Here is a 72,089-nt window from a genome sequence, read left to right as displayed (position 1 = left end):
TACTTCTCCAGGGCCAGTGGTAGAAATTGGGGCAGAGGACACTAAGGGTCACACAGACTTGAGACCACCTATAAACTTTATTTTGATAGTAGTATAAATGTTAGCTCCTTCTCCAGTCACAAATAAATAGACATACTTCTGAAGGGTTTGAATTATGTAATTCTTGATATAATACATCCAAATGAAAACTTCAGACATAAAAGTATGATCGGGATACCATTCCCCCTTCCTACCCCCACCCCCCAAAAAATAAACATGCACACACATCTTTTTGTCTTCAGAAGGAAATGAGAAAGGAGGATCTGGATGCCTCAGAAACTCATGTTGGCCCACAGAAATTCTCTCACTAAGCTCTCTTTTGTCACAAACTTCACCTTTGCCATTTTTGCTGCTCCTTGCAAAGGCAATGTAGTCTTTCTCTGGATTGGCCCCTCTTGGAAGGTTCTGCATAACCAGGATCTGCTCAGACATCCCTTTGAGCCCAGAGACCAGAGCTTTCCTATCCCTGAGTCCATCTGCTCAGACACTGAAGACGCCATCGCCTAGCTATCAGCTCCCAGTCCCATATCTGGTCCAGCTACTAGAGTTAAAGTCAGAGTTTGAATGGAATTGGATTGAAAGGTCCAGGTGAGAAGAGAGAGCACTCCCTCCTTTGGTGTCTCTATTTTGCTCTTGGTAGTGAGCCAGGAGTGCTGTGGATGATAGAGTTGGCATTGAAGTTTCAACAGCAACAGCAGCAATTCTGCCCCTCTTTACTTATTTACTCCCTTGCTCTCTTGTATCCTCTGACAGAGTCATCTATTGGATTCTCTTTCCTCACTCCCCACAGGAAAGGGAGAGGCTGTGTTCTCTAAGGAATCAAATGGATAAACATTGGAGAATTCCCCAGTATCAGTGGATCAGTATAGGTCTCCACCAATTACATGGCAGTTCCATAAGTGTTGGCAGAGGGGAAACCATGGTGTGGTGGTTTATATTCTCTTTTGTTCATCTGGCCTTGTAAAAGGATTGGAACCAATGTGGGTATGATAAATAGAGAAAGATACAGAAAACACTTAGTAAGCATGTGTTATGTCAGGACCTGTGCCAAAATTCTCTGAACCACTGATCTGGGCATATCTGTTTCTTCCCTTCTGCCCCCGATATGTTTTACTTATTTCATTAAATATTTCCCAATTACATGTAAAAATATTTAGCATTCATTTTTGGGGGGAATTTCAAGTTTCACATTCTCTCCCTCACTCATGCATCTTCCCCTCTTTGGGAAGGTAAGCAATTTTATATTGATTATATATGATTGTTGTTACTATTTAGTTGTTTTTTCTGTTGCATCTGACTTTTTGATACCATTTTGGATTTTCTTGGCAAAAATACTGGAGTGGTTTGCCATTTCCTTCTCCAGCTCATTTTACAGATGAAGAAACTAAGGCAAACAGGGTTAAGTGACTTCTCCAGGGTCACACAGCTACTAAGTATCTGAGGTCAGGTTTAAATTCAGGAAGATAAGTCTTTTTGACCCTAGGCCCAGTACTCTATCTACCATGTCACCTAGCTACCTATGATTATACATGTGGTATTATACAAAACATTTCCATATTAGCCATGCTGAAAAAAGAGACAACCCCCCTCTAAGAAAAATAAAGCAAAAAAACCCCAAACAAACCATGCTTCAATCTGCATTCAGAGTTCATTAGATCTCATTTTCTAGGTGGATAACATTTTTAACTGATGGGTCTTTTGGAATTTTCTTGGATCATTGTCTTGATCAGAGTAGCTAAATCTTTCACAGTTGATTATCCTTATAATATTGCTCTTACATATATAGTTATCTCCTGGTTCTGTTTACTTCATTTTGCATTAGTTCATTTAAATCTTCTCAGGTTTTTCTGAAATCTTCCTACTCATCATTTCTTATAGCATAATAGTATTCCATCAAAATCATATACCACAACTTGTTCAGCCTTTCCGCAATTCATGGGCATCCCTTCAGTTTCTAATTCTTTGCCACCACAAAAAGAGCTGCTGTAAACATTTTAGTACAAACAGGTGCTTTTTCCTTTTCTTTGATCTCTTTGGGATACAGACCAGTAGTGGTATTTTGTTGTGTCAAAGGGTATGGCACAGTTTTATAGCCCTTAGGTCATAGTTCTAAAGTGTTCTCCAGAATGGTTAAACTAGTTTCACAATTCCACCAACAGTATATTAGTATACCATTTTTTCCACATCCCCTCCAGCATTTGTCATTTTTCCTTTTCTGTCATGCTAGACAATCTAACAGGTATGAGGTACTATTTGAGAGTTGTTTTAATTTGTATTTCTTTAATCAGTAGTGCTTCAGAGCTACTTTTTTTTGTTAAATGTGACTATTGATGGCTTTGATTCCTTCTTCTGAAAACTGCCTAGTCACATCTTTTGATCATTTATCAATTGAGGAATAGCTCTTATTTTTATAAATTTGACTCAGTTCCCTATAAATTTGAGAAATTCAGCCTTTCTCAGAGAAACTTGCTGTAAATTCTCCTCTCCCTATTTTCCTATTTTCTTTCTAATTTTGGTTGCACTAGTTTTGTTTGTGAAATTCTTCTTAATTTCATGTAATCAAAATTATCCACTTTACTTCTTGTGATTCTCTCTATCTCTTTTTTGGTCATAAACTCTTCTCTTGTCTATAGATCTGCCAGGTACATTTTCCTAGGCTTCTCTAATTCACTTATGATATCACCCTTTATATCTAAGCCCTATACTCCTTTTGACCCTATCTTGGTATACAGTGTGAAATGTTGCTCTATGTCTGGTTTCTGCCAAATTGCTTTCCAGTTTTGCCATCAATTTTTGTCAAGTGATGAGTTCCTCCAAAGCTTGGATCTTTGGGTTTATCAAACACTAGATTACTGTGGTCATTTGCTACCATGTCTTGTGTGCCTAATCTATCCCACTGATCCATCATTCAATTTCTTAGTGAGTACCAGATTGTTTTGATGATTGCCTCATCGTTATATAGTTTGAAATTTGGTACTGCTAGATCACTTTCCTTTACATATTTTTCACTGATTCCCTTGATATTCCTGATGTTTTGATCTTCCAGATGAATTTTAAAAGTTATTTTTCTAACGTATAAAATAATTCTTTGGTAGTTTGATTGGTATGGCACTGAATAAGTAAATTAACTTAGGTAGAATTGTCATTTTTATTATATTAGCTCAGCCTACTTATAAGCAATTAATATTTCTCCAATTGTTTAAATCTATCTTTATTTCTGTGAGTAGTATTTTGTGCTCCAAATGTTCACACGAACTCTTTGTGCTTGACCTGTAGTCAAACATCCCGAGCTCGTATTGGTCTGATCAGCTGCATTCAGACACATTAAAACTTGACTCTAGCACAGTGATGTCATTTGGTCTTCTTTGAGAATGAAGGACAGCAATCAACCAGCATTTTGTAATTGAATTCATTTAGTCCCTGTGTTTGTCTTGGCAGGTAGAGTCCCAAGTAGTTGACATGGTCTGCAATTATTTGATCCCTGTCAGTGAAAGACACCATGAGGAAGTGCATGTGAATTTTATACCAAGGATTTGAGTATCATCAGGCAAAGTGATTTGTGATCTGTGGTGATGCTGATTCGTTAATAATTCTGAGATATTCACTCCCTGTTTTTAATGTGATATGGAAGCTCTGGCTCATTATTGCTTTACTGGGATGTCACCATGAGACATGAGACAGTCACCACAAATATCAGGGTGACTCATTTCATGGGCCTTTATTATTTTTACATCAGAGACATGTGATTCCTAGTTTCAAGACTTTTCTGAGGACAGCTAACCCTGCTAAATATCCTGAGGACAGTTTCCTTCAGAGTTTCTAGTATTCATCTTTTGAGTACTCAGTGAAAACCACAGAACCAGTGCAAGAAGTATGTTCCTCAAATGACTCCTTGGAGATGTTACCACCGATATATTTTGACATGGTAACACCAGGCCCAAGTTACACCATCTATAGTGCTGTCTATGCTGTGGCCTGAGCCCTCCACAAAGAGCTCCTGATTACATTGCAAATGAAATCTATGGGGGATATGAAAGTCTTGTCCCTCAACTATGGCAGGTAATGTTGACTCCTAATAGGCATCAGGTCCATTAGCATGCCAGAGGTTCCAGGATGATTTGGCTCAGATGCTGCTGATTTTCTAATTTCTTATTGCTTCTCTTCTAAATCTTCTGCATTCATTCACAGAATTAATGCTGCCCAGTCTTTATGGTAGCTTGTGCACAACTTCATTAAAAGCTCAAGGCTATTTGTTTTTGAAGAGCTCTGTTCTCATTCCAACTGTAAGATGGGGATACTAATAGCTCCCAACTCCCAGAGTTGTTACAAGGATCAAACGAGATATTATGTGTAAAGAATTCAGCACAGTGCGTGGCATACCACAGGCATCAAATAAATGCTTCTTCTATTCCATTCTGCTTCCTCCACAGATCGTGTGAAGCACTTATTTCCTGAGGGCTGGTTATGGATCAATGAAAAAATGAATGAAGCGCTTACTATGTGCCAAACACTGTGTTGAGGGCTGAGCATATAAATACAAAAGCAAAAACCAGTCTCTGCCTTCAAGGAACCCATTGGGGGAGCCAACAGCCAGAGAGGAGTGCTGAGCAGGCAGGGACATTTTGGCCCAGAAAGTTAAAGGATGGTGAGTGAGGCCACAGGGGAGTAGATTGACACTCTTTCCAGGGACAATGATGTAGTTCATTTGATCCAGGACTACAGAGGAAAGGGGGTTGAGGGATATTTGTTGGCAAAACTGCAGGTAATGCTGTTGAGCAGATGACTGCGGAGTAGAGAGTTAAGTGAAGCTTGGCTGGTTTGTCATATCATCTGACTGAAAGAGAAGGCCCAGTAAAGAGGTCACTAACCAGGACAGAAGAGCCCTAGGGAAGATATACTGAAGAAGAAGAATTCAGCCTTTTAGGGCAGAGGTTCGTAACCTCAGTCACAGACCTCTTTGGCAGTTTAGACAAGCCTATGGACTCTTCAGAACAATGTTTTCAAATGAACAAAATCCAGAGGATTATGAAGACTAATTACATTGGAATACAGTTCTCAAAATATTAAAAAAAAAAACCAAATTCATGGTCCCCAGGCTAAGAACAACCACTTTAGGGCATAGATTTTAGTTTGGACAAGACTGTTGGAATGGGCATTGAAAAGGTGTTTGGAAAGTAGGGGAGTGTAGGATATTATAGTTTGAATCTCAATTTCATTATCTGAAATATTGACTAGAGCAGGGCTTCTTAAACTTTTTCTATTTGCAATCCCTTTTCATATTTGTGCAGCATTGTGGGCGTTGCACGGCCTGAGGGCATTCACAGTGCAAAGTGCACGTGCTTTGTGTTCAGAACCAAGGCTGAAGTGAAATCACATGAGGCAACATGGGTGAGCATTCCCAGAAACACCTTGGATTTGTTATGCATTTGAGTTTTAATTAATTTTCTGTTGTTGCACATTCAGAAACCTTTTACTGTTGCCAATTTTTTCTTGACCCCATATGGGGTTGCAACCCACAGGTGAAGAAGTGCTAGATCAGAGCACACAAAAATCAGGGCCCTTACTCTTGAGGAGCTCAAGGTATAATGGTGGAAACAACATGGAAACAACTGTCCTCATGTAGCATAGGGGTGTCATTGTGTAGCTCAAAGAGAGGTAAAAGAGACATCTCCATTTTCTTTTCACCTCACCCTTTTTCCACAGAGACTTTTATTCCTGCCAGAAGGAGAAGCAGGAGATTGGGGCCAGAGGCTACCACTCTGCTCTTCTCAGACAGAAGGAATATAGGGTTAAAATTATATTGACCTACACTCTTAAATATTGTTGGTCTAGGGAATATAGCTTTCAAGTTCAAACTAATCTTCCAATAGCTATCCATTAATAAGGAAAGGAGGACCCCAAATTTTATATCCAATATTTGACTCCCTTCCCACCAAATACCATAGCATATGGCAAAGAAACCTATTGATCCAAGTTGATAGTAAAATAGAAAGCACAAATACATAGGAAAATATATCCCAGACAACAAAGAGTGAAGGAGCTCTCCCATGGGGAATGAGATAACTCAGCTCAACCAAGATTGTCCCAGATCTCACTCGAGGGGAAATGTTCTTAAATCTCTAATGTAGCAAGCTGGGGATAGAGATGTAATGGAACTGGTCAGCTCCTCACCATGGCTTCATCTCACAGACTTTTTCTCCCTTCAGTGACCTGAAGTGCAGTTGGCATTGTCTATCTTCTCTCTCTTTTTTCATATTTTATTTTTAATTTATGGAAGAAAACAAGTATTTCCCTAAGTATAATAAAAAGATGATTGCACATGAAACTTCAAATCTACTATGCACAACTTGCTATTCTTTTCAAATATGCAACAAAATTATTATGTAAATTTCTTTTCTTCTTCCCTCCCCCTCCCTTCTGCCCTAGAGGTGGCTACCATTAGACATAGTTACATATATATATAATATATATATGTATATGTAAATTATTATATGTATTATTCTACACATACTTCTATTTATCTGTTCTTCTCTGGATGCAGATAGTGTCTTTCTTCATATTTCCTTTATAGTTAATTTGGGTATTTATAATAGAATGACTCAGTTGCTCAAAGTTGTTCTTAAAACAATATTGCTGTTACTGCATACAATGTTCTCTTGGTTCTGCTCATTTCACTTTTTGTTATTTCATGCAAGTATGTCCATGTTCTTCTAAAATCACTGAGCTCATCATTTCTTATAGTGCAATAGTAGTCCATCGCAATCATGTACCACAGCTTGTTTAGCCATTCCCCAGTTCACATCCCTGCAATGTCTAGCTCTTTGTCACCACAAAGAGAGCTGCTATCAACATTTTTGAACGCATAGGTTCTTTTATTTTTTCCCTAATTATCTGTGGAGATAGACCAAGTAGTGGTATTGCTGAATGAAAGGATATATAGATCGTTTAATAACTCTTTTTTTTGGAGGGGGCAATGGGATTAAGTGACTTGCCCAGGGTCACACAGCTAGTAAGTGTTATATACTTGAGGCAGGATTTGAACTCAGGTCCTCCTGAATCCAGGGCTGGTGCTCTATCCACTGTGCCACCTAGCTGTGCCAAGAACACTCTTTTTTCTTTCTTTCTTTCTTTCTTTCTTTCTTTCTTTCTTTCTTTCTTTCTTTCTTTCTTTCTTTCTTTCTTTCTTTCTTTCTGTCTAGGTAATGGGGTTAAGTGACTTGCCCAGGGTCACACAGCTAGTGAGTATTTTGTGTCTGAGTCCAGATTTGAACTCAGGTCCTCTGACTCCAGGACCAGTGCTCTATCTACTACACCACCTAGTTGCTAATTAATTAAAAAAAATCACAGCTAGTGTCAAGTGTCTGAGGCCAGATTTGAACTCAGGTCCTCCTGACTCTAGGGTCAGTGCTCTATCCACTACACCACCTAGCCACCAATAACTCTTATCAAAAAAAATAACTCTTCTCTCTTGAAGAGAAACTAAAATAGCTCTTTGGGACTGGTGAGCCTGATAAGACTGAAGGGCAAGCACAAAGTGACTGAAGAGTAGGTCTTTTCTTCCCCTTGCCAACTAAACCTTTGACCCACTCAGGGGCAGGACACTGATCTCCACTAATCAGGATAGAATTCCATACCAATGGACTTTGGGGCTTGGCTTACATATATACAAACAAGGTATAAAAGTAGGATGAAATGGGGATTGTCTTAAAAAGAAGGCATTAAGATTAAGGAGAATTGGAGAGATGGGGATAAGATGACAGAGTAAAAGCAGGGACTCGCTTGAGTTCTCCCCCAAACGGTTCCAAATACCTGTAAAAATGACTCTAAACAAATTCTAGAGCAGCAGAACCCACAAAAAGACAGAGTGAAACCAATTTCCAGCCCATGACAACTTAGATGGTTGATGGGAAAGGTCTGTTGCACTGGGCTAGGAGAGGAATGCAGTTCAGTGTGGGCTGTGCAGGCAACGATGGGGCCCCAGCGAAATTGGAGCAGACTTCATGGGAACTGAATCACAGGCAGCCGTGGCAGTTTCCAGACTTTTCAACCCACAAATGCCAAAGACAGCTTAGAAGGTCAGTAGGAAAGGTCTGTCTGACCATGGTAAGAGAGGAGCTTGGTCCAGCTCCAGTCCCAGCACAGCCCTGGAGTGGTGGCTGCTTCCAGAGCTCTCAGCCCACAGACAGTGGGGGATCAAATGGCTGACCAGAGGGGGATTGCAGGGATCTCTTTGCTGACACTGAGACAGAATTTTCTTTCTTTGCTTGTGCTTGAATCTGGGTGGCAGTCCTGGGGTAAGGAGGAGTGCTGGTGTGGTGGAGCTTGTGGCAGCAGTGGAGAGGAAATCCTCCTCACAGTTCCAAGGCAGAAAAGAGTGCTTGTGGTCACTCATAGACCACAGCACAGGCCAGGAGAGGAGTAAACCCCTTTCCTTTGATCATACCACCTTGGAAGAACTGAAAATTTACAAGTCCTTAGAAGTATCTCTGAAAACAGCTACACAAAACCCCTCAAGCTTCAGACAGTACACCCTCCACGCTGGAAACAGAGCCCTACCTTAACAAAGAGTTAAAAAGTCAAGTAATTGGTTGAGAACATGAACAAACAGTGGAAAAATACTCAGACTATAGAATCTTACTTTGGTGACAAAAAAGATCAAAGTATACAACCAGAAGATGACAACAAAGTCAAAGCTTCTACATCCAAAGCCTTCAAGAAAAATATACAAATTGGTCTCAGGCCATGGAAGAGCTCAAAAAGGATTTTGAAAACCAAGTTAGAGAAGTAGAGGAAAGACCCAGAAGAGAAATAAGAGTGACACAAGAAAATCATGAAAAATGAGTCAATAGCTTGTGAAAGGAGATCCCCCAAATACTGAAGAAAATAACATCTTATAAATAGACTAACCCAAATGGCAAAAGAGGTCCAAAAAGACAATGAGAAGAAAAATGCCTTGAAAAACAGAATTGGTCAAGTGGAAAAAGGAGGTCCAAAAGCTCGCTGATGAAAATAATTCCTTAAAAATTAGAATGGAGCAAATGGAAGCTAATGATTCTATGAGAAACCAAGAGATTATAAAACAAAACCAAAAGAATGAAAAAATAGAAGAGAATGTGAAAAATCTTATTGGAAAAACAACTGACCTGAAAAATAGATCCAGGAGAGATAATTTAAAAATTATTGGACTACTTGAAAACCATGATCAAAAAAAGATCCTAGACATCTTTTAAGAAATTATCAAGGAAAACTGCCCTGATATTCTAGAAACAGAGGGTAAAATAGAAATTGAAAGAATCCACTGATGACCTACTGAAAGCGATCCCAAAAGGAAAACTCCTAGATATGTCATAGCCAAGTTCCAGAATTCCCAGGTCAAGGAGAAAATATTGCAAGCAGCCAGGAAGAAACAATTCAAGTATTGTGGAAACACAATCAGGATAACACAAGATTTAGTAGCTTCTATATTAAGGGATCAGAGGGCTTGGAATATGATTTTCTGGAAAGCAAAGGAGCTAGGACTAAAACTAAGAATCACCTACTCAGCAAAACTGAGTGTAGTCTTTCAGGGGGAAAAATGGAAATTCAATGAAATAGAGAAATTTCAAGCATTCTGGAGGAAAAGACCAGAGCTGAATAGAAAATTTGACTTTCAAATACAAGACTCCAGAGAAACATGAAAAGGTAAACAGGAAAAAAATCATAAAGGACTTCGTAAAGTTGAACCGTTTACATTTCTACATGGAAAGATGAATATTTGTAACTCATGAGACCTTTCTCAGTATTAGGATAGTTGGAGGGAATCTATCCATCCATCCATCCATCCATCCATCCATCCATCCATCCATCCATCCATCTATCCATCTATTTATCTATCTATCTATCTATAGACAGAAGGTACAGGGTGAGTTGAATATGAAGAGATGATATCTAAAAAATAAAATTAAGAGGTGAGAGGATTGTACCTGGAGAAAGAGAAAGGGAGAGGTAGAATGGGGTAAATTATCTCACATAAAAGAAGCAAGAAAAAGCTTTTACAGTGGAGGGAAAGAGGGGGGGAGGTGAGAGGGAATGAATGAATCTTACTCTCATCAGATTTGGCTTAAGGAAGGGATAACATGCACACTCATTTGAGTATGGAAATCTATCTTACCCTACAGGAAAATAAGGTGTAAGGGGATAAGAAAGATGGGGATGATAGAAGAGAGGGCAGATTGGGTGAGGGCATAATCAGAAGCAATCACTTTTGAGGAGGGACAGGGTCAAAAAAGAGAGTAGAATAGATGGGGGGTGGGATAGGATGGAAGGAAATATAGTTAGTCTATCACAACATGGGTATTATGGAAGTGTTTTGCATGACTACACATGTATAACCTATATCAAATTACTTGCTCTCTCAATGAGGGTGGGTGGGGAGGGAGGGAGGAATGGAGAGAATTTGAAACCCAAAGTTTTAAAAAAAAATGTTAAAAATTGTTTTTACATGCAACTGGGAAATAAGATATACCAAGGCAATGGAGTATAGAAATCTATCCTGCTCTACAGGAAAATAGAAGGGGAAGGGGACTAAGAGAACAGTGGGGAGTGATAGAAGGGAGGGCAGATTAGGGGATGGGATATTCAGAATGCACACTCTCTTGGGGTGGGGGGAGGGGAGAGATGGGGAGAAAATTTGGAATTCAAAATCCTGTGGAAGTGAATGTTGAAAACTAAAATAAATAAATTAATAAAAAAAAAAGATTAAGGAGAATTGGGAATGACTTCTTGCAGTAGGTGAGACTTTAGCTAAGACTTAAAGGAAGCCAAGAAAGCCAAGAAGTAGAGATGAGGAAGGAGAGAGTTCCAGATCTGGGGACAAATGCTTGGTGTTGGGAGATGGAATGTCTTGTTCAAGGAACAGTAGGAAGGCCAGTATCCATGGCCTGAGGAAGAAGGATTTTGCTTTTTCTCTTTCAGTCAATCAGAACTGGATGGTCATCTTGTCATCTATGTTACATTGGAAATTTTTTTTTATATATGTGTTGGACTAGATGGCTACTAATGTCCCGTCAAATTCTCAAAAATTCAATGTTTCAGAAGGTTGCCTCCCTTCCTTCAGGCAGCAGGAAATAACTGATCTTTTTTTTTTTTTTCCATTCAGCTCCATTCCTTCCTGAGAAGTATTCAATTCAGCAACACTGTTGGTGACCAGATGGTTTTGGATGAGAAAAGAAACCCTGTGGTCAGATATAACATCATGAACTACTTGATCTTATCTATGATACTGAAGTTCTGGTGAAAGTGCTGCAGTTTATCCATCAGGCTCTACCTGCTCCAGATTTCTCCACTGATGAAGTGATGGTACAGTGGAACTCATTTGATGAAAAGGTCAGACACTCTTTAATCGCCGAGTCGCCTTATTAAATTAGGATAAAAATTCTTAGCTTTTTTGTGCTCCTTCCCATTCCACATCTGTGAATATAACCTGCTCTTTCCCACCCCTTCTAGCTTCTTAGCTTCTTTTCAGGGAAAAAATTGAGACAATTTTTGGAGGTCTCCCCTTCCCCTTTTTTCCTTATCTCACATTACTCAAATGCTTGCCACACTCTTTCCTCTTTCACACCTGTTTTATATGAAGAAGTTAACTTTCTTTTTGCCAAGGCAAACCAATCTATGTTCATGTGATCCCATTCCATCCTGTTTTCTCCAGCAGAATTCCTACCCTGACCTTTCTTTAATGTCTTCTTGTCTACTGACTGATTCTCTACTGCTAGTAGACATGTCCATGTTTGCCCTATCCTCAAAGTCCTCACTTGAGCCATCCATTACTGATACTATATTTTTCCTCCCTTTTGTGGCTAAACTCCTCAAGAAGGCCATCTATAATTGGTGCCTCTATTTTCTTTCCTCTCAACTTTTCTTAACTTTTTGCAATCTGACTTCTAATTTTTTTTTCAATGAAAATGGCTCTTTCCAATCACCAGCAATCTCTTGACTGCAAAATCTAATTTTTTTTTTCTTAATCCTCATGCTTCTTGACATTTCTGCAGCCCTTGACACTGTTAATAACCTTCTTCTGGAAGCTCTCCTCTCTAGGTTTTTCTGACACTGTTCTCTCTCAGCTCTCCTTCTACTTTTCTGGCCAGTCTTTCTCTGTCTCCTTTTCTGGATTTTCCTCCAAGCCCCACCTGATGAGCCTGGGTTTTCCCCAATATTTGTCCTGGGCCTGCTTCTCTTCTCCCTCTATACCCCTTCACTTCGTGATCTCATTATCTTCCACGGATTCAGTTATCACCTCTATGGATAAGGGTCTCAGATCTACTTATTCAGTCATAACCTCTCTGCTGATCTCTAGTCTCATATCTCCAACTGTCTATTGAAGATCTTTAACTGGAAGCTTGAGGAAAATGGCTTTGAGCAAATAAATATTTTTCACTATTACAAGTATCCAAATTAACTATAAAGAACATGTGAAGAAAGATGCTATCTGCATCCAGAAAAAGAACTGAAAAATCGAAGTATGTATAGAATAATTTTATTACACACCCACCCCTGTTTGTGTTTAATGGTAGCCATCTCTAGGGCAGGAAGAAAAAAAGGAAAAAAACTTACATGATGATGTTATTATATATTTAAAAGGAATAACAAGTTGTATACAATAGATTTGCAGTTTCATGTACAATCATCTTTTTATTATACTATGTTATGGAAATGCTTGTTTTATTGCATAAATTAAAAATAAAATAAATGTGAAAAAAAGAAAATTACTTAGGTTGGCACAGTGGGGAAGGGATTAGAGTGAGGAGAGACTTGAAGCAGGCAGACCCACCAGCAGGCTATTGCAATAGCTCAGGAATGAGGTGAGGAAAGCCAGCACCAGAAGGATAGCAGTGTCGGAGGAGAGAAGGGGGCATATTTGAGAGATGTTGCAATGGTGAAAATGATAGATCTTGCCAATAGATTGGGATATGGATATGCCCATGGATGTGAGGGATGAGAGATAATGAAGAGTTCAGTATGACTCCTAAATTATGAACCTGAGGGACTGGGAGGATAATGTTGCCCTCTACAGTAACAGATAAGGTACAAGTTGGGGAAGGTTGGGGTAAAGATAAAGATAATTTTGGACATATTGAGTTTAAGATGTTTATTGGACAGCTAGTCTAAGAGGTCTGAAAGGTAGTTGGAAATGTGAGTTTGCAGGTTAGCAGAGAGATTGGATCAGGAAAGGTCGACTTGAGAACCATCAGCATAGATATGGTAATTAAATCCATGAAAGCTCATACCAAGTGAAGTGGTATAGAGGGAGGAGAGGAAAAGGCTCAGGACAGAACCCTGTGGGACATCTATGATTAGAAGGCATGCTCTAGAAGAGGATCCAGCAAAGGACACAGAGAAAGAGCTTTCATAGAGAAAGGGGGAGAACCAGGAGAAAGTGGTGTTATGAAAACCTAGAGAGGAGACAGTACTCAGAAGGAGAGAGTGATCAACAGTGTTAAAGGCTGCAGAAAAGTCAAGGATAATGAGGATTGAGAAAAGAGCATTGGATTTGGCAACTAAGAGATCATTGGTGACTTTGGAGAGAGCAGGTTAGATGGAATAATAAGGTCAGAAGCCAGCTTGTAAGAAGTTGAGAAGAGAGTGAGAGGAGAGAAAGTGGAGACATTTATTGCAGATAGGCCTTTCAAGTAGTTGAGCTACAATGGGCAGAAGAGATATGAGATGGTAGTGGGGATGGAAGGATCAAGTGGGTATTTTTTCCAGTATAGGGGAGACATGGGTATTTTCTTAGGCAGTAGGATATGAGCCAGTAGACAGGAAAAGATTGAAAATAAGTGAAAGTGTAGAGATGACAAAGGGAGCAATCTGTGGGAAGATATGGGATGGAATGGGATCTCTTGAAGAAATAGAGAGGTTAGCCTTGGCAAGAAGTAAAGCCACTTCATCGTATGAGACAGGACTGGAAGAAGAGAGAATGGCAGAAGGCACTTGAGTGATAGGAGGCAAAGAAGAGGGGAAAAGAGGGAAGTCATGGAAAACAGCCTCAATTTTTTCCTGAAAAATATAAAGCAAGGTTCTCAGCTAAGGGAGAGTAGGGGGAGGGATAACCATAGGAAGTTTGAAGAGGGATGAGAAGGTTTTTAACAGCAGCTGTGGAGAGGAGGATAGTGAGTTGATAACTTGGTGAGGATTCCCAAGCAGTAGTGAGAACCCAGTTGAGGTTATTATGTAACATAAATTTGTAGTGGACCCATTCAGAACACTTGCATGATTTTCTCCACCTTCATTCACCAGCACATGTACAGTAGGTAACATGTATATAGCATGTAGCATTTGTCAGACACTGTACTAGGCACTTCACAATTATTATCTCACTTGAAATAAGGCACCAGAGGAAGACTTCTTGGAAATTCAAAGAGATGCCATAGTGCTTTCTTTAAACCTTACAAACTCTAATAATGGTGGCATTCATTTATTTGGTTAGTCAATAAACATTAATTAAGTACCTACTATGTGCCAGGCATGGTACTAAGAATTAGGGATACATGCATGGGGAGGGGGAAGCGAGTCCTTGTCCTCAAGGAGCTACAATATAATTGGGGAAAACAAGACATAAAAGGAAGCTGAAAAGGAGCTATGTGGGAGAAATGAACCTGAAGAGGGTGGGGGAGAGCAGGATGAAGAAGTCCAAAGTAGTCAGCAAGATGGCAAATGAAAAGATGGCTGACCTTAAATGGACATTCTCCACCCCTACCCTGCCCCCTGTTCAGAAGCTTCTAGGAGTAGAGAGTGCTAGTGAGATGTCATATCAATGCTGATTTGATCTTGCAAGATGAAGAAGTTTCTGTGCAGATGATGAAGAAGTCCAAAGTAATGCAGCCAAGTGGAAAATGTCATGAAAGGTTTACCAAAGTCCCAGTGACTAGGGGCTCCACAAGGTCTTAGGTGGTCAAAGCTCAAATAAACACGGGGCTTTTTCCAAATCCAGAGTTTTTAAGCACAAGTCAATGGTTTTATCACTAAAATATCTGACCTACAATGAAACACAGAGGCTGGAGAGTTACTGTAAAGACTAAGGTAGATCATTTATTTCAATCTTACAGTTAATGATGTCAGTGGCCCCAGCACTCACCACTGTCCCATTTCCCCTTTCCAATCAGAGCTAGGAAAGGATACTCTCTTCACCAACTACAGATTCTCACCACTTTTGCTGTCTTTTTATTGGTCAGGGATTTTCCCAAAAATCTTTACTAAGGATTCTGTACAAAGAAGATGAATCCATGGAGATGACTTATAAATATAGACACTTACTCCATCAAGAAACACAGCAGGATCTGAAGATTTTGGTATCTCTGTGGATCAGCAAAAAGGCGCAGATGGTTGGGAAACATAATGTAACCAATGTAGTCACATTCATCACCCAGAAATCTGTTTGAATAGCATAGACTTTATAGAGCACAAGACTACAACTGACACAGTATGCAAAAATAAAGGTGCCCACCAGCATCAGGATGACGTGGCTGGCCCTGATGTCTGGGGACATCTTTAAGGAAAGACGTGCTGTGACTGTACTGGACTCTCTGATGGTGTCTGTGAAGGAGAAACACCACGTAACTACTGGCCCAGACCACGCATCCCACAAGCAAAACATCTCAAAGAGAAGACAAGATGACAAATTCCGCAAGCACATTTTCCCAGTAACAATACAGGAGATCAGCTCCCCCTTTGTGGCTGTGGTTGCTGCCCCTTGAGCCTGTGATACATGCTGTCCCATTAATTTCTATGATCATGTTGAGGATCCAGCAGAAGAAGCAGGAAGATCTGATGAACTTTGGAATTCTGACTTTGATTTGGGCCAACCCAGAGCTGCTAGGACTGATAATGACTACCTGAAAGGCACTCAAAAGGCAGGTGTAATTCATGGAAAGACCCCGACTAACTCGTCAAAGGAAAAATACAGTTTTACACCCAGCATCTCTCAGGAAGTATTGTTTCCTTAAATACACTACTGCTATTGGCATTCCATGGGAGAGAAGCAATATGGCATTGGCCAAAGCAAGTTGAGCCAGAATGATGTCCGTGGGCCTCAGCCTGTGACTGGTGAACAAAGTGAAGATGTAAAAGGAGGAAAAGAAGTTCCCCAGGACCCTAATTCAGCCTGAGAAAGGAAGATAATCCCCAACATCATTTCACGTAGAAGCATAGTCTTGGAGTGTTAGGAAGAATTGTAGGCAGGGCCAGAGAGACCTTTCAAGAAAAGAGGACATAAGAATGTAGTAAAGAACATTTCTTGTTTAGCTCAGTTAAGTCCCATAATTCATCTGTGAGATTGGTGATGGACGCTTATGACACAGTGTGAGCTGGTGATCAAATGAGCCCTTACCATCTGCTAGAAGCCATGTTATACACACATGAGCATATGCTGAATCAGGCCCTCCCTTTGACCCCCATGCTCTTAAACACATGCACAGTCACAAGCATACATCCTTATTAATGGATCTTTCAGATACCCTGCGTACCATAAGACTAATTCTGAGGCCACAGACTTCCAGTTACAGAAAGGTGAATCTGCAGGTAGGCTGGAATAAACCCATGCTCCACTCTTGAGTTTCCAAGTGAATGTTCTCTCTTCCACCAGAGTTTCCCCTGGCCCTCACCTTTTAAAGGTCTATGGAGACAGGGCTTTCTAGAATGCACATCCCCAGGGCAAATCTGGAAACACACCCTTACCTGAATCAGAGGGAGGGCTGGACTTCACGTGATTCTTGAGGATTTCAAGCACAGGTAACTTTCTCAGTGTGGTCAGCACCTGCCTGGATACAGAGAATGGCCTTGATACAGCTTGGAAGATGGCCTTCAAGGCTTGGTGGGGGGGACTGAAAAAAATTAAGCCGGGTCATAAACGTGGGGAGAACCACCTGATTGATCAATTGACAGATTGATCAATCCGTGGGCAGGTATATATTGTGCACTTACTATGTGTCAAAGACTACCAGGCACTGGAAACTCAAACAAAAAGAATGAAACAACTTCTGCTCAAAAGGGACTTACATTCTCATTGAGAGATGAACCTCTCTGAACCTTGCTGAGACAGTAATCACAAAATGGCTATGCTGCCTACTACCGGACCTTGGCTAGAAACCTACCATGCCCATGGCCTTTCACAACTTTTACTCCACCATTTAATAAAAGACTTTAAATTTTTAGGTAATTGGGGTTAAGTGACTTGCCCAGGGTCACACAACTAGCAAGTGTCAAGTGTTTGGTCTGAGGCCGGATTTTCTACCCACTATGCCACCTAGCTGCCCCTATTCCACCATTTTGAGAAGCCAATGTCATACCAACATTTTGATGAGTCTGCTGAGAGAGCGCTTTCCCTTTTGCATAGGTGATCTGGGCAACCCATACATCTGCATGCATACATAGATGTGCCCATGAATGAAGAAAGTGAGTATATGAAAGTGGACATCACTAAAAGTTTTAGACATATAAAATCTCTCCTTCCTGACCAATCACTCTTTTTTTAGGCAATTGGGGTTAAATGACTTGCCCAGGGTCACACAGCTAGTAAGTGTCAAGTGTTTGGTCTGAGGCCGGATTTGAACTCAGGTCCTCCTGACTTCAGGGCCGGTGCTCTATCCATTGCGCCACCTGGCTGTCCCCACAATCATTTTTTCTTTATCCCACAGTAATCTTTCTTCCATTTTACCCATCTATTAAGCCTTTCCTCTTCAAAGGCAGCAATGATCAACTGCTCACCAAGCACAATGTCCTTTGTATTGTACTTCAATAAAAATGATTGCATTTGAATATATCTGGAAAATAAGTTGTTTGGGTTGGATGGCTTCTAAGGCTCCTTCCACCAGTAGATGTCTGATGAGATCTCATCAATTAAACATGTGGAGAAGTCATTGACGAGAGCCCAAAGCTCAAGATGACACAAAGGAGCTGCCACGGGCTCTTCACACAGCACCACAAGGGCCAAGCCCAGCTTGTTCTTCCTGCTCATCTCCCACTAACCCCTTTGCACATAGTGCGTGCTGCAGCCCAATGAGACGACCTGCTGGATTCTAGACAAGCTGTACGGGATGATCTCCATCATGACATCTCTCTGCCTCTGCACTGACGTCTCTTGTACCTGCAATGCTCACCTTTCTCACTTCCATCTTATTGAATACCTTGCACATAGTGAGGAAACAAAGTATTTGTGGTCAAAAAAAGGGAGTTTGAAGTTCTGATGGAGGTAAGAGATAGAGCACAGAACAAGCCAGAAACTGCTAGGAGTGAATGGAATTACATCAACCAAGCAACAGCACGCCTTGACATCCCCACCTCATGCCTTTGTAGAGGTGGGCAGTCCAAGGATGTCATATAGTACAGAAATTTCCAGACATTTTTTTCAACGTATTGAGAAGTTTTACTAAAAACAAACAAGCAAACCAACCAATCTACCTTAAGTACAGATGGCGGCTAGGACATCTAAGCAAGAGAAGTTAGATAATACAGTGGAAAGAGCACTAGATCTGAGTGAGGAAGACCTGAGTGAGTCATTTAGTTTCTGCTTGCCTCAGTTTCCTCTTCTGCTAAATGGAGATAATAATAGCATCTGTCTCTCAAGGTTGTTGTAAGGATCAAATGAGTTATTTCCAAAGTACTTTGCAGACTTGAAAGTGCTGTATAAATGATAGCTGTTATCATTACCATTACTAAGCTCCATTGTCTCCCTAATGTCTCCAGGGTTAAAACTACTTAAAAATGAATAGATAAAATTAATTTATTGACTGAGTGAATCCATAGAATTCCTGTTAGGGCCTTACTTTGTACCTCTTGTTACAGGTCATTCTGGGAGATGGTGGGTAATCCTTATTTCGAAGTCTTCAATCAAAGGATAAACACACATTGGGTGTGCTCTATAAGAGATTCTTCTTTATATATGTGTCACACTAGATGGCCACTAAGTTTACAACCAACATTGTGTAATTCTGTGTATCTACATGGATGCTTGGGGCATATCTGTCCATCTAGCACTCACCACTGTGACCAGAGCACTGCCTTTTTAAGGTAAGAAATTTGTCTGCAGATAGCTTTTTCATAGGGGAAGCTAGATGGTGGAGTGGATAGAGGGCTGCAACTGGAGTCAGGAAGACCCAAGTTCAAATCTGGCCTCAGACACTTATTAGCTTTGTGATCCTGGGCAAGTCACTTAACCCTGTTTGCCTCAGTTTCTTTATCTGTAAAATGAGCTGGAGAAGGAAATGACAAACCACAACAGTATCTTTGCCAAGAAAACCCAAATGGGGTCACAAAGAGTCAACACAACTGACATGACTGAAAAACAATAACAACCAAACAGCAACAACATAGCCTCACTTTCACTAAAGTGAAATAGCTTCATCTTAGCAATTCAATTGAAGTTTCACAGCCTCCTAACTGACTGCATGGCTACTTATTCTTCTTCTTTTTTTTTTTTTGGCTAGGCAATGGGGTTAAATGACTTGTCCAGGGTCACACAGCTAGCAAGTGTAACATGTCTGAAGCTGAATTTGAGCTAAGGTCCTCCTGATTCCAGGGTTGGTGCTCTGTCCACTGCATCATCTAGTTGCCCCATGGCTACTTCTTATTAAACGAGACACAACAAAGTCATTTGACAGGACTGGCCAAATTCCTTAGAGAACATGTACTTCTTTTCCTTTCATAGGTCTGAGGTTGGATGCTCCATCTAGCAGAATATCGCTTTGCTTACTGCTGTTCAGGAATACTTTTTGGTCAGGGCTTAGTTGGGAGTTTTCAGGATTTGTGCAGTGTGTTTGTGTATATATATATATAGGCATATACAAAATATATAATACATTATATATAAAAACGCTATATATAATATATCATACATGCATGTATTGCATATGTATATATGTACAACATATTATATGTCATAATATGTAATATATTATATATGTATCCATTATATATGCTATGCAATACAATATAACATAAATATGTATATTATAATATATATGTATCTGTATAATATATAAAATACAATATATAATATATGACATATATAAGTTATGCACATATAATTTATATATTATATATATACATTATCTATTACATAATGGGTACGCATATAATGTATAATTTACATTTACATATTATATGTGTCTTGCGTCATCTATTACACAATGGATATACATATATTATAATGGATACAAATAATACATGTATACATATATGTGGGGGTGATGGTATATGAAAGCCAGGTGTCCAATGTCACTGTGAGGACTGCTTTCTCAAAGTCTATACAGTCTTCTCCCAACCCTGGCTTTGAGCAGATTGCCCTTTGATCTGGAAGAGGACCATGACATCAGGGAGGTGACGCCATGACACGCAAGTGAATTGGACCTAAGCGAGGAAGAGCTGTGCAAAGTCACAAACCTTACTTTCTCCTTCAGAGCCATCTAAGTCCAGTGGCCAGATATAGATCAGGACAACTGGAGATGTCCCAGGTCCTTGGCCTTTTCAAGCTAAGGTCTTCAACAGATCTCAGTTTGACTGATCATAGCACCCATTCAGTGATTAAGGCTTTAAAAAATGAGACAAAGAATGGCCTCTTTAAAAAAATAGAACTGGAAGGGAAGACCTTCAGGGTTTCCGGCCAAAATAGAAATAATTGTTATTTACATTCATTCTGAGCCAATCAGGGTCCAAACAGTGACCAAATAGGGCTTGGTCTGAGACCAGAGCGATTTGGTGTTAAGGCTTGTCTTTAAGAGAAAAAACAAAACAAAATGGGAAGGAAGAAAGGAAGGAAGAAGGAAAGAAAGAAAGCCATGCTGCCCAACTGGGAATTTGGTCCCTAGTGGGCAACTCCTTCTCTACTCACAGAGGTTGCTGTTTGTCCTTTGTACTCAAAGAGGACCATAACATCAGGGAGGTGATGCCATGACGTACAAGAATGCTCAAAAGAGCTACACAAGAAAGTTCTTAACATCACCAATAATCATGATGGTGTAGTTACTGATTTAGAGCCAGGCATCCTGGAGAATAAAGTTAGGTAAGCCTTAGGAAGCATTGCTAACAATAAGGCTAGTGGAGGTGATGGGATTCCAGCTAAGATATCTAAAATCCTGGAAGATGATGCTGTTAAAGTGTTGCACTCAAGATGCCAGTAAATTTGGAAAACTCAACAGTGGCCACTGGATGGGAAAAAAATCAGTTTCCATCCCAATTCTAAAGAAGGGCAATGCCAAGGAATATTCAAATTACTGATCAATTGTGTTCATTTCACACACAAGGAAAGTTATTCTTAAGATTCTTCAAGGTAGCCTTTAGCAATATGTGAACCAAGAATTATCGGAAGAGCAGGCTGATTTTTGAAGAAGCAGAGGAATTAGAGGCCAAATTGACAACATTTGCTAGATTATGGAGAAAGCAAGGGAGTTCCAGAAAATTATTTACTTCTGCTTCATTGCCTTTGATGGTGTGGATCCCAACAAAATATAGCAAGTCCTCAAAGAGATGGGAGCACCAGATGATCTTACTTGTCTTTTGAGGAACCTGTATGTGGGCCAAGAAGCAACAGTTAGAACTGGCCGTGAAACACTGATTGGTTTAAGATTGGTAAAAGAATATGATGAGGTCAAATAATATCACCTCAGTTGACGAATTTATATGCATAGTACATCATATTGAATGCCAGGCTGGATGAATCAAAGGCTAGAATTAAGGTTGCTGGGAGAAATACTAACAATCTCAGAATTGCAGACAATACCACTCTGCTGGTAGAAAATGAAGAGGAGCGGAGAAGTTTGTTGATGAAAGTTCAAGAGGAGAGCGCAAAAGTGGGTTTGAAGCTTAACATCAAAAAGCTAAGATCTTAGCAATGAGTTCCACCACCCCCTGGCAAAAAGAGGGAGAAGAAATGAAAGAAGGGTCAGATTTTATATTCTTAGGCTCAAAGTTCACTGCAGATGGCAATTGTAGCCATGAAATTAAAAGACACTTACTCCTTGGGAGGAAAGTAATGGTAAATCTGGACAGCATACCAAAAAGCAGAGACGTCACCCTGCCGCCAAAGGTCTGCATAGTCAAAACTATGGTTTTTCCAGTAGCAGTGTAAGGCTCTGATAGTTGGACTAAAGGAAAGTTTAGCACTGCAGAACTGACACTTTTGAATTGTGGTGTTGTAGAAGACTTTTGAGAGTCCCTTCAACAGCGAGGAGATCAAGTCAGTCAATACTTAAATTAATTCAAGCTAGGCAGTGGAAGGTCACATACCAAAGCTGAAGCTGAAAATCTTTGGTCACATAATGAGAAGATGGGACTCATTGGAAAAGACCCTGAAGTTTGGGAAGAAAGAGGGCAAAAGGAAAAGGAGATGTAAGCAATTAATTACAATTACACAACGGTTAAACAGCCAGCATTTCATTCAATGTGAGGATCAATTGAAATAAATGAAGACATATTTCCAGGACCAGAGAAGACTCTGACAAGAAGACAGAAGAAACTCTGGCAAGAGTAAGAGAGGCTTCAATTACCTGTAAGTTTGTCATGGGGATGAGATAATGGACTTATTCTCACTAACTTTAGAGGACAATACAAGGAGCAATGACTGAAAATTTCAAGGAGGAAAATTAGTCTTGACACGAAAGGCAAAAATAATCCAGGTTTGGTAGTTGTGGCAATATCTAACGGGATTTATTTTTGATGGGAGGAACTGTTTAACTTTTTTTTATATATGCTCTGATCTTAGTAACTTACACAAATAAAATATTTAATGAATGTAGAAAGGCCACTGTCCAATAGATATATGGCAAAAAAAAAAGATATAAACGAGCAGTTTCCTTTTTTTATTTTTAAAATTTATTTTTAGTTTTTAACATTCACTTTTATAAGATTTTGAGTTTCAAATTTTCCTCCCTCTTTCCCCTCCACCTCCCCAAGATGTCATGTAATCTTATATAGGCTATACTTGTACAATCACATTAAAAATATTTCCACATTAATCGTGTGAAATAAGAATCACAACCAAAGGGGAAAACCATGAAAGAGAGAAAACAAAATAAACAAATGAAAGGGAAAATAATGTGCTCTGATCTGCATTCAGACTCCATAGTTCTTTCTCTGGATGTAGACAGCATTTTCCATCATGAGTACCTTGGAAATGTCTTAGATCATTGTATTACTGAGAAGAGCTAAGTCTATCAAAGTTGATCCTCTTACAATGTTGCTGTTACTGTGTACAATATTTTCCTGGTTCTGCTTACTTCACTCAGCATCAGTTCATGTAAATTTTTCTAGGTTTTTCTGAAATCGGCCTGCTCATAATTTCTTATAGAACAATAATATTCCATTATATTCATATACCACAACTTGTGCAGCCATTCCCCAATTGATGAACACCTCCTCTATTTCCAATTCTTGGGCAGCACAAAAAGAGCTGCTATAAATATCTTTGTACATGTGGGTCCTTTCTCCTCTTTTATGATCTCTTTGGGATATAGACCTAACAGTGATATTGCTGGATCAAAGGGTATGCACAGTTTTATAGCCCTTTGGGCATAGTTCCAATTTGCTCTCCAGAATGGTTGGATCAGTTCAAATTCCACCAACAATGCTTTAGTGTTCCAGTTTTCCCACATCTTCTCCAACATTTATCATTTTCTTGTTTTGTCATATTAGCCAATCTGATAGTGTGATGTGGTACCTTAGAGTTGTGTTAATTTGCATTTCTCTAATCAATAGTGATTTAGAGCATTTTTTCATATGATTACAGATAGCTTTAATTTCTTCACCTGAAAACTGCCTGTTCATATTTTTTGACCATTTGTCATTTGGGGAATAACTTGTATTCTTATAAATTTGACTCAGTTCTTCATATATTTTAGAAATGAGGCCTTTATCAGAGACACTGGCTGTAAAAATTCTTTCCTGGTTTTCTACTTCCCTCCTAATCTTGGTTGCATTGGCTTTGTTTGTGGAAAAACTTTTTAATTTAATGTAATCAAAATGATCCATTTTGCATTTCAAAATGTTCTCTATCTCTTGTTTTGTCGTTAATTCTATTGTTCTCCGTAGATCTGACAGGTAAACTATTCCTTTTTCTGGCTTACAGTATCACCCTTTATGTCTAAATCATTTACAAATTTTTGACCTTATCTTGGTATACAGTGTAAGATGTTGTTCTATGCCTAATTTCTGTCATACAGTTTTCCATTTTTCCCAGCAGTTTTTGTCAAATTGTGAGTTCTTATCTCAGAAGTTGGAGTCTTTGGGTTTATCAAACATAAATAAAAAACAACAACAACAACAAAAGATTACTATAGTAATTGACTATTGTGTCTTGTGTACCTAACTTATTCCACTGATCTACCACCATCTGGTCACTGGACCCAGATGGCTCTGGAGGAGAGAGGGAGGCTGGTGACTTTGCACAGCCCACCCTCACTCAAAACAAATCCAATTGCAAGTCATGTGATCATCTCCCTGATGTCATGGTCCTCTTCCAGAATAAAGGACAAACCACACACAAACCATTTCTTAGCCAGTACCAAGTAGTTTTGATGATTATTGCATTTTTTTTCATTAATTCCCTTGAGATTCTGGAACTTCTGTTCTTCCAGATGAATTTTGTTATTATTTTTTTCTAGCTCTATAAAATAATTTTTGGTAGTTTGATTGGTATGGCACTGAATAAGTAAATTAACTTAGGTAGAATTGTCATTTTTATTATATTAGCTCAGCCTACCCATGAGCAACTGATGTTTTCCCAATTATTTAGATCTTACTTTATTTGTGTGAAAAGTGTTTTGTGATTGTGTTCATATAGTTCCTGTTTTTGTCTTGGCAGGTAGACTCCCAAATATTTTATAATGTCTACAGGAACTTTAAATGGAATTTCTCCTTCTATATCTTGCTGATGGGGTTTGTTGGTAATGTATAGAAATGCCAATGACTTATGCGGGTTTATTTTAGATCCTGCCACTTTGCTAAAGTTATTAACCATTTCTAATAGTTTCTTTAGTTGATTCTCTAGGGTACTCTAAGTATACCATCATATTAGCTGCAAAGAGTGAGAGCTTTGTTTCTTCATTGCCCATTCTGCTTCCTTCAATTTCTTTTTCTCTTATGGATAAAGCTATCATTTCTAGTACAATATTGAACAACAATGGTGATAAAAGACATTTTTGTTTCATCCCTGATCTTACTGGAAATGCTTCTAGCTTATCCCCATTACATATAATGCTTGCTGAAGGTTTTAGATAGATACTGCTTATCATTTTAAGGAAAGCTCCATTCATTCCTATTCTCTTTAGTGTTTTTAATAGGAATAGGTGCTGTATTTTGTCGAAAGCTTTTTCTGCATCTGTTGAGATAATTATATGATTTCTGTTAATTTTGTTATTGATATGGTCAATTACGCTAATAGCTTTCCCAATATTGAATGAGCCTGAAACAAGCAGTTTTTTTTAATGAAAAATGCAAAACACCAAGAAATACGCGGAACAATGCTCTAAATCACTAATAAAAAAAAAAGAAATGCATATTGCCACAATGGGATTCAACTTCCTGCCCTCTGGACTGGCAATTGTGACAAAAGATAGTATTGGTTGTGGCAGTAGCAGCAGCACCAGTGATAGTCATAGTAGAAGTAACTAACACTTATATCTGAATTTAGGGTATGCAAAACTCTTTGAAAATATTATCTCTGTTTATCATCATAACAAGCCTAGGAAGTAGGTGCCTTTATTATTCTCATCTTACAGCTGAGGAAATTGAGGCAGAAGAGGGGTAAGTGGTATGCCCAGCTTTTAAGTGTCCGAATTCAGGTCTTATTAACTCAAGTTCTAGCTTTCTACCCAATGTATCATCTTGTTTAAAATGAAAATATGTGGAAGGATTTCAGGAAAGTATACACACTGACGCACTACTGACAGAGCTGCAAAATGGTTCAAATATTCTGTAAAGAAATTTGCTGCTCTATCAGAAAACCATACATACATATGTAGAAACTCTAGCAAAAACTAATTAATACCTATATATGTGTGTATAAATTTTGTTCAAAATGGAAGAAAAAAGAGGACAGCATGCACATAAAAATATTTATAGCTACTCTTTTGTAACAGAAATAAACTTGAAACAGAATTAGTTGAGGAGTGGCTTAACAAATTATGGTACATTAATTTGATGAAAAATATTTCATGAAATGATGTAATAGACAGAACCAAGGAAACTGGGAAAGACGCATGAAAGAATGGAGAATGAAGTGAGAACAAGAAAAACAAATGATATAGCAACTAAAATAATGAAATGAAAAAGCATTAGAAAATGTGACTCTAATCAGTGTTATGATAAATCATAACTTCAAAAGTGTGATGATGAAAGATGCTTCCCAGCCTTGGAAAGTGCAGAATGGGGATACATATTTTCAGACACAGTTAGTGGGCTGATTTATTTTGCTTGACTATGTTTATTTGTTAAGAAGCAGGGCTTCTACTGGGGAAATGAAGTTTGGCTGGAAATCCAGAAATATCCTGACAGGATTGGGAAGATTCTAATCTGATGAAATTTAGTAGAGATAAATGTAAAGACTTCCATTTTTGTACAAAAATTTAAAATTCAAAATTCAAAATGAAAGGCAAGAAGGCATGGTCAGGTCATACCTGTTATGAAGTGATTTTGTGGTATCGATTGACTGAAAGGTGACTCTGCTTTGGCAGTGTAACAAACAAAAGGCAATGAGAACTCGGGCAACATTCCCAGAGGCATCCTTCTGGGAAATGCTGAAGAAATGGCCTCATTGCACTCTGTCCTATCATTGCTTACTTCAGCATTGGCTTCAGTTCTGGCACTAGGCTTTTTGAAGGACGTTGAGAAGCTAGAGGGTGCCCAGAGAGGGACTTCTGTTCTGTTGAAGGATCCAGAAGAATCTGCCTAAAAATGAGAATCACTGAAAGAAATGGACCCTAGAGAAGAGGAGGCTTAGGGGGCATTCGATAGTTCCCTTCAAGCAATCTAAGGACCACTGCGACTCTCTTGGCACCAATTTCCTCCTCATGCTCAATGGCAGTCAGAAAAGCGCCTCCGTCCCAGGACTAGTATGAAGCTCCAATGAGGTGAGAGGGGGAGGGAATAAGTATTTATTAAATGCTTGCTATGTGCCAGACACCATGCTAAGCGTGTTAAAAAAAATCCATCATTTGATCCCCATTTTACAGTTGAGAAAACTGGGGCAAACAGAGGTTAAGTTACATGGCCAGGGTCATGCTGCTAATAAGAGACTGAGGCCAACTCAAGTCTTCCTGACTCCAGTCCTTGCGCTCTCTTCACGTGCCATGTGGCTGCAGAATGTCCTTCACACAGGGTGTTCAACTGGAATTGAGCTGACGCTGGGGGCTCCCAGTAAGGAATGTCCCTATGGGGACTCATGACAGCACTATCCCTGCAACTTCCACCTCGAAGAGTCCTTTAGGGAACAGTGTGTGAATACCATGCTCAAGGTCACACTGCCTGTGTGTATCAGATGCTGGTCTTGAACTCAGGTCTTTCTGGCTCCAGGGCCAGCTCTACCCACGAGCCTCCATGAGGTGCTGGAGTAGACAGATAAGTAGCAAAGTAGAGAGAAGGCTAAACCTAGTCACTCATCTCTGGCTTCAAATCTGCCCTCAGGCCTCAGTTTCCTTATCTGTAAAAAGAAGATGTAACAGCACCTACCTCCCAGGATTATTGTGAGCATCAAATGAGTCATTTTCAAGTGTTTTTTAAATCTTAAGCCGTACATAATTTTTTATTGTTACATGCTACTAAATTACTATTGTTATTGTCGTTGTTGTTACTAGATCACACTGTCTTGAGAGAAGTCACAAAAAAACCCCACAACACCATAGAGCTCAAGGCCAAGAAGAAGTACTAGAACCCTCAACAAGTCAACTCAACCCAAATGGGCATCCAGCCATCAGAGCATTTACCCCTTGGGCCCAGTCACTCAGCTAGGACATGCTAAGACCAGCAGAGTATGGCCCATTTTCCTCATTGTTGATCTCAAGCTTTCCATGAGATTCTTTGTCATATGTTTTCCTGAAATCTAAGTGAGTTATACTTACAGTGCTTCCCAGATTTAGAATTTTTTCTCCATCAAGTGAAGGAAAGGAGGCTAGACCAACAGGGCCTGTCCTGGTAATTTTAATAATCACGCTTATTTTCAGAATCATCACCTGAGTGGTTCACCCAACATCCTCCACAGAACCAGTAGCAGAGCTCTGCTCTCAGCCTAGGAAGCCTCCAGCACATTACTATAAAAGGGAAAATCCTCTTTCCTGTGAGGAGGCCCTTGCTGACAAATTTGCCCCATGTCCAGCACACAGGAAGCCTGTCCAGGGCACCATCCTATCCCTACCCTGCCCAGCAGGAAGCCTAAGGGCTGCCTCCCACTCTCTGTATGCAAGCCTGAGACTGGCAGCAGTACTCACCTGGCTGCCTGCTGTTATACTGAGGAGACTGGGATGCCATCCAGCAGAGCCCACAAGAGACATCTGGGCTGCAGTTAGAGGGAATGGATGTCTGAGCTCCTCTCCCTGTTGGAGATGTAATTATCATGTCACCTGCAGGATTAGTGACATTGTCTTCTCAGGGAGTCAGTGATGTCTCCAATGGGGATTGAAGCCCCCTGACCTGAAGCCAATCCCCATCAGCAATTAAGACTGAGTATTGAGAGTGCTCAGTCAGCAGCTGCAACAGCTGAGAGAAAAACTGTTATCTTCCTTGTGGGAGGGGAAGGAAGACATGACCAAGCTGTGACCATTGAGAGCTGCCGAACAAGGGTCTCTGGAACTGTCTCTCCCACTGTCAGCCCTGGACCCCAAGCCCTTGCTTGGGATACTATGGCTCCACATTGGGCTGTAGGAAAATGATAGTCTCTTTGGTCACACCTACACCCTGCTCATGTTTTCTCACCTCAGGGCCTTGAAGGCCACAAATGAAGATATGGTTTAGGTTCAAATGACAAAAATGACCCCCATCAGCAATCTTCTAAATGCCTATTGTGGGAAGGCCTTACTATGAATTGAGCTAAGGAGCCAGTGAGACCATGGCAATATCTCCCTCCCATGGAAAACTCCTACAAGGAAAGCTGTATGCACTGTGCAAATGTCTAGGTTTGGGTCTGCTCCACACAGTAGGGAAAATGCCACATATGGGAGTCTTGACCACTTTGTACTCAAGAGTCATTGTGGAGAGACCAGAAGAGAGTCATGAGAATTTCCTAGGTCTTAGATATCATGCTCTATGGCCTTGTTTAGGGAATTTGCAGGATCCCATTTTGCCCCATTTCCTAACTAGCTGCATTTCTCTTGGACGGCTTTGGACCTCTCCATCATGCATCCTTTCCCCAGGAAATTCATCCTTGGAAAATCTCATTATCCACAAAAGACTGAACCTGCCTCTGTCCTCACATTTCCCCAGTACCCTCTATCCCTCTTGTTGGACCCTCTCCCCAAAAGGCAGGGCCCTGAACTTCAGGGCCTCTATTTACAGAGGGAGCTCAGCACCGTCTTCTCCCCATTTCCCACCAGCTATGTTTCTTTTGTCCTGATTTGCACTTCTACATTCATGGGGTATCTTCCCCTCATTAGCTCACAAGCTCCTTGAGGTCAGAGATTGTCCTTGTGTTTATATCCTCAATGCTTAGCACAATGCCTGGCTTATAGTAGGCACTTAATAAATGTTTATTGACTGATTTCCCTCCCTTTAGTCCTGCATGTTCCATGTATGCATGTGTGTCTAGGTAGGTGCATGTAATGAAGCATGACTTTAGGGAAGGGCATTGTTTCCTAGCTCTATCTGCCAGCCCACTCTCCTTTCTCCAACTTTATATCAGGAAGACAGGAGACCTTTGGAATAATCAATCAATCATCTCAACCTTTCTCAAAAGGAGAATCCACCAGGAATCCACTATAATGCTTGACATTAAAGACATGGCATGATAAAGTAAGAAGGAGTACTGGTCTTGGAGCCAGAAGAATAGGGGACAATGGTGTGGAGGAGGGAGATGATTCTATAAGGAGGATCTTCCACACTCCATACTTATTCAAGGCAATTTAATCAACGTAAGGATATGATGAAGCTTCTGCTCCACCCCCCACTACCCCCACAATGGTGAAGGGCAGGTTCTAGAAATATCAGTTAGAAACCTCCATCCAAGTTGGGATTCCAAAGGGCATTTATGAAGAGGTCCTGGTTCTTAGAGACTATTGGAAGTTTACTGTTATCCTGTATCTTTGGTCCTGGACTATTACTCAAAGGACATCAGTCAGTAAATGGCCTGAGGGTCAATACCTGCTTTAGAGTCATAGCATGTCTATGTCCAAATGAAAAACCCTGGTGGAAAGGTGCTTGGCAATCTCCCTTTTGAATACACCCTTTTATATTCATTTTATATTTATATTTCATATTTTATAACCTGGTAAGAAGGAAAGATCCAGGAGACTCAGAAATCCATCCAGGCACATGGAAGATTTCCACCATGTTCTCTCACCTGTCAACAAGCCAAGTTCCTGAATTGACCCTGGAGCTGGTCCATGTTGCACCAAGGTCACTACAGAGACTTAGCAGGCAACTGCAACCTGCCATCCGTCATGTTGTCATGACACAGGTTATAATGGATCAAGTAGTATAGACCTCAGATACTTTGTGTCGGGTGCACATACATCTTTTCCTTACAAATTTTGCTCTCAAAATGGCTCCCTTTACACACACACACACACACACACACACACAGATTATTGTGGGATGTGTACACACACTATATTTGCAGGAAGAAAATGACACCCTGATGGGAAGCAGGGGTGGGGATATTTTCTTAACAGGCAAGACAAAAATTAGTCAATGAAAAAGGAAAACAGACTATATCATATAGTCTCATTTCTCCATTCATATTCTGTGGTGACGCCTTGGATTACAGATTTCTCCATGGAATCATTCCTGGGGAAGATTTTCCTTTCATCATGAGTCTACGTTGGGAGAAAATTAAATGCCTTCTTTCCAATTTTGAATATTTGGAAAGCAAGATCAGTTTGTGAGTTCACAAAAAGTTGGTTAAATAAATTAGGCTATTCAACTGGCTGTCCATCATGCCTCGAATGCCCACTCCTGACTCCATCTCTTTGGGTCTCATTTTGCTCAATAGAGAGCCCAAGTTCCACCATACACACAGCTACTTTCTTGATCTTCATACCCCACCCCACCCCACCCCACCCTCAGCTACTAGAGGGCTCCAGGAAAAATTACCTTATGACTACTTGGCATGAATTTTGTCTACAATTACTTGTCGCTGTTGCTCTATAGACTTATTGGTCTTTTCTGGCAGAATGCAAATTAATGGAAAGGAAAGAATGATTTTTTTTTTTTGCCTTCACATCTCAAAGCACCTGGCCCATAATAGGTGCTTAGTAAATCCTTGCTATTTGGTTGATATTGACCTTGTCAGACTTGCTGAGTTCCTTAATCAAATGTCCAGGTCACTTCAGCAGTTGAACCCTGATGTCTTCTTTGTTCTCCAACTCTTCCTATTGACAATTTACCATACAAGAGAGTCTGATTAGTATATCGGTACTCATTTTTTTCCTTGTATTTAAAGAATTAGTAATAGAATCCCTGAATACAATACATCTTTTCTACCAAGGCAAATAAAGAATACTTTGGGGTAGAAAGAACACATGGAATAGATAAGGAATTTTCCAGAGACATCTGTCTCCAAAGAAAAGATATGTCTTTTAAAACTAGAGCAGGATGAACCTAGGAGCAGAAATACAGAGGAAAGAGTCTAGCTCAAATTGCACATTACCATTCAACGCCAGTCAAAGGGCTTTAGTCAGAGAGACTTCAGAATTGTCCATGGTACTGAAACATTGGGAGAGTCCCTTGTCAGTGAACAGAGATCAAATAATTTTATGAAATACTTCTGATTGCAAATGCTGGGAAAAAAAATCATTCAAGTATTTATTTAGATATATATGGAGTGTCATGATAGAGGAGAGCAGAAGGCCTGGAGAAAGGAATTTGGATGTGAGAGAATATCGTCTAATCTGTATTATCCACCTTACTTTACCTCAAAATCAACAGCATATCCTCTTTTCTGGAGTTTCAAATAGAAGTCCAATGAATTGTGATTTTTTGGGGGGGGTTAGGCAATGGGATTAAGTGACTTGCCCAGGTCAAACAGCTAGTAAGTGTTATGTGTCTGAATCCAGGGCTGGTGCTCTATCCACTGTGCCACCTAACTGCCCCCAGTGAATTGTGATTTCCAGCTGACTCCATGATGGAGATTGGTCTGAAGAAAAAGGCATTCATTAATTTATAAACCATTTATTAAGTCCCTAATATATGTACTATATCCTGGACATTGTCAAAGGTCTGTGGGCTACAAAGAAAAAATAAAAACAAAATTAAATAAAATTAAACATTCCCTGCCCTCAAGGAGTTTACATTTTATTGGGGGGGAAGCAACATGGATAGAGAAAATGAAAAATAAAATATGCTTAAGACAACTATAAACTAATTTTGTGGAAAGGAGGAAACTAGCATCTGGAGGGGCCAGGATTCCTGTAGGATTTAGCTTGAGTGACCTGAACCCTGAATGGAAATTAGATATTCCTTCAAGATTCAGCTCATATCTGACCTTCTGAGGGACACCTTTCCCAGTCTTAAGTACTAGTACTTTTCCCTCCCTCACTCCCTTGTACCTCTGCCTCTGTCTCTCTCTGTTTCTATAGCTCTCTGTATGTATATATGTAGAGGGCCAGCTCTGATCAGTCCGGAAAAGTGTTAAAGAATTCGGGTTGGAATTTAACTCCTGCCTGTTCTTACCTTCAAGGGCTCACTTAATCAGGATGTTGGCTCACCACTCTCCTATTCATTAAGGGGCTCCTGGAACTGCCCGACTGTGACACAATAACAGTGCGGCATGAGGGATAACATGTGGCAAACTAGGGAGGACTAGTCACATACTTTGAGATGAGAACCTGAGACAGCCCTGAGAATGATTGTCGAGGCCTGTGAATTGACTGTTAATCTCTATCTTGTAACCATTTGTTTAAAATGATGTAATCCTTTTCTCTTGACATTTTTATTGTATGCTCCTTTGATGTATGTCCTGAAAGCATTTTTTTTTACCGAGTTCTGAACTTTGAAAGTTATCAGTAACAGTTACAGAATATGCATAGTTTTTTCACACAAGGGATGCTTTGAAGTTCCAAACTTTCCTATATATGCTGTGACCCTCAGATGAATAAACGGTTCAGTCTTGGCTGACCCGCCTGGCCCATGTTTCTTCATTTCACGCTCTCCTGTCAGGTGTGATTCTTAGTTGCTGGCAACATATATATACATTCATCTATACATGCATATGTGTGTATATATATATATATATATATATATATATATATATATATATATATGGAGAGAGTGTGTGGGTGTGTGTAAAGTAGTTTGTGTACTAACACACACACACACACAAAGTGAAAACTTTTGTCCTGTGGGATGCTATAGTAAAACATTGGACAATATCACTACAGGCCTCGCAGACTGTCTGCACAGTAGTGACCATAGCTGTCCTTGTTTCTGCCACTGAAGACGTTTTTCTTGACTCTCCCTTAATGGCACATGTTCGCCAGTCACTCTGGTTAACAGATTTATATGCCTCACCTCTGTTGAATCATCCACTCAGGAGCCCAATACAATACTTCTCTAAAACACTCAATTTAACTGACTGGTGGGTATGGTATTCAAGATCCTAACCCCTTGAAGCTTTAGCCCTAACCACCCAATTAGAAGGGTTTGGGGGAGTATGTCTTTGACCATGATTATCTAGGCGGGGCAGTGGATGGTCAACTGTTACTGAGTTTGTTCTAAGAAAGACAAAATTAGACTGCGTGTGCAGGTATATTTCTCTCAAAGCTTGTAGAACTTGCACGTAGAGAAATGCATGGGAGTTTAGTGTAGAAAATGAATCTAAAGATGAACAGACAAAGGTGACCTTATATCTTTACAGCAATTCCCTTTCACCCCTCCCTCCCCTCCTAGCCCAGGATGCCTGTGTCAGCCGAAATTACAGTTTCCAAATGTTTAACCATGATATAAGAAAGGAATTTCTTAAATGGTTAGCTGGTAAACAAAATAAGATAGGAGAATGTCAAAGTGTCCATTGAAATTATAGACCCAGGATGTCTGTGCTTCTTTTACAATTAATGTGACATAATACAGTCCTATTATTCAGGATAGTGTCTGGTTCAAGGTGCCTTGTCCTTGGTAGTCATAAAAAGAAGAATTCTCCTGCTACCTTGTAGCTGCTGACACAGGAAGGGGCATTTTTGCTTCACTCAGAGAGCAAAGCAAAGTGTGTCTGTTATGTCAGAGCATGCAAAGCATTATGGTAGGTAAGCTCAGAATGGGCCAGAAAGTCTGTCCTGATTGGCCCATCCAGTTTTTAGGCCTTTCTCAAGTGATGGGGGCTCAAAATGGTTTAGAGAGGAGTTCACAGAATACGGCACTGGGCTTATAATCAGGAAGACATTTTCCCGAGTTCAAATCTGGCCAGACACTCACTAGCTGTGTGACCCTGGGCAAATCACTTAATCCTCTTTGCATCAGTTTCCTCATCTGTAAAATGAGCTGGAGAAGGAAATAGCAAATCACTCTAGTATCTTGGCCAAGAAAACTCAAAAAGGAGGTCATAAAGAATCACACATGACTGAAAAAGACTAAATAACAACAAAATTCTGATGATTCTTGATTCTACCCATCTTGCCCCAACCTCCCTCCTGGGTTATTTTCTATATATGTATGTATGTATGTATTTATATATATTTATATATAAATACATACACACACACGCACATATATAAATCATTTCCAACTATCTCAAAATGGGCAGCTGCGGACAGCGTAATATCCTAAAGTCAGGAACACTCATCTTCGGGAGCTCAAATATGGCCTCAGACATTTATTGGCTGTGTGACCTTGGGCAAGTCACTTAACCCTGTTTGCTCAGTTTCCTCAGCTGTAAAATGAACTAGGGAAGGAAATGGCAAAGCACTCTAGTATCTCTGCCAAGAAAATCCCAAATGGGATCACAAGTCAGGTAACTTGAAGAACAACATCTATGTACGTATGTGTGGGTGAGGATGTGAGTCTGTGTGTATGATTGTGGTTGTATGTGTCTTTGAATGTAAGTATGTGTGTTTTTTACTATGGCTGTATATGTATATAAGTGTAAATGTGTAGGTCGACGTGTGTGATTGCAGGCTGTATATGTGTATGAGTGCAACTATACGTGGGTGAAATTGTGTGGAAGCAAGGGGAAGGATTTCTTTTCTCCAACAAGGAAGGGACACCAGAGAATTTTCTTTTCTTTACTTAAGTGGGGGTAAGGGGCTGCTATTATTCCTGGAAAGGGTGCATGAAGAAAACAGAGCAAATCCAGACCCTCATTTCAGGAAACAAAAGCCCTTTGGGCTCCTGATGTATTGATTCCTCTGAGCTTCTGCCCTGTCTCTAGGCTTCCATTTCTCTCCCAGGTTTGCTAACAGTACATGCGGGGTGGGGGGCAGGGAGCAATCTCTCAGGCCTCTAAGAAGAATTAGATTGATTGTTGAGCTCAGGTTCCTGATCCAGGACCTTATGCAGGAGAAAGTGCTCAGATAAGGCAGGCACACAGGGCAAACACTCACATGGTGGTCAGAAGAAATGATACAAGGACACTCTCAAGGTCTCTCTGAAGAACTTTGGAATTGAGTGTGTGACATGGGAGACACTGGCAAAGGACCACCCAGCATGGCGGTGCCCAGATCAGAAAAGAAAAAAACACAAGATGAGCAAATTTAGAGAATCCACTCCAATGTTCACATGGGCTGTTTGTGCCCAGCCTGTGATGGAGCACCCCAACCTCATACTGGCCTGATCAGCCACAGTCAGACACTAAAACTTGGCTCGAGCATAGTGATGTCATTTTGGTCCTCTTACCATCCTCAGCCTCAGTTCCTTGAAGTCCATTTTACAGATGACAGAATGGAGACAAATAGAGGTAATGTGAGTTGCCTAGGGTCACACAACTAGTAAGTATCTGGAGCTGGATTTGAACTCAGGTAATTATTGGACACAGCTGAACAACAACAAAATTCCTGACTCTGGGCCCAGCATTATATCCACTGTTCAACCTCAGGGAGCAGAAAGTCCCTACCCCTGGAGCAGCCCATTTCTCTTACTGTAGCCCTATCAATTCAATGAAAACCACACTTCTGAGGTTTTAAAAAAACATATTAGCCTTTTGGGATGCTGGAAGTAATGCAAATAAAGGGCCTTGGTTTTACCTGACCCTTTTGTACTTGTCTCAAGTGAAATGGACTAATCATCAGAAAGGATCATGAGGGTGAGGTAGTTCATTGTCCAATCTCTACCAAACTCCTCTGAAGTTATTTTGAGCAGTGTCCACAAAAGACATCTCAGGGGCATAGACCTACAAGCAGTTGTTAAATTGAAGTCGCAAGGAATTTTCTAATCCTAAATCAGATATTTGTCTGGGATTACTATCCACAAAGATGAATAAAAGAATAGATTTAATCTTTTCCTAGCCACATCCCTCTCCTGTTATTAAAGCTCTCCCTGGCATAGTGTGGTGACTCATACCCTCTGCAATGCAGTAAAAAGGCTCAGATTGACCTTGTCACGGAGAGTCATTGTGGCCACTAAGCCTTGGTAGATGTGAGCATATAGGCCGGCATATGACATGGAAGAGCTGAGGCTCTTGAGAAGCAGCTTAACTACCATGAACTCATCAGACAATCTCAACAGATATGAGACAACCGTCAACAGAGAATAAGAAATCAATGATAGCAGAGACAATTCTGCAACCTATGAAAAATGGAGATGTAAGATCCAGGAGAGATAATTGTGACCAATGACTCAATTATTCAATAAATATCAATTAAGTGCCCACTGCATGTGTCAAACTGCCTGGCACTGGGGAAACAAATAGAGATAAAAATGATAGAATTGTTGTTTGTGTTATTAGTCATTCAGTTGTGTTCAATTCTTTATGATCCAATAGACCAATTTTCTGCTTTCCTTCTGATTGTGGCTATATTTGTTTTATTTGTACAAAACCTTTTTAATTAAATGTAATCAAAATTATCCATTTTGTACCTAATATTGCTCTCTATCTTTTGTTTATTCATAAATTGTTCATCTATCCATAAGTCTAATAAATATTATGTTCCATGTTCTTCTAATTAATATCTCTGTTTTTATCTAGGTCATGTGTCCATTTTGACCTTATCTTGGTAAATGGTCAAATTGTGGTTCTGGAGAAGACCTTTGAGAGTCCCTTGGATAGCAAGGGGGTAAAATCAGTCCATACTTAAAGACAAAAAAATTAATTTAGGCTGTCTCCTAGAAGATGAAATCTTGAAGTTGAAGCTTAATAGTTTGATCACAGAATTAGAAAGGGGGACTGTTGGGAAGGATTTAAGGTAAAAGGAAAGAGGGACAGCAGAGGATGAGATGGGTAGATGGTCATGGAAATAATGGACATAAAGTTCTACAGGCTTTGAGAGATAGAGGAGGTTAGAAGCGGCTGGCGACCTATGGTCGATGGAGTCACAAAGAGTCAGACACTGTGAAACAGCAACAACCAGCTCTAAAAATCAGGGATAATCAATGTAGTAATCAGAGCCATTTAAATTTGTGATCACAAAGTTTGCTGCATGAAGGACAATAGCTTCAGTAGAGTTTTAATCTACTTATCATAGGCTAAGTGGTCCACAGAAAGATGCTTAAAATTATTGCTCAGCATATTAAAATTGTGTCATCCTGGAGACCAGAAGATGTTGGAGTCAGAGGAAGTTTTGGAATCATTCTCACATGTGATCAACAAAGATCTACAAAGTGTACACAACTGAATTCTGTCTGGGAAAGTCAAGAAAAAATACAATAAGTCGTTTTCCATTTTAGGGCAGTATTGAAAGTTACATTGACTCAGTGACCACTGTCCTCAGCCCTGCTTGTCTGTCAGTGTTACAAGAGGCTCTGTTGGGGAAGGTGACTCCAAGTCTGCAGCTTTTTATAAGATCTAATCTTCATCACATTCCCCTACCTAGAAATTGTCATGTACTTTCCTACCTTGGGGAGGAACTGAGATGCAAGGTCCCAACCCCTTTGGCTGACGTTGACCTATCTGAGTTGTCTTTATCTAGTTAAGAAAGTTCCCAATAAAAGCTGGCCCCACCTTGAAACCATTGTGATCTCCAGTGATCAATCTGTCAACATGTTGCTATTTTAACATACTTATAATAAACTTTTTAAATTCTCTTTCTCCTGAGTTTTGCCTCCTTAAGCAGGGTGAAAACCTTGACTTCAAGACTGGTGAAGCCAGACTTCACTTAGAATCACTTATGATTCTAACTGTGGGCAGTCCTGTTCCACTCCCACAAGCCAGAATTCAGGCCTTGCCTTTAGGCAAGGAATGGGCAGGAGTAGACCCCAACAGATTAACTAAGCAGTGAAGTGGCAAAGAATTTAGCTCTCCCAAACTCAGGACAGGACAAAGAAATAGGCCACAAAATCCAAGTTTTGTTTTATATGTTTTTACTTACTCATAAATAAAGGAAGATAAAATAAAAAGAAAGCAGATGAAGCTGGTAAGTAAGGGCCTTGCATGCATTTACATGGGAATACTGGTATTCATTGAGGGAGTTGGACTCCCAGGGAATCAAACTGTAATAATTCAGTAAAATCCAGCCAGTGAAGTTCATAAGTGAGAGATGAGGCTTGGTAGGAACTGCAAAAATTATGGGGGTAAAAAGGAAAAAAATATTTTGAGCAGAAAGGGGATGGGGCATTTGTATTTGGTCAGATGCACATTTGAAAGTTGACTCAAGAGTTTCCTTAAAGATGTTCCCATTGCTTAAAGGGTTCCTGAACATGTTTTAGTATAGACAACTTGTTTCATATAAACCGTTCTCTGTACACAATTTGAGATAATTTTATTTACACATCCCATCCCCAGATTTTTGTTGTTGTAATTGAGCACTTGGCCATCTAGAAATGTCATTTCATTGAAACATGCAGTTCTGTCTTTTTGCTGTACTCATGAGGTAGCGGGTTGTCACAGGGGCTGGCACCTGGGACCTACAGCCTAAGCTTGAATCCTGCACTGAGTCACTAACTGTGTGAGTTTGGGCAAGTCACTTACCCTCTATTTGCCTCAGTTTCCTTATCTGTAAATTGATAGTAATCTTAGCACCCACATCCCAGGGTTGTTGTGAGGATCAAATGAAATAAAAGATGCTATATAAATGCTAGCTGTCATTATCATTGTTGTTGTTACAAGTGAAAAGACCCCCTAGGAGATCATTGCTTCTCATGCACCAGCAGCTGTTTCAAAAGAGGACTGTCTAGGTAGAGAAATCCAAGGAAGAGTTTTTAGCAGTGTGGTGTGATGGAAAGGGTGCTAGTTTTGGAGGCAGGGGACATGGGTTCAAATTCTTCCTTTTCCATTTTTAATTTCTTCTGCTATAAAATGAAAGGTTGGAGCAGACTGCCTGAACAGTCCCTTCCAGCTCTGGATTTATAACCACAACATAAGAGAGCACTGATGCATGCCCAGATCACCTAAGATGGAGGAACCCATGTGGGTGATTCTGGACAATCTCATTCATAGCAGGGGCATCATGCAGTGAACTGGAAGGGGAAAGGCCACCTTAGGCCCTGCCATCCCAAGAAATGGCCTTGGTTTGATTTCTCTTTTCACTTCTAGTTACATACTCATGATATATCAATGGGGAAAGTCAGTGTGTGAAAGGGATAAGTAGTACTTGGTTGGACAAATGCTATGTAGGAAGGAAACTAAGGTGTGAATCTAAATCTGCTATTCTTCCCCAGAGACTAAGGTGGTGAAGAAGGGCTCTTGATGTATGATAAGCTTTCAGTTCCTGTAATGTAATCCCTTGTTGACAATACAAGAAAAAGAATTTGAGCACTGGGTTAAGCTTTAACACTCCTTGCCCTCAGAAAGCTTATAGTCCAAAGGATAGTGACCACATACATAGGGGAGTGGTGGCAAAGGAGGGACACTTGGGTTCCAAAAGTTACTGGGATTCTTGAAGGAGCCTTAGAAAAATAAGTTGCCAAGCCCTACCACAGACATCCTGATCTATGTCTTGTCACTGGACCCAGATGGCTGTGGAATATAGAGGTGACTTTGCAGAGCCCTGCCTCATTTAAATCAAATTCACTTGCATGTCAAGACATCACCATCTTGATGTAATTGTTTTTTTTTCTTCAAGAAGGAACGACAAACAATAATCTGTGACTAGTAGCAGCTGCCCCACTGGGGACATAACTGGTCAGTTCCAGTCCAACAATGATTTTCCCTCCCTCCCTCCCTCCCTTCCTTCCTTCCTTCCTTCCTTCCTTCCTTCCTTCCTTCCTTCCTCTGTCCACATAGAGAATCATGTATTTACATGTGGGTGCTCTGCCTGAAGGGAAGTTGATATTTTGAAAGAGAGCTCTGGAGAAACCAAGCTTTGTTAAGGCCCATTGGAATTGAAATGGAATTCAAATGCATTAAACCCAAAACCTCTGGCTTTCACTGATTGACCAATAATAAATCCCAGCTCAAGCCTCTGTTGGTCGTTGTTTGGGTTTTGATGGCTCATAGTGAGTGTAAATAACAATTGTTTCTTTTATGGCCATAAACCCTGAGGGTCTTCCTCTCCCAGATTGCTTTTTTTTGTAGTAGGTAAAAGAGACTGTCTTTTGTCTCATTTCCTACCTAGCTGTAATCACTGAATGTCATCACTGCCTCAGACAAACTGAAACCTGGGAAAGACCTTAGCTTATAAAGGCCAAAATTTCCCTCTGGATCCGGGGCCATCTTCAGTCATTTTGATCTATATCTTGCCACTGGACCCAGATAGTTGTGGAGGAGAGAGTGAGGCTGGTGACTTTGCACAGCCATGTCTCATTTAAACCCAATTCACTTGCAAGTCAAGACATCACCTTCCTGATGTCATTGGCCCTCTTTAAGAATGAAGGACAAGTCACAATAGGATTAGAACCACAAAGTTTGAGCTGTTTCATTATATGACCTAGTTACTGGGAAAAGCAAATGTAGGAGAGTGTACTAAATTGTATTGAGATCTGTTCTGCAAAAGGTTTTCACAGAATCAACTTCTGAGAGCCAAGATGGCAAAGTAAGCAAGAAATAGCCTGAACTCTCCCATATTAACTTCCAAAAAATATAAAATAGCACCCCAAAATGAATTCTGGAATGGCAGACACAGCAAAAAGATAAGATGAATCAATCTGCTAGTCCAAGAAGTTTGGAAGTTTGGCAAGAAAGGCCTGTCTCACTCAAATAAAAGGAGTGTGCAGTCCAGAACATGAAGTGTCCGAGCATGTCAACTGCAGGCCCTGCAACACAAACTTCTAAAGACAAATGTTAAACATTGTTTTTACCTGCAATGGGAAGTAAGGTATTCAGGCAATGGGGTATAGAAATCCATCCTTCCCTACAGGAAAATAGAAGAGGAAGGGGATAAGAGAAGGGGGGTGATAGAAGGGAGGGAAGATTAGGGTAAGAAGTATTCAGAATGCATGGTGTGTTGGGGTTGGGGGATGGGAGAGATGGAGAGAAAATTTGAAACTTAAAATCTTGTGGAAGTGAATATCAAAAACTGAAAATAAATATATTTTTTAAAAAGAAAAGAATATACCTTTTTTTTTCAGGAGTACATGGCATCTTCACAAAAATTGACCATGCATTAGGGAATAAAAACTCAAAATCAAATGTAGAAGGGCAGACATGTAAAATGCATCCTTTTCAGGTCATAATGCAATAAAAATTATATTGAACAAAGGGCAATGGAAAATAGATTAAAAATTAATTAGATTCTAATGCTAATCTAATCCTAAAGAATAAGTGGTCAAAACAAATCTTACAAATAATCAATAGTTTCATTAAAGATAAGAATGAAACAGTGAGACAATGTACCACAATGTAGGAGATGTAGTCAAATCAGTACTAAGGGGAAAATTTATTTCCCTAAATTTTTATATTTAAAAAAAATTCAGAATAATAAATGTTGAAGAAGATGTGGGAAAATTGAAACACTAATGCATTGTTGGTGGAGTTGTGAAATGATCCAACCATTTTGGAGAGCAATTTGGAACTATGCCCAAAGGGCTATAAAAGTGTGCATAGCCTTTGACCCAGCAATAACACTTCTAGGGCTATATCCCAAAGAGATCATACAAATGGGAAAAGCACCCACATGTACAAAAATATTTATAGCAGCTCTTTTTGTGGTGGCAAAGAATTGGAAATTGAGAGGATTCCCATCAGTTGGGGAATGGCTGAACAAGTTGTGGTATGTGAATGTAATGGAATACCATTGTGTTATAAGAAATGATGAACAGGCTGACTTCAGAAAAACCTGGAAAGACTTGTATGGTCTGATGCTGAGTGAAGTGAGCAGAACCAAGAGAACATTGTACACAATAACAGCCATGTTGTACAATGACTAATATTGATAAACTTAACCCTTCCCAGCAATACAAGGATCTAAGACATCTCCAGAGGCCTTGTGATGGAAGATGCTATCCACATCCAAAGAAAGAACTATGGAGTTTCAATGCAGATCGAAGCATAGTATTTGCTATTTTTTTCTTCTATTGAGTTTTGTTTCCTCTTTCTGCTGGTTCCTCCTAGTGGTTCTAATTCTTACTTACAATATCACTAATGTGAATATATGTTTAATAGGAATGTATATGTATAGCCTATATCAGATCATGTGCTGTCTTGGGGAGGGTGGCGGGGAGGAAGGGGGAGAAAAATTTTAAACTCAAAAGCATATGGAAGTGATTGTTGACAAATCAAAATAAATTCATAAAAAAATAAATAAGCTGCATCTACAATACAAAAAAAATTCAGAAAGAGCAGATCAAATTAAAAATCTACAACTGAGAGCCAAACTAGAAATCCTGAAAACCATGGATGTGATTAATAAAATTAAAAGTAAGAAAACTATTGAGCTAATAAATAGAACTTGGAGCTAGTTTTATGGGGGAAAAAAGCCCAAAAAGATATGTAAACCATTGGTTAATTTTATTTTAAAAAAGAAAGAAGAAAACCAAATATTCAGTATTAAAATGAATTCATTACCAATGAAGAGGAAATTAAAGCAATCATTAAGAACTATTTTGCCCAATTATCTGCCAAAAAAATTGACAATAAGTGAAAATGATGAATATTTATAAAACACAAGTTGCCCAGATTAACAGAAGAGGAAATAGAATACCTAAATAGCCCTATCTTAGAAAAAGAAATTGAATAATCCATTAATGAATGGATTAATGAAGTCCTTATGAAAAATCTCAGGGCAGAGCCAAGATGGTGGAGTAAAAGCAGTAACTTGCTTGAGCTGTCCCCCAAACCCCTCCAAATACCTGTAAAAAATGGCTCTAAACAAATTCTAAAGCAGCAGAACCCACAAAAAGACATAATGAAACAAATTTCCAGCCCAAGACTACCTGGATGGTTGATCAGAAAGGCTGGGAGAGGAGCAGTTTGGCGTGGGCGTGCAGGCCTCAGCAAACCTGGAGCAGGCCTCAGAGGAATGAATTGAGGGCAGCTGTGGTGGTTTCCAGACTTCTCAATTCACGAAAGGGAAAGTCAACTTAGAAGGTCAGTAGGAAAAGTCTGTTTCTGCGGTGGTGAGAGAGAAGCATGGTGGGGTCCCAGCTCCAGCACCTGAGCATGGCCTTGGGGTGGCGGCTGCCTCCAGAGCCTCTGACTCACACACTGAGGGGGAATTGAGTGGATGATTAGAGGGGGATTGCAGGGATATCTCTGCTGGTGCAGGATTCTCTTCCTTTGCCCATGCTTGGACCTGGGTCACAGTTCTGGTTGGTGGTCCTGGGGTGAGGAGGGGTGCTGGCTGGTGTAGTGGACATGTGGAGGAAATCCTCCTCGCAGTTCCAAGACAGAAAAGAGTGCTTGTGGTCACTCACTGACCAGAACACAGGCCAGGAAAGGAGTAAACACCTTGTCCTTGATCGTAGTACCTTAGAAGAACTGAAAATTTACAGGTCCCTGGAAGTATCTCTGAAAACAACTGCACAAAATCCCTGAAGCTTGGGACAGTACATTCTCCATGCTGGAAGCAGACCCCTACCTTAATAAAGAGTTTATAACTCAAGTAATTGGCTGGGATCATGAGCAAGCAGTGCAAAAATAGTCAGACCATACAATCTTACTTTGGTGACAAAGAAGATCAAAACATACAACCAGAAGAGGACAACAAAGTCAAAACTCCTACATCCAAAGCCTCCAAGAAAAGTATGAATTGGTCCCAGGCCATGGAAGAGCTCAGAAAGGATTTTGAGAAGCAAGTAAGAGAAGTAGAGGAAAAACTGAGAGTGATGCAAGAAAATCATGAAAAACAAGCCTATAGCTTGCTGAAGGAGACCCAAAAAAATGCTGAAGAAAATAACACCTTAAAAAATAGCCTAACCCAAATGGCAAAAGAGGTCCAAAAAGCCAATGAGGAGAAGAATGCCTTGAAAAACAAAATTGACCAAATGGAAAAGGAAGTCCAAAAGCTTACTGAAGATAATACTTCCTTAAAAATTAGAATGGAGCAATTGGAAGCTAGTGACTTTATGAGAAATCAAGATGCTGTAAAACAAATTCAAAAGAATGAAAAAACAGAAAACAATGTGAAATATCTCATTGGAAAAACAACTGACCTGGAAAATAGATCCAGGAGAGAGAATCTAAAAATTATTGGACTATCTGAAAGCCATGATCAAGAAAAGAGCCTAGACATCATCTTTCAAGAAATTATCAAGGAAAACTGCCCTGATATTTTAGAACCAGAGGGCAAAATAGAAATGGAAAGAATCAACCAATCACCTCCTGAAAGAGATCCCCAAAGGAAAACTCCAAGGAATATTGTAGCCAAATTCCAGAGTTCCCAGGTCAAGGAGAAAATATTGCAAGCTGCCAGAAAGAAACAATCCAAGTATTGTGGAAACACAATCAGGATAACACAAGATTTAGTACCTTCTACATTAAGGGACTGCAGGGCTTGGAATATAATATTCCAGAGGGCAAAGGAGATAGGATTACAACCAGGAATCACCTGCCCAGCAAAACTGAGCATAATCCTTTGGGGGAAATAATGGTCATTCAGTGAAATAGAGGACTTTCAAGCATTCTTGATGAAAAGACCAGAGCTGAATAGAAAATTTGACTTTCAGATATAAGACTCAAGAGAAACATGAAGAGGTAAATAGGAAAGAGAAATCATAAGAGACTTATTAAGGTTGAACTGTTTACATTCTGCATGGAAAGATGGTGATTGTAACTCATGAGTCCTTTGTCAGTATTAGAGTATTTGGAGGGAAAAACAATTATATGTATGTATGTATATATATATGTAGATAGATAGAGGACACAGGGTGAGTTAAAGATGAAGGGATGATATCTGGAGAATAAAATTAAGGGGTGAGAGAGGATTATATGGAGAGAAGGAGAAAGGGAGAGGTAGAATGAGGTAAATTATCTCACATAAAACAGACAAAAAAAGGCTTTTACAGTGGAGGGGAAATGGGGGGAGGTGAGAGGGAATGAGTGAATCTTATTCTCATCAGATTTGGCTTAAGGAGAGAATAACATGCACACTCAATTGGGTATGGAAATCTATCTTACCCTACAGGAAAATGGGGGGAGAAGAGGACAAGAGAGCAGGAGGATGATAGAGGGGAGGGCAGGTTGGGGGATGGGATAATCAGAAGCAAGCACTTCAAAGGAGAGACAAGGTAAAAAGAGAGATTAGAATAAATGGGGGGTGGGATAGGATTAAGGGAAATATACTTAGTTTTTCCCAACATGACTACTATGCAAGTGTTTTCCATGACTACACATGAATAACCTGTATTGAATTGCTTGCCTTCTCAATGAGAGTGGGTGGGGAGGGAGGAAGGGAGAAAAAATTGCAACCCAAAGTTTTAAAAACACATGTAAAAAAACTGTTTTCACATGCAAATCAAAAATTAAATATACAGGAAATGGGGTATAGAAATCTATCCTTCCCTACAGGAAAATTGAAGGAGGGGGGATAAGAGAAGGTGGGGAGAGATAGAAGGGAGGGCAGATTAGGAGACGGCGTATTCAGAATGCTTGCCATCTTGTGGTGGGTGGAGGGATGAGATGGGGAGAAAATTTGGAACTCAAAATCTTGTGGAAGTGAATGTTGAAAACTAAAAATAAACAAATTAATTAAATGTGAAAAAAAAAAAGAAAGAAAAATCTCCAGGACCAGATGAGTTCACAAGTGATTGCTTGTGGTGGTTGGTTGTTATCCTTTTTTCTCGAAGAGGACCAAAGTGACATCACTATGATAGAATCAAGTTTCAGTGTGTCCTATTGTGGCTGATCAGACCAATACAAGCTCTGAATGCTCTACCACAGGTTGTGCACAAATAGTACATGCGAACATTTGGGGTGGATTCTCTAAATTTGTGCATCTGTCATTTCCTTTGAGCTGTTTCAATTCTGCTTTGTTTATAGAGCACAGCATCTTTTCTGATGTGGGCACACCATGCTGAGTTGTCCTGTACCAGTGTCTCCTATGTCACAAAATCAATTTTAAAGTTCTTAAGAGAGACCTTGAGAGTATTACTTCTTCCAACCACCATGTGAATGATTACCCTATGTGAGTTCTCCATAAAATAGTCTCTTTGGAAACATTTATTTTGCATTCAAACAACATAGCCAGACCATTGGAGTTGCACTTTCTGTAGTGGAGTTTGAATGCTTGGCAGTTTAGTTTGAGAAAGGACCTCACTGTCTGCTATCTTATCCTTCCAGGTGATCTTCAGAATCTTCCTAAAACAATTCAAATGGAAGTGATTCAGTTTCCTGGCATGGCACTGGAATACTGTCTAGGTTTCATAGGCATACAGCAAGGTCAGCACAATGTCTCTGTAGAACTTTAATTTGGTAGTCAGTCTACTTCTTTTTTCTTTTTTTTCTTTTTTCTTTCTTTCTTTTTTTTTTTGGCGAGGCAATTGGGGTTAAGTGACTTGCCCAGGTTCACACAGCTAGGAAATATTTATTATGTGTCTGAGGCTGGATTTGAACTCAGGTCCTCCTGACTCCAGGGCCAGTGCTTTGTCCACTGCACCACCTAGCTGCCCCTGTAGTCAGTCTATTTCTAGTTTTTTAGTTGCATGCCTAATTCATTGATCTCTTCTTTCCCTATTTTATTCATGTAAGCATTTAGAGATATAAAACTTCCCCTATGAACCACTTTTGCTGCATTCCATAAGTTTTTGTATGTTTTCTCATTATTGTCATTCTCTTGGATGAAGTTTTATTGATTGTTTCTATGATTCGTCGTTTGACCCACTCATTTTTAGAATTAGATTGTTTAATTTCCAATTAATTTTTAGTCTTTCTTTCCATGGCCCTATATTCCATGAAATTTTTATTGCATCATGATCTGAAAAGGATGCATTTATTATTTCTGCCTTTCTTCATTGGATTGTGTAGTTTTTATGCCCTAACATGTGGTCAATTTTTGTGTAGGTACCATGTACCACCAAGAAAAAGGTATATTCTTTTCTTTCCCCATTAAATTTTCTCCAGAGGTCAACCATATCTAACTTTTCTAAGATTCTATTCATCTCATTAACTTCATTCTGGTTTATTTTGTGGTTAGATTTAATCTAATTCTGAGAGGAGGAGGTTGAGGTCCCCCACTAGTATAGTTTTGCTGTCAATTTTTTCCTGTAACTCCCTTAACTTCTCCTGTAACAATATGGATACCATACCACTCGGTGCATACATGATTAGTAATGATATTACTTCATTGTCTATGGTACCTTTCAGCAGGATGTTGTTTCCTTCCTTGTCTTTTTTAATTAGATGGATTTTTGCTTTTGCTTTGTCTGAGATCAGAATTGCTATCCTTGCTTTTTTTTTTACTTCAGCTGAAGCATAATAAATTCTTCTCCAGCCTTTTACCTTTACTCTGTGTGTATCCCTCTCCTTCAAGTGTGTTTCTTGTAAACATATTGTAGGATTATGGTTCTTAATCCACTCTGCTAGCCACTTCCATTTTATGGGAGAGTTCATCTCATTCACATTCACAGTTATGATTACTATCTCTGTCTTTCTCTCCATTCTATTTTCCTCCTCTGTTTATGTTTTTCTCCTTTCTCTCCTCACTAGAGTTTTGCTCTCTTCTACCACCTCCCTCTGTTCACCCTCCTTTCTATCAGCCCCCTCCCTTTTCTTCCTCTTTACCCTTACTACTTCTTCCTTCCTTTCTATTCACCCCTCCCTCTTCTTTCCCCTTTCCCCTAATACTACCTGTAGGGTGAGTTAGATTTCTATACCTAACTGAATGTTATTCCATCTTTGAGCTAAATCTGATGAGAGTAAGGTTCAAATAATGTTAATCTCCCTACCTTCTTTCCCTCTACTGTAATATATTTTTGTACCTTTTCATGTGATGTAATATACCCTTGTCTGCCTCCTCTTTTCTTTTTCTCCCAATACAATCCCTTTTGAACACTTAATTAGATTTTTTATCATCACATCAAAGTCAACTTATACCCACACCTTCTGTCTATGATTATTGCTTTCAAATGTCATAATAAAAATATAGTTCTCAAGAGTTACAAATGTCATCTTCCCCTGTAGAGATGTAAACAGTTTGCCCTTATTAATAACATGTTGTTGTTGTTTTTTTTCTTTCCTGCTTACCTGTTTATGTCTCTCTTGAGTCTTGTATTTGATGAGCAAATTTTCTGTTGAGCTCTGGTCTTTTCATCAGAATGGTTTGGAAGCTTCCTACTTCATTGAATATCCATCTCCTACCCTGAAATATTATGCTCAATTTCATTAGGTAGTTGATCCTTGGTTTTAATCCAAGTTCCTTTGCCTTACAGGATATGTATTCCACACCCTACAATTTTTAATGTAGAATCTACAAAGTCTTGCATAATCCTGACTGTGGTTCCATGATATTTAAATTGTTTCTTTCTGGCTGTGTGCAGTGTTTTCTCTTTGACCTGGTGATTCTGGAATTTGGTTACAATATTCCTTGGCATTTTCAATTTGGGATCTCTTTCAGAAGGTGATCAGTGGATTCTTTAGATGACTATTTTACCTTCTGGTTCTAGGACCTCAAGGCACATTTCTTTGATGATTTCCTGAAAGATTCTTCCAGGCTCTTTTCTTTATCATGGTTTTTAGGCAGAACAATAATTTTCAATTTGCCTCTCCTGGATGTATTTTCCAGGTCAGTTGTTTTACCAATGAGGAATTTTATGTTCTCTTCTATTTTTTCATTCTTTTATTTTTCTTTGACTGATTCTTGATATCTCATAGAGACATTAGCTTCCACTTGCCCAATCCTACTCTTTAAAATATTGTTTTCTTCCATTAGATTATTTACCTCCTTTCCCATTTGGTCTTTTTTACTTTTTAAGGGGTTCTTCTTTTCGGTGAGTTTTTGTGTCTACTTTTCCATTTGACCAATTCTACTTTTTAAGGACTTGTTTTCTACAGTCTATTTTTGTCCTTCCTTTTCCAAAGCATTGACTCTCTCTTACATACCTCTCATTTCTTTTCACATTTTTTCTTCTCTCTCTCTCAACTGACTTTTAAAATCCTTTTTCAGTACTTCCAAAAAGGCTCTTGGGTCTTGAGACCAGTTCATATTCTCCTTTGAGTTTTTGGCTGTGGGTATATTGACAATGTTCTCTTCTTCTGAATTTGTGCCTTGGTCTTCCCCATCCCCATAATAAGAATATATGGTCATTGTCCATTTCTGCTTTTTGTTTAGGGTATTTTCTTAATTCCTGTCTTTTAGAGTTGAACTCTCCTGTTGGAGCACAGGGGGCACTCATCCAAGCTTCTTATGCTGGGAGCCTGGGACCTGGTCACTGATTTTGTGTGCTGGGGCCTCAGTTGCTGGCAGCTGGAGGCTGTAGGGGTCTGGCAGCATACCTGGTGCTGAGATGAGGTGAGCAACACTGGAACTCTCGGCGGGGTATGGGGAATGTGGCCCCTGGGGGATGCCTGCTCACCTAGGCCTTGCACTAAAATGATTGGCTGTTGGAGGATGTCTGCAGCCTAGACCTGTGTCTCTTGGAGTTGTGCTGAAGTACCAGGAGATTTTGCTGCTGGATAATTCCAGCAGATGTGATGGTTTTCTGAGCTGGTGTCTACCAATTCCCCTGCGTGTGCTGAGGCACTAGGGGTCTTGGTGTTGGCCTTTGCCTGCTTTACCACCCTGGGGCTCAGGATCTCCCCCTGGTTTGCTGACATGGGGCTTGCTGTTGACTTTCTGGGGTACCTCACATCTTGTACTGCTCTCCCTACCCTAGAGCATGATGGGCTTTTCCTGTTAATTTCTCAAGCTTCCTGGGCTACAAGACTACTGTATACCATCTTTCTGTTTTCTCAATTGTTCCAGGATTTTTCCTGGGGTGATATTTTCTGGGCTTTCAGAGGTCAATAAGGGAGCATGAGAGCAACTTACTTCTTACTCTGCCAACTTGGCTTCTGGAAACAGGTAGTCAGTCTAATATCTCTTCTCTCTCATACTTTTCTTTGGAGCATCCCAAACACTGAGCTAGCTCTGGCAGTGGGTGCATCAACCTTATTATCAATGTGTACATCCCTGGAAAGTACCCTACCAAGGAAAGTGAATTTATCCACAGCATTCAAAACTTATCCATTTGCTGTAACCCTTGGTTCCACGTATGCATGATGTGGTAGTGGCTGATGGAGCACCTGTATTTACTGCATGTTGGTAGGCCTAAATTAGCACAAGTAGCAGAGAACAGATTCACACTTTGCTGTATCTCAGCTTCAGAGGCTGCTTTGAGTCATAATCATCTGCAAACAGAGAATCATGCGCCAACACTCCTTCCATTTTGGTCTTGACTGGTAGCCTTTTCAAGTTGAAAAATTTACCATCAGTGCAGTAGCTGACCTTGATGCTATGTTCATCCTCATTGAAAGTATTTGACAACATGACTGAAAACATCATGCTAAAAAGCTTGGGAGCAAGCACACGGCCTTGTTTCACTCCATTGCTGACTGGGAAAGCACAAGAGCATTGTCCATTATCCCGAACCCTGGCAAGCATGCCATCAGGAAATTGACTTACAATGCTGATGAACTTCTCCAGCTGGGCAAGCAAATTTTCACATAATTTTCCATAAGCTCTCACAACTGATAATATCAAAGGCCTTGGTCAGAACTACAAATATGTTCAGACCTCTGTTATGCTTCTGGCATTTCTTTTGGAGTTGTCAAGCAGCAAACACCATACTGACCATTCCTCAGCCCTTTCTGAAGCCACACTGGCTCTCAGGTGGATGATCATTTTCCAGGTGAAGGATCAGCCTATTAAAGAGGACTCTGGAAAGAATCTTGCCAGCAATGACTAAGGCAGAGACTGCCTATGATTGTCACAGGACAATCTATTTCCTTTACCTTTATAGAGATGGACAATGGAGGCATCCTTAAACTCTTGGGGGACAACCTCCTCCTGCCATATTAAAAATTTTAGTCAGCTTTTGTATGAGCAATGGACATCCTATCTTGTATATCTTAGCTGGAATAGAATCAGCACCATGTGCTTTGCCACGCAAAAGGAGCCTAATGGCATTCAAAACCTCCTCTTCAGTTGGAACTTCAGCTAGGGAGGGATTGACTTCAACCTGAGGTAATCCATCAGTGACATCAGCATTGATTGATGATGGTCTGTTGAGAAAACTATGGATGTGCTCAGCCCATCTCTCTAGGATTATGTCTTTATCACTAATCAATGTGACTCCATCAGCACTGAGTGAGATTCACCATAGCTCTTTGTCCCATAAATAACCTTCAGCACATCATACAAGCACTTTGGATTGTTGCTATCAGTGTAAAACTGAATTTCATCAGTCTTCTTACTGAGCCAAGACTCCTGATTCTCTCTAAGCTTTGCTTGTACTTTATCTTTGATGGAATTAAATGCTGCTTTCTTAGAGATGGATGTATCCTGCTTGTAAAACCTGCGGAGTTCTCATTTTTCATTCACCAGTTTCTGAATTTCCCCATCATTTTCATCAAATCAGTCTTGGTGTTTGCAAGTGTTCTGACCCAAATGAGTACATGCAGTGCTATACACCAAATTTCTGAAAACTATCCACTCCTTTTCTGCTCCACTGTTGCCAATTGTGTGTTGGCTCAACTTTCCCTCCACGTTATCAATAAACTGTACCCACTCAGAGAAGAGCTCTAATCTGTTGACATTAATTCTTTTAGTAGTCATTTTGCCTTGAGGATGCTGCCTTTGTTGAATGCGAATATTTAGCTTGAAGAGGATATGTCTATGAGTAGTCCAGCACTCTGTGACACAGAAGTAAATTCTACCAAACATTTAAAGAATTAATTTCAATACTATAAAAACTCTTTGGAAAAACAGATGAATAAGGAATCCAACAAAATTCCTTTCCTAATACAAATATAGTGGAGGTACCTCAACCAGGAAGAGTGAAAAGAGAGAAAGAGAACAATAGACCAACTTCCCCAATGAATATTGATGCAAAAATTTTAAATAAAATACTAGCAAAGAGACTACAGCAATATATCACAAGAATCATACATCATGACCAGTTGAGATTTATACCAGAAATGGAGGACTAGTTCAATATTACAAAAACTATTTGCATCGTTTATCATGTTAACAACAAAACCAACAGAAATGATATGATTTTCTCACTAGATACTGAAAACGCTTTTGACAAAATACAGCACCCCTTCTTATTAAAAACACTAGAGATCATAGGAATAAATTAATTGTAAGTAGTATCTCTCTTATTCTATCAACAAACATTATCTGTAATAAGGATGAGCCTTCCCAATAAGATCAGAAGTGAAGGAAGGATGCCCATTATCACCACTATAATTCAATATTGTGCTAGAAATGTTAGCTATAGCGTAAGAGTAGAAAAAGAAATTGAAGAAATTAGAACAGGTAATACAAAAATAAAACTAAAACTCTTTGATCATGATAGCATGACATATATAGAGAATCAAGTAAAAAAAACTCCTTGAAATAGTGGACAACTTTAGAAAAGTTGCATATAAAATACTCACATAAATCATCAGCATTTCTATATATTACCAACAAAACTCAGCAGCAGAAGATAGAGAAATTCCATTTAAAATAACTGTAGACACTATAAAATATCTGGGAGTTTACTTGTCAAGACAAACCCAGGAACTATATGAATACAATTATAAAACACTTTTCACCCAAATAAAGTCAGATCTAAACAACTGGAAAAATATCAGTTGCTCATGGGTAGGCCAAGTTCATATAACGAAAGTGCCATTTCTACCAAAATTAATTTACTTATTCAGTGATATACCATTTAAACCACAAAAAATTATTATTATTATTTTTTGGCAAGGCAATGGGGTCAAGTGATTTGCCCAGGGTTACACAGCTAGTAAGTGTCTGGGGCTGGATTTGAACTCAGGTCCTCCTGTCTCCAGGGTCAGTGCCCTATCTACTATGCCACCTAGCTGTCCTCACAAAAAAAATTATTGTACAGAGCTAGAAAAAATAACAAAATTCATCTGGATGAACAGTCAAGAATATCAAGGGAATTAATGTAAGAAAAAAGAAAAGGAAGGAAATCTAGCTGTATCAGATCTAAAACAATATTATAAAGTGTCAATGATCAAAAATATTTGGTACTGGCTAAGAATTGATTTGTGGATCATTGGAATAGATTAGGTACACAAGATACAATAATAAATGACTATAGTAACCTACTGTTTGATAAACCCAAAGACCCCAGCTTCTGGGATAAGAACTCACTATTTGATCAAAATTCCTGGGAAAACTGGAAAACGGTATGGCAGAAACTAGGCATAGCCTGACATCTCACACCCTATACCAAGATAAGGTCAAAATGGGTGCATGATTCATATAAAAAGCATGACACCATAAGCAAATTAGGAAGGAATAATTTACCTGTCAGATATATAGTGAAGGAAAGAATTCATGATGAAACAAGAGATTGAGAACATTATGAATTATAACAAATGGGTATCTTTGATTACGTAAAATTAAAGAGTTTTTGCACAAACAAAACCAAATGCAACCAACGTCGTAAGGAAAATAGAAAGCTGAGAAACAATTTTTACAGTCAGTGTTTCTGGTAAAGGCCTTATTTCCAAAAGAGATAGAGAACTGAATCAAATTTATAAGAATACAAGTCGTTTCCCAACTTATAAATGGTCAAACCATATGAATAATCAGATTTTAGACAAAGAAATCAAAGTTATTCACAGTTACATTGAAAAAATCCTCTAAATCACTATTGATTAGAGAAATGCAAATTAAAACAACTCTGAGGTACCATCTCACACCTAAGAGATTGGCTAATAAGGCAAAAAAGCAAAATGATAAATTTTGTGGAAGATGTGGGAAAATTGGAACAGTAAAGAATTGTTGATGGAGTTGTGAACTGATCCAACCATTCTGTAGAGCAATGTCCAAAAGACTATAAAACTATGCATACGCTTTGATCCAGCAATATCACTATTGGGTCTGTATCCCAAACAGATCATAAAAAGGGGAAAATACCCAGATGTACAAAAATATTTATAGCAGTTCTTTTTGAGGCGGCAAAGAATTGGAAATTGAGGGGTTGCCTATCAATGGAGGAAAGGCTAAACAAGTTGTGGTATATGAATGTAATGGAATAGTATTGTTCTGTAAGAAAAGATGAGCAGGTGGATTTTAGGAAAACCTGGAAAGACTTACATGAACTGATACTGAATGAAGTGAACAGAACTGGCAGAACACTTTGCACAGTAACAGCAACAATGTGCGATGATCAACTATGGTAGATTTAACTCTTCTCAGCAATACAATGATCCAAGACAACTCCAAAAGATTCATAATGGAAAATGCTAACCACATCCAGAGAAATAACTATGGAGTCTGAATGCAGATTGAAGCATACTATTTTCACTGTTTTTTTGTCCTTTCTTACTTGTGTTTTAGTCTCTTTTTTTCAGATTCTTCTTTCATGATTATACATACATAACCTATATCAGCTTGCTTGTGCTTTTGGGGAGGGGCAAGGAAAGAGAGGAAAGAAGAGAAAATTTGAAAGTCAAAATCTTTTTTTCCTCTCTTTTTTCTTTTTGTTAATTTATTTTAATTAATCAACAATAACTCCCACAAGCTTTTGAGTTTTAAAATTTTCTCCCCCTCCCTCCCTACCTCCCTCCCCAAGACGGCACACAATCTGATATAGACTATACATATACATTCCTATTAAACATATTTTTACAGTAGTGATGTTTTAAGTAAGAATTAGAACCACTAGGAGGAACCACCAGAAAAAGGAAACAAAACTCAATAGAAGAAAAAAAAATAGCCAATAGTATGCTTCGATCTGCATTCAAACTCCATAGTTCTTTCTTTGGATGTGGATGGCACTTTCCATCATGAAATCTTTAGAGATGTCTTAGATCCTTGCATTGCTGAGAAGGGGTAGGTCTATCATTGTTAGTCATCACATAACATGGTTGTCATTGTGTACAACATTCTCTTGGTTCTGCTCGCTTCACTCGGCATCAGACCATGCAAGTCTTTCCAGGTTTTTCTGAAGTCAACCTGTTCATCATTTCTTATAGCACAATAGTATTCCATTACATTCATATACCACAACTTGTTCAGCCATTCTCCAATTGATGGGAATCCTCTCAATTTCCACAAAAAGAGCCGCTATAAATATTTTTGTACATGTGGGTCCTTTTCCCATTTGTATGATCTCTTTGGGATATAGCCCTCTAAAATGTTTTGATCTGTAACTATTAAAAGTTATGTTGAATCTGTGACCCATTGTTCCCAGTCTTGATTATCAATCAGTGTTGGTGAAGGCTGTTGGGGAAGGCTGTGTTGGGGAAGGAGACATCAAGTCTCCAGCTTTGTGCATTATCTGCTCTTTGTCACATTCCCCTACCTGGGAATTATCATGTACTTTGCTACCTTGAAAAGAAACTGAAGTGCAAGGATCCAATCCATTCTGCTGATGTTCACTTACCTGAGTTGTCTTTATCTCATTAAGAAAGTTCCCAATAGAAGCTGGCCCCACCTTGAAGATCTCCAGTGATCATGTTGTCAACATGCTGTTACTCTGACTTACTTACAATAAACTCCTTTAATTCTCTTTATCCTGAGTTTTGCCTTGTTATTCAGGGTGGAAACCCAAGCTAAGAATTTTCCTTTCAACAGTAGCTTAAGAGAGATGCCTGTTGACATTGAAGATGAAGCATTTTAGTGTCCTGGGATTAACAGAGGGCCACAATAGGGTACCAGATCAAGAAGGACCAAGGTGGAAAGAAATTCCAGGGGATGCTTGAGCAAGTGTTGGGTGCAGGAATGGGTGCAATCTGGCAGGAAGATGTTGGCTGGAAGAATGAGCCAAAACTTCCAAGAAGAGCTATAATAGTGACAGTGAAGCTCAAGATACAAACACATGAGACTTTGACTTGAAAACATCCAAGGAAAGCCTCAAATAAAAATGTAGCTTCAACAAAACTCCAACAAGAACTCCTAGAAGAGTTAAAGCAAGAAGTTCTAAAATATCAAAAAATTATTTTAGAGACCAAATCAGAGCAGTAGAAAAAAATGGAAAAGAAATAAGACCTAGAGGAATAAAATATAAAAAGAAAATTAGCAGCTCAATAAATGAGGCAAAACCCAACTTTATAAAAGAAAATAATTTTCCTTGAAAATTAGAAATGATCAGATGGAAGCCAATGACACTTTGATCTTCATTCAGAATCCATCAATTCTTTCTTTGGCAGTGGATAACATTTTTCATTGTAAATCCTTTGGAATTCTCTTGGTTCATTATTTTGCTGAGAATAGCCAAGTCATTCACAGTTGATCACCATATAATACTGCTGTTATTGTGTGCCGTGTTCTCCTGATTCTGCTCTAATCACTCCGTATCAGTCTTTCCAGTCTTTCCCACTTAGTAAGTCTGTCCAGGTTTTTTTTTAGAAGGACTTTCTAAAGTCAAATAAAGGATTTTCTATTTGATCTTAAGGATGTTAGACAGGCATGATAGCCCATTGAATGTGTTATAAGGAGAGGGGATGGTGACATGCTCAGACTTGTACTTTAATATGATCAATTTGAAAACTGAGTAGAAGATGCATTCATGTGGGAAGTGACTTGAGACAGGAAAGCCTACCAGCAGGCTGCTGCCACAGTTTATTTGGGAGGTGAAAAGGGCCTACCCCAAGGTGGAGGCAGTGTCAGAGGACAGAAAGGATTTCACAAAGGTAGAACAACTGCCTCGAAACGGAGGAGGGCGATAAAGAGTAATGACTTGAGGATGACACATATTTTGCAAGCCTGGGTGACTAAAAGGATGATGGTAGCCTCCAAAGTAATAAAGAAGTTACAAAGAATGGAGAGTTTGGGGGAAAAGATTACGAGTTCGGTTTTGTACATAGTGAGTCTAAGATGTTCATAGAATATTCAGTAAAAGAAGTTCAGTAGACATTTGGAGATATGAGACTAGAAATCAGCAGAAAGGTTAAGGCTGAATAAGTAGATCTAAAACCTATCTCTACAAAAGTGATAACTGAACCCATGGGAGCCGATGAGATCACCAAGTGAAGTACTAAAAAGGGAGAAGAGGGCCCAGGATGATGATGTGGGCAAAACCCATGGCACTAGGTGGGACCTGGGGGATGATCCAGCAAAGGAGATATAGAAACAGTGTCCAGACTCGTATGAGGAGAGCCAAAAGCATGCAGTGTCAGAAAACCCAGAGAGAAGAGTTTCAAGAAGGTCATTATCAGTGTCAAGAGCTGCAGAGAGGTCAAGAAGCAGGAGAATTGAGACAAAAACATTAGATTTTGCAGTCAAGAAATTGTTGTTGACTTTGGAGACAACTATTTTCATTGAATAAAATTAGAAGTCAGACTACAAAGACTTACAAAGAGAGCAAGAAGGAAATAGACAACAATTACAGATGACCTCAAGGACATGAGGCACAAAATGGAAGTGAGATATAGGATGATAGTCATGAGGGATGGATGGCTCAAGTGAGGGTTTTGAGAATGGAAGAAAAAGGGACATGTTTATAGGCAGTAGAGAAGCGGGGAGTAGACAATGAGGCATTAAAGATAAGTCAGAGTGGGAATGACAAAATGGGCAATCCACTGGAGAAGACAGGATGGAATGAGATCACATGAATGTAGGAGGGTTTGCATTGGCAAGAAGAAGGAAACAAGTGTGAAAGAGAAGAGAGTAGGAGAGGCATTTAGGTAAGGAAGAGAGAAGGTGGAATCTCCAAAAAAAGTCTCATTTTTATTTCATTGAAAAGAAACTAAGAAGCAAGCGGGAATGGGGAGCAGAATGTTATATTCACAGGTGAGGAATGGGAATTAACATAAAGAAGTTAATTTTTTTATCATAACTGAACAAAGCAAATTAGCAATAAATGAGTTTCTGACCTTTCCATCACATACGTGCCACAGAATCAACATATCACAAATAGAGAAAACTTGAGCAGGTGAGGCCTGGGGAATAAACTGCCCCACTTTCACCAGAACTTCAGTTTCATTTGGCAAGGACAAGTAGTTCATGATGTCATATATGGCCACAGGGTTTCTTTTCTCATCCAAAACCACCTGGTCACCAACAGTGTTGTTGAACTGGATGCTTCTCAGGAAGGAGTGGAGCTGGATGGAAAGGAAGGTCAGTTATTTCTTGCTACCTAAGAAAAGGAAGGCACCCTTCTGAAACACTGAAAATGAGCAATGAGCCATCTACTCCAACCCTTATATAAAAAAAAAAAAAAACGTCTTGTATAACATACGTGACAAGTGGTCCTCAAGCCTGTTCTTGAGCCAAACAGAAAAAGCAAGATCCCTCCTCCTCAGGCCATGCACATTGGCTTTCCTAATGTTTCTTGAATAAGGCACTCTCTCTGTTAACAACAAGCACTTGTCCCCAGATCTAGAACTCTCTTCCTCCTAATCTCTGCCTCCTAGCTTTCTCTGCTCCTTTCAAGTCTTTAGCTAAAGTCTCACCTTCTGCAAGAAGCCTTTACCAGTCCCCCTTAATCTTAGGACACTTTTTCTATCATACTCTCCCCAATTCATCCTGCTTCTATCTTGTTTGTATTTACGTAACACAAGCCTGTAAGCCCACTAGTATGGGACTCTCTCCTGATTGGTGGAGATCAGTGTCTGGCACCTGAGTCACATGACAGAGTTGACAAGAGAGACAAGAGATATACTCTTCAGTCACTTCGTGCTTGCTCTTCAGTCTCTCAGGCTCATCATTCTGAAAGACTATTCTGGCTTCCAATTCCAAGAAAGAAAATGGGGGAATGCATTCTGGGAAGATGCTGGACTAGGTCAGAAATTTCCAGAGTCTCCAGATTTCCTCCACAAGCACACAGAAAATCACCATGAAATGAACATAAAGCAACTGTCCTCCTTGGAAATCTTGAGAGGACCTCAGAGAAGACTCCACTGGCTGAGGTTTGGTCTCAGTGAAGTATAAACATCCCTAGGCCAACTCCACTGAATCAATAAACAGGAGGTCTCAAGAAATTTAACCTGAGGAACTTTCACCTCACAAACTTTGATCTAGAGAAAAGCAGACACTGAGTGAAGGAAGAGCGAAGAACCCCTTGCTGTATCCAGAAGCCAGGCCTAGCAGTGCTGACCAGACATGACCCTGGGCTCTGCCGTGGCCAAGGAGGATTGAGTACACACCTGGTGAGAGTGGTCCATCAGTGAACAAGAATATTTTTGGAATGGTATGGCTGGAGATTAGGGGAAAAAGAGAAGAATTCCTGAGGTTGAGTCCCTGGACAGAATTCAGAAAACAACAGAAAGGAGTATCTGAGGCCTAGGGCTATATTACCCATAACTCAGGATTAAAACTTGACAATAATAATATTTAACTGCTAAAAAACAAAATGAGGCAAATTAAAAAATAAAAATGAATAAGCCAAGGAAAAAGAATCTGGTCATTGATAGCTACTTCGGTGTAAAAGAAGATCTGAGTTCATATTCAGAGAAAGATAGTGAGGTAAAAAAGCCATCCTAAAAAAGCAATGTCAAATGGTTACAAGCCCCAAAAGAAATATTGGAAGGAATTCAATATTTAAAAGGAATTCAAAAATAAAGTAAGAGACAAAGAGGAAAAATTAGGGGAAAAAATGCAATTCAAGAATATTATGAAAGATAGTTAACCGTTTGGAGAAATAGATACAAAATTTTATGGAAGAAAATCAAAAAAGAATTAAAAATAAAATAAGAATGATTAAGGAAAATGGGAAGGGGAAGCAATCCAAGAAATGTATGAAAAGAAAGTTAACCAACTAGAAAAAGAGAAACAAAATTTTAAGGAAGAAAAAAATTTTTTTGAAAACTACAAATGGGAAAGTGGAATCAAAAAGCATTACAAAAAACCAAGATATAATAAAAGTAGAAAAATAGAAGAGGATCTCAAACATCTCATTAAAAAACAACTCATCTGGAGAACAGATCAAAGAGAGACAATATCAGAACTGTCAGACCACATGAATGTTATGATCAAAAAATAATCTGGATATAATATCACAGGGAATTATTAAGGAAAATTACCCTGAAGTTCTAGAACAAGAATGTAAAGTATAAATAGAAAGTATTCACCTCTCACCACCTGAAAGAGCTCTCAGTAAGAAAATTTACAGGAATGTCATAGTCAAGTTTCAAAATTCCCCAGTTAAAGAGAAAAACTTGCTAGCAACAAGGGGAAAAAAACAACAATGTATATACTGTGCAAAACCAATCAAGATTTCACAAAATCTAGCAGCTTCTACACTAAAAGACCATAAGTCTTAGAACATTATATTTCAGAGAGCAAAAGAGCTAGGGTTGTATCCAAGAATAACTTATTCAGAAAAGTTGAATATTATCCTGAATGGGAAAAAATGGACATTTGATGACCTGAAAGACTTTCTGGTACTTGTAACAAAAACACTCAATGGAAAATTCAGTATAAAAAATCCAGAAGAAATATAAGGAAATCATTAAAGACTAATTATAAGACACTGATTAGGGTCAAACTGTTAACCTATAATATATGAAAATGTTATTAATTTTAGTGATTATTAGTTATTACTGGTAGTAATAGTATTCTTAAAACTGTTATCATTACTAAAATGGTTTGCAAGATAGGTTGAGGCTGAATTGTGTATGATGAAGTGACTCTAAAAAATGAAATTGGTTAGGAACAGGTTAAAAGGAGAAATTATTTCATAAAAACTGGGAGTGAAAGGAAGCAGTAATACAGAAGAAATAGGTGAGGGTGGGAGGCTGATAGTGTTGGAAACTTACTCTCATCTGGTTAGAAGAGAAATATGTATATATATATATACATAATATATATATATATATATGAAGATGTTTAGAAGTCTTTTGAACTTGTAGAGAAGTGAGAAAATTGAGGGATAGGGTAGGGGTGGAAATTTTAAAGGGTGTATAGAATAAGATTAGAAGGGTGAGGGAGAAGATAAGGGAGGGAATTTTAGAGAGGTGGGTAAAAATAGGAATAAGAAGGTAAGGGGAGAAGATAAGATAACAGGAATAGAGTGAAAAGAGAGACTGATAAGGAAAATGGTGAGTAAAAAGGAGATGGAGGAGAATTCACAAATAACAATTATAGCTTTGAATGTGAAAAATATAAAAGAATATGAGTCATTCCTTTATTGATAAATGGTCAAAAAATATGAACAGGCAGTTTTCCAACAAAGAAATAAAAAAAATTAGAGTTGAGAAATGCTCTAAATCTTTGTTGATTATAGAAAGGCAGATTAAACAACTTTGAGATATCATTTTACATCTACTAAATTGGCAAAAATGATAGAAGGGGAAAGTGAAAAATGTTGGAGCAGATGTTGAAAAAGTGGGAGACATTCATTGTTGGTGGAATTGGGAAATGATCCAATCATTTGGAGAACAATTTGGAATTATGCCCAAAGAGTTATAAACTACCCTTTGACCCAGCAAGACCACCACTTGGTCTATTTCAAAAACTTAACAGGGAAACAGCAAAAGAACCTATATATTCTAGAACATTTGTAGTAGCTCTCTTTGTGGTAGCAAGGAATCAGCAATTGCAGGAATGCCCATCAGTTGGGTAATGGCTGAACAAGCTGTGGTATATGATTGTGATGGAATACTACTGAGCTATAAGAAATGATGAACTCAATGATTTTAGAAAAACATGGGAAGACTTGGATGAATAGTGAGGAGTAAAATGAACAGAACCAAGAGACCATTGCATGTACTAACAGCAATATTGTTTTAAGAATGACTTTGAGCAAATAAGTTATTTTGTCTAGTATAAATATGTAAATTAAGTAAGAAAGACACCATCTGTATCCAGAGAAAGAACTGCAAACTAGAAGTATGCATAGAATATACACATTTATGTGTAATATTAGCCATCTCTGGCATGGGAAGGAAGAGAAAAAAAGAAATTTACATGATAATTTTGTTGTATAGTTGAAAAGAATGGCAAGCGGTGCATAGTAGATTTGCAGTTTCATGTACAGTCATCTTTTTGATTCTGCTATGTTATGGACTCTTGTGTTTTATTGCATAAATTAAAAAGAAAAGAAAAAAAAGAAAAGACAGTGCCAACCCTTCAGGTTGCTAAAGGGAGAGAAAGACTTTGGGAAGAAGCCAGAATGAAAGGAGTTGGTCATCTCCATCACCTCTCTATCCCCAAGTTGCTACATTAAAAATTTGAGGAATTGCCCTTGGCCAAGGTCTGGGCCTTTCTTTGTTGAACTGAGCTATCTCATTTCCAATGAGAGAGCTCCTTCATTCTGTATTATCTGGTATATAATCTTTTATTTGTACTTTCTTTGGTTTCTGTTTTACTATAGACTTGGATAAGTGGGTTTCTTTGCTATTTGATACATATATATATATATATATATATAAATTGTATGTATACATATATATGTACAATGTGGAGATAGTATTTGGTGGGAAGAGTGTCAAGTCTCCAATATATAACTTGGGCTCCCCTTTTCCCCATTAATGAATAGCTATCAGAAGATTAGTTTGAACTTGAAAGCTGTATCTCCTAGACTAATGATATGTAAGAGTGCATGTCAATACACCTCTAGTCTTGTACCCCTTCTCTGTGAGAAGAGCAGAGGGGTAGTCTCAAGTCCCAAATACCTTCTTTCCCCGCTGGTAGAAATGAAAGTCTCCCTTGGAGAAAAGTAACTGGAGAGGAGACTGGACATATCTATTCCAAATTTCTCTGAGCTGCACAATGAGACCCCTATTCTACATGTGAGGGACAGCACTCACCCCATATAGTTGTTTGCACATGACCTCCAGCATTAGACCCTGAGCACAACAAGAGCAAGTACCCTGCTTTTTTGGTGTTCTAGTCAATGTTTCAAATAATGAAATTAGTATTCAACCCACAACATCCTACAGTCCCCTACTTCCCAACAATCTTTTCAATGCCCACTCCAGCAGCCTGTTGTCCAGACCAAAAGCTATGGCAAGGAATAGTTCTTCTTAACCTGGGGCCAATGAATTTGTTTTTATAAAATATTTTGATAAATGTTATTCAATATAATTCAATATGATATAATTTTTTTGGTAATCCTGTGAATTTCATTCTACACATTTGAAAACATTATTCTAAAGAGTCTGTAGGCTAGTGTAAATTGCCTAAGAGGTGACATCTGTGACATGAAAAATTTAGAGAGATTAAGAACCTCTTCCCTTTTTGATTGATACTTTCATCTCCAGGGTGCCTTCCCTGGGCCTCTCCAGTCCTGATTAGTGACCTCTTCATTTGGCCTTCTATTTCAGCCAGACCAGACCACAGACCAGCCATTCTTTACTTCAATCTCTACTTCCCAGTCATCTGCTCAATAATACTGCCTGTAGCTTTGCTGACAAATGTCCTCTCCAAATACATCACAGTTCCCTCTCTCCTAGAATTCTAGTTGAAATAAACTACATAATGTGTCAATCTACTCCCCTATAGCCATTTCACCATCCCTGTAACTCTCTGGGTCAAAATGACTCTTCATGCTTACCACTTTATGTCTATGTCTTTTGACCCTCCCAATGGGTTCCTTGAAGGCAATGACTATTTTTAAAAATTTTCTATTTATAAGTTCAGCACACATCACAATATTTGGCAAATAGTGATTAATAAATGCTTTTTCATTCATTCTGAAATCAAAATAATATTACTTCTTTTGTTCCACTGTTTTAGTCATGTTGAATTCTTTGTGACCTCAGTTGGGGTTTTCTTGGCAAAGATACTAGAGTGGTTTGCTATTCCTTCCTACAGCTCATTTTACAGATGAGGAACTTAGACAAACGGGGTTAAATGACTTGCCCAGGGTCGCACAGCTAGTAAGTGTGCAAGGCCACATTTAAACTCAGGAAGGTGAATCTTCCTGACTTCAAGCCTAATGCTCTAGCCACTACACCAACTAGCTGCCCTAATGTTATTTCTAGTTTCTATTATCTTTATTTCTACTTTATTGATGCTACAGTATAATTGATTTTATGTTGCATTGTTTTTTACAACTGATTCTTCATCTGCCTACAAGCATCTTTCTATGCCCTTGAGTTAAGCTCAGAAATTTAGTTTTCCCTCTGAATTAGTTGAAAGGCATAATTAAAACAAAAGTTGTAATCTCTAATACCAGTAGCACCTAACATACTTCCAGGATATCTGTTTGTTATCTTTAAGTCCCACAAGTTAACTTGGGACAGAAAGATGGTTTGTCCTTGCTTGTCCTGATACAATTAGAGGAGTTTTTATGTCTTCTAAAGAGATAGCAAATCCAGTACTTTTGATAGCCTAGCAGAGATTACAAGGTATAGATGAGTCCCATTAAACAACTGACATTCCTTAGGTGGTGCAGTGGATAGAGTGCTGGGCCTAGATTCAGGAAGACTCCTCTTTCTGAATTCAAATCCAGCATCAGACACTTACTAGCTCTGTGATCCTGGGCAAATCACTTACCTCTGTTTGCCTCAATTTCTTAATCTGTAAAATAAGCTGGAGGAGGAAATAGCCAGCCATTCCAGTATCTTTGCCAAGAATAATCCAAATGGGTTCACAAAGAGTCAGACACAACTGAAAAACAACACAAAACCAATACAAATTGTCAGAGAGGGGCATGATTAGCCTCACTTGAATGAAAGCCCACTTTTCTTAGTATAGCCAATCATAATGTTCCCCAATGACCAAGACATTTTCTTTCTTGTGTGTCAATAAAGAGCCTTCTCCTTCTCATTGGAGCTGCTGGCTTTACTCAGGTTGCCAATCTAACCTGCTTTGTTGCCAGTTATATTTGTCACTGTTAAATGGATTTTCCTTGGAGTATGTACCCTAGTCTACCTTACTAAATTCCCTTCATACAGTTCCTTCATTGATCCTTAACCAATCTCAGGAGCTAAGTATCTCATAGGATTTGTGGAAGAAATAGAATGGAATAGAATAAGCAATTATTAAATCCCTACTATGTGACAAGCACTATACTAACTACAAAAAGTATCTCATTTGATCCTTACAACAACCATGGGAGGAAGGTGCTATTAGAATCTCCATTTTACAGTTGAAGTGAGGAAACAGAACTCTTCAAAAACATATAGCCCTGAGCTCCTGATGAAGTTGTAAGCAAGTTATCATAAAGACTGGTATTAGAATGAATGCAAAAGACTTAGAAGACAAATAAGAAAGACCTAGGAAATCAACAGTGTCTGAACCAAATCATCCTGGAACCACAGAAGTGATCCAGGACCTGATGCTCATTAGGAGTCAACATTACCTGCCATGGCTGTGGGATCAGATTTTTTATATCCCCCATAGATCCTGTTTCCAAGCTGAGCAGGAGCATTTCATGGAGGGACCAGGCCACAGCATAAACAACATTGTAGATCGTGTAACTCCGTTCAGATGCAGCCATGTCAAAATATTTCAGAGGTAACATCTCCAAGGAGGCATTTGGGGAACATGCTTCTTGCACTGGTTCTGTGGTCTCCACTGGGCACTCAAAAGATGAATACCAGAAACTCTGAAGGAAACTGTCCTCAGGATATTTAGCAGGATTGACTGTCCTCAGAAAAGTCTTGAAACCAGGAATCACATGTGTCTGATGTAAAACCAATAAAGCCCCACGAAATGCATCACCTTGATGTTTATGAGGTTTCATGGTGATATCCCCATAATCAGTAATGATCCAGAGTTTCCATTTCACAGGAAAAAAAGGAACTGAATACCTCAGGATCATCAATAAATCAGTATCTCCATGGATCACATACACATTGGCTGATGATACTACAACCCTTGCTATATGTTTCTGCATGACGTCTATCACTGACAGAGATCTTCTCTGTGAAAGCCACACAGGATTTGTGCCAGCTCATCTCTTCTCTCATATCTCCAAGGAATTTCTCTCCTCTCATGTCATCTGGGGCAACCAGTCCCACCCAGGTCCAACCAAAATGCAACAGCAGCCGGCCAATGGCTACATGCAGAGAGGAATCCTGAGGGGCCATTTGGTAGAGAGAAGGAAACTGGACCTTGTCACTCAGGCTGGGGTCAAATGGACCATAGGAAATCTGAATGGGGGAGAAACAAGGATCAAACGAGATGGATAAAAATAATGACAATGGATGGAGAAGACCAGTGGACCATTCATCAATCAGTCCATCTTCCATAGCAAAAAGTTAGACAGGTTTCAGAATGGAAGAAGATACAGCAGGTTGTAGGAGAATGGTCACTGGTATTGTGTGGGGGGAGGGGAGAACAGAGGGGGAACATGACCTATGACTCCACAGAACAATGTAAACTACCTTGAGTCAATGTAAACAGCAAAAGAAACTCTAACTCTCCAATGGGAAAACTTACACATGACCTTGGGCCCTCTTGGAACTCTGCCTTCTTTGTTTTGTTTTTATATAGTAAATGCCCTGGCCTGGGGTTGGTGTGGGGATCCATGATGTTACTTTGTCCTGATGCTACCCAGGATGATTGGCCTCTTGTGAGTAAACTCTCCCAATTAACCCTAATAAAACCTATTCATAACAAAGCTGGTATGAGCCCCTCTTTCTTTGGTATCTCAGTATTGTCACAGAGGATATGCTACTCTATAATTGTAATAATTAGGGCAGAACAAATCTACCCCCGTACAGGTATAGATTCTGAAGAGCTCAGATTTTCCACTTACTACATGTGCGATCAAGGGAAGCTTCTGATAATAGGATCACAGATTTTGAGTTTAGTGACCTGAGATATTCCAGTTCCTTCATTTTGTAGACATGGAAGTAAAAACACAAAAAAGTTCAGTGACTTGCCCACAGTCATATGGCTAACAAGGGTTTGAGGCAGGATTCAAACTCAGTTCTACCTGATTTCAAGTCCTGTCCTCAAGCCCCTAGCTGACTGAATCTCCTTAATTATAAAAAGAGGGCTGAATTGGCTGATCTCAATGGTCCCTGCCACTTTTCAATCCAATGATCCTAAAAATAAAAGGAAGACAATAGCTGCTCCACATGCTAATTAAAGACAATTCTGAACATGGAGAAAATTCTGCCTGAGGATCCCTCGGAAAATAACTGCTAGCAGATAAACTCTTCCATGTTACTGATGTTGGAACTCCAAGCTATCCTTCTCCCTAAATATCAACACTTAGTTTCCTCTAATGTCACTATATTTTCTCATGAATTATAATTTTAATGAGGCACAGGCCTTCTAAGCAAGTGCAGCGTGCATGGTTATTGTCCCCAAGAGGAAGAGACATGGGATGGAAGATCCCTGCTCCCTCATCCAGAGCTCTTGCAGGTATTGGTTCTGATCTGCTTGCCCGGTGAAGCTGAGGAGCCTTTCACCTGGCTGCTGAGCCAGAACTGAGAATGCATTCCAAAGGCTACAACCAACCAGCGTGTTCTCCATCCAGCGTCAGCCTAGTGCCTGCCAGCCTACACAAGAGCGGGTTGCTGCTGGGCACATCTTCAGGGAGCGCTGTTTCAATGTTGGTGGATAGGCCATAAACTTTAGGATGGAAAGAGGCTCTGCCCAGTGAAAGGCAGACATATGACCCATGAGCACAGGGGCTTTATTTGACCTCTAAAGGCTCTAATTAAAGAAAATACCTGGGTTCAAGGGGTTTTTTAAAGCTAGTAGTCAGGGAAGTGAGTATATGGGGTATGTTCCCAAGCTTTATTGTTATACAGAGCCCCAGGCAAGCAACCAAAGCTGGTGCACACATCATTTGGCAATATACACAGACAAAGGTTCTCTTCCAGGCATGCAAGAACATTCCCAAGCCAAGGGGGAGAAGGACATGTCAGGGAAGAAAAATATTCAAAGTTTGAGTTCAGGTGACAAGATTATATACCTTAAAATAAGCTTGGCTGAGAAAAGCTGCCAGACCTAGGAGGGGATATTCTTAAGGAGACCCAGATGTGGTGGAAAAGTTCTCAGAGTCCCTTACTGATACTAGGCTTGGGGGTCACTCAGGTAGACAGTGTTTCTTTATCAGGACCATAAACTGGTGGGAGGACCCAACATTAACTATCTGGGGCAGCTGAAGGAGAAATGACTCAAGGCTCCATCAGCAGGCTGAGAGCATCCAACCAGAAAGCTGCCAGCCTTAGACTGCCTTATACAAAGTAAACAGTGGGAAAGAAAAAGTATTTGTTTAGCTAGTTCATTTCTATGGTCATTAGAACTGCTTAGCCTAAGTGACTCCATATTGGAATACTGGCATTATCATAGGACATACAGCTATAGGCAACAACATCAAAAAACACAAAGTTATTACAAGCTACCCTTTGGTCCTAATGACCATTTTACTAACACTAATTGACTAATACAAATCACATGTTAACAATAATACCAGTTACCCTAAAGATTTAGGCATGGAGACATTGCTAAAGAAATTTCATGGCAACTACACATAAAAATAACACAATAATCACAAACTGTAACAAACCATAGCTTGGTGAAGCTCAGGCAGGGGGACTTTATCAGGACCACAATTTGGCAGGAGGATCTTACATTAGCTATCTGGAATAGCTAAAGGAGGATACAAAATAAACCCACTTAAGTCATTCGCATTTCTATATATCACCAACAAAGCCCAGAAGCAAAAGATAGAAAGAGAAATTCCATTTAAAATAACTGTAAACTATTTGAAATGTTTGGGAGTCTACCTGCCAAAACAAACCCAGAAATACAGAGACACAGTTAGAATGAAGGTGGCCTAGCATACCAGATCTCAAATCGTATTGTAAAGTGGTAATTGGCCAAACAATCTGTTACTGGCTAAAAAAAAAATAAAGTGTAGGATTAGTGAAATAGATTAAGTACACAATACATTGTAGTAAGTGACCATAGAAATCATGTTTGTAAACCCAAAAGGCCAAGCTTTTATGAAAAAAAAAACCAACTAATTTTTTTTTGACAAAAAATAACTGCTGGGAAAACTGGAAAGCAACGTGGCAGAAACTAGGTATAGACCAAAACCTCACACCATATACCTTAAAAGTCAAAATGTACACATGATTTACACATTAAGAATGATACCATAAGTAAAATGGAAGAGTGTGGAACATGGAATAGTTTATCTGTTAAATCTATACATAAGTGAATAATTTAGGACCAAATAAAATAGAACACTACAAAATGTAAAATGGATCATTTTCATTATATAAAATTGAAAAGTTTTTGCACAAACAAATCCAATGAAACCAAAATTAGGACAGTAGTAAAAATGTTTACAGTCAGTATATCTGAAAAAGTTTTAATTTCTCAAATATATAGAGAATAGAGTCAAATTTATAAGAATACAAGTCATTCTCCAGTTGATAAATAGTCAAAGGACATGAACAGGCAATTACCAAACAAAGAAGTCAAAGCTATCTATAGTCATATAAAAAAATGCTCTAAATTACATTAAACAACTTTAAGTACCACCTCACAACTATCAGATTGGCTAATATGACAAAAAGGAACATGAAAAATGTTGGAGGAGATGTGGGAAAACTGAGACACTAATACACTGTTGGTGGAGTTGTGAAATGACCCAACCATTCTGGAGAACAATTGGGAACTATGTCCAAAGGGCCATAAAACTGCACATATCCATTGATCCAGCAATAACACTTCTAGGTATGTATTCCAAAGAGAGAAAAAGAGGAGAATAAAGTATTTGCACACATTTTTAATAGCATCTCCTTTTGTAGTGGCAAGAATTGGACATTGAGGTAATGCTCATTAGTTGGGGAATGGCTGGGCAAGTTGTAGTACATGATTGCAATGGAATATCATTGTGCATAAGAAATGACAAGGATAATTTCTGAAAAACCTGGAAAGACTTGCATGAACTGATACAAAGAGAAGTGAGCAGAACCAGGAGAATATTGTACATAGTAATAGCAATATTGTACAATGAAGAATTGTGAGGGACTTAGCCATTATTAGCAATACATTGATTCTACATAAATCCAAAAGCCTCATGATGGAAAATGCTATTTTTCTCCAGAGAAAGAACTGATTTCCTCTAAATATGATTGAAACATACTATTTTTCACCTTTTTCTTTCTTTTTTGTTCAAGTTTTCTTGCACAAAATGACTAATAAGGAAATGATTCACATGCATAACCTATATCAGATTGCTTACTATCTCAGGGAGCAGGAAAGGGAGGTAGTGTGGAATAGAATTTAGAACTCAAAACACAAAAAAAGTGTTTAAAATTGTTTTGTACATGTAATTGGGGAAATAAAATATTACTAATATTTTTTTTAGGCAATTGGGGTTAAATGACTTGCCCAGGGTCACACAGCTAGTAAGTGTCAAGCATTTGGTCTGAGGACAGATTTGAACTCAAGTCCTCCTGACTTCAGGGCCGGTGCTCTATCCACTGTGCCACCTAGCTGCCCCAATAAAATATTAGTTAAAAATAAAAAAATTAAAACAGAGGAGTTGTTAGAGAAGAAACAGTTCTCAAAAAAGAAAAAAAAATATCAAACTACCAAAAATCCATGAAGAGCAGCTAGGTAGAACAGTGAATTTAGTATGGGCCTGAAGTCAGGAAGACCCATCTTGCTGAGTTCAAGTCTGGCCTCAGATACTTACTAGCTGTGTGACCTTGAAAAGTCGCTTAGCCCTGTTTGCTTTACTTCATCACTGCAAAATAAGCACTTCTGTATCTTTGCCAAGAAAACATCAAATGGAGTCATGACCAGTTGGATATGACTGAAATAGCATCAAAAAAAAATACTTGTGAAAGAACATTCCAAGTATCTAAGAATAAGAGAAATGTAAATCAAAACAACCCTGAGGTTTTGCCACATGCTTTGTTCCCACTAATATCACCCTACTATAAGTGCTTATTTTACTATTCTAAATGTTATGGAAAGTACATGATACATGCATGCATATATACATATACATGTAGGAATGTATGTATGTACATGTAATTGTGTATGTATGTATGTGTGTGTATGTATGTACATTATATATATATATGTATATATATGTATATATATATATAGGAACAAATGGCAGGAAGAGTACACTCTACTTTCTATCTGCCATCTGAAGCTCTGCTTAGTCTGAAATCCATAAAAAAAAAAGATGCCTTTCCAAGGATAAGCTGATCATCAAAAATCTCTGTCATTATTCTCTTTAAATTAACCTTAGCAACTCAACACCTTCTCAATTTCCTCAGCCTCCTCTCCTCTCTGATTGGAAGACTGGAGGATGGAGCACTACAATGCACCTAAAATTTTCTTTTCAAGAGGACAGAACCTGGACTTTGGAAATAATAGGGGGCTAATAATTTAGGGGATCAGAAGGTGCTTCCAATTGCTGGTAGCACCTGAATCGAGGTTTGAAAATGT

This window comes from Vombatus ursinus, unplaced genomic scaffold (assembly GCF_900497805.2).
Source record: "Vombatus ursinus unplaced genomic scaffold, bare-nosed wombat genome assembly UNPS02014159.1, whole genome shotgun sequence".
NCBI lineage: Eukaryota > Metazoa > Chordata > Mammalia > Diprotodontia > Vombatidae > Vombatus > Vombatus ursinus.
Note: the sequence above shows the minus strand (reverse complement) of the source record.